The sequence below is a fragment of the Malus sylvestris genome, chromosome 8 (assembly GCF_916048215.2).
Source record: "Malus sylvestris chromosome 8, drMalSylv7.2, whole genome shotgun sequence".
Taxonomy (NCBI): domain Eukaryota; kingdom Viridiplantae; phylum Streptophyta; class Magnoliopsida; order Rosales; family Rosaceae; genus Malus; species Malus sylvestris.
The window spans coordinates 9,347,932-9,418,709 of NC_062267.1; the positions used below are offsets into that span (position 1 = coordinate 9,347,932).

Below are 70,778 nucleotides of genomic sequence, written 5' to 3' on the forward strand. Positions count from 1 at the left end.
CCCACCATGCATTTTTCAAACCTTCCCACATTCTCCACTCCTCAAAGTTGGCCGTCACTAAAAAGGAAAAAAAAAAATTAAATCTGATTGGCCAAAATTAGAAGCTAATGGCAGACCAACCTAAGTGGGTGTTTGATTATACAATGCTCCAAATCTTAAGATAGACTTAAGAATTCAATTATAATCTAATTTCTTTTCCCCTTCATGATATTCACTTTTTTGCCCCATTTTGTAAGTTACGAAACCCTAAAACTTTTTCAAGGTCCTTACGAATAAGTCCTCCATTTGATGAAAATAAGCACTTACAACACTATTTTGACTATAATAAGTATGCTTTTAAAAATAAAAATACTTTTAAACCCTATTATTTTTCCCTTTTCCCCCCTTGAATGGGAGAAATCACTCTGCCTCACTAGCAGGCGCAAATCAATCGACTCCAACCTCGAACTCAAGAAGAATCGGAGAACCTCTTGTGGTGCCTTCGCGAGGTAGAGATATGTGAAGAAAAAAGAAAGAAACAAAAAAGTAAAAAGGCATGGTTAACTGACAGTCGCACGATCTCATTATAAGAGAAATCCAACGGTTGAGCGTGTGTTTCCCAATTTTATCCTTTTGTTGGGCTTGTACATTAGAGGTTCTTCTAAAAATAATAATGAGTGAGGAAATAACATTTTAATTTTTTTACTTTTTATGATGGGTGGTATTATAATGTGGTTTGGAAAAATAAGACGAAAGTGTTGGTCTAACAACAACCCAAATTTTATTTTAACACACATAACTTATACATTTTTGTACACTCTCTAATATAGGCATGACCTTCCATAGTATGTAAAACTCATCTATACTATCACATATAAATTGTGTCAAGAAGTATATTCGTTTTGTCCGTTTAAATAGCATTGTCCTTTTGAATATAGCAAAAATCTTCAAACTGTATCAACAGTTTATAAGTGATAAGTATACGTATTTTCAAACTGATTATTAAACTAACGTTAACAGTTGTCGAGGAGTCTACACTAATTAACTAATAAGCTCTTAGCTTTAATCCCAAGACTTAATCTATGTTAATTGTTAAAAGATAAGGAGGCATGCAGCATCAATGGCCTAACACAAAAGAAAATTAAAGCAAAAGCCCTAATCTAATTTTATTATTTATTATATGTCAACGGGGTGTGACAGAAGCCTGTGGGCTGGTAAAAGTGACAGCATACCCCGCCACTCCCGGTGGTAGGACAGAAAAGCTTGCCACCAAAGTTATGTGAATTATTTTTTCTTTTTACTTTTTAAATTTTTTTGTTGGTAAAAACTTTGGGCCTGCAACAGGTCGACAAGTGTCGATTGATGTGTAGAGTGTGCTCGACGCCAGCCAGCAGACCACTTCTGGGTGTGGTCCACAATTGTGGGCCCAAAAGGATGTGGCCCCCGCACGCGTGCAGAGCCCTCCCCTCAGCTTTACTTACAACGTGATCCTCCTTGCCAACCACCTCATGTTCACCATTTTCTTTTTACTTTGTATTTTTTTTCTTTGGAATTTTGCCTTTTCCCCATTTTATTTAGTTTATACAGATTTGTAAAATTTATGTGCTAGCATCAAATTTTCATTACAAAATGAGTTACGATAGCTCAGTGGCGAAATTAGAAATTGTATAATTAGGGTTAGGTAATTAGCTAATCAGTGATCGTTAACACAATAAAAAGAAAAAATACAAAATGTTAAATTTCATTTATGAATTATAACTCTGAGGATACGGATCAAAAAATCAAGTATCACACTTACTTTTCAATGGACCAGCATGGTCAAAACCTTAAAAAAATTTATATATATATAAAAAAATAAAAAATAAAAAGATACAAACAAGGCATATAACCACAACTTGGACGTGAGAAGGGTCGAGTGATCCTCCTGAGCCTTCATTGGCTTCGCCTGTGCTATAGCTTCATTCGCTTATGATGCTATTATCATTATTGGTTAACATGTAATCTACAATTATGAATAAATGCTAGTATGATAGTATTGCACACGATTGACGATTGCATAACGCTAGTATGATAGTATCGCACAAGATTGACGATTGCATTGCATATCTTAAACATTTGTAGCATGTAAGGTACCAATAATACGAGCGAAGAATTACAAAAGAAATAGGTTAGAGATTTTCCAGGGCTAATTTTCCGTTAAGAAAGAAAGGGAACTCCACACAATCAATGGAGGATAGGCCTATAGGGTTGAGATGGAGGAAATAAGATGACATCTTTCGGTGAGAAGGGGGTTATCGCTGACGACAAAAGATGGAAAACAGGGAGGTTAAGTGATAGTTTCGGAAAAAGAAAATGAATATATGGCATTTTTACTTACTTTGAAACGGGAAAGTCATGAATCGGAAAAGAGAAGTGCTAATGAGACTCGCTTAAAGTCGGACTTTATATGGCAGTTTTACTTATTTTGAAACGGGAAAGTCATGAATTGGAAAAGAGAAATGTTAATGAGACTCTCTTAAAGTCGGACTTTTAATGAACTCTCTGCCATCCCACAAGTTTAACATCAATTTTCATGTCAACATTACGAAACATTGTATAAGAAATGAGGTGGTAAAGAGTCCATAGAGACTCTTACATTTAAAAATGTCCCCTTAGCATTTCTCATCGGCAAATGAAATAAAGAATGAGAATGAGATAAATTAGTTCCCTAGTTGATATGATTCATGATTTTCAGGTGCATAATTACGAATTTTCATGCATACTTTTATTCTCTTAGTGTCAATAAACACCAATAAAAGTTACAAATTGGAATAATTTCATAGACTTAGTATATTGTTGCGCATATATAGTAACTTATGAAGTTGACAAATAGGGAAAAAAAAAAAAAACAAGCATGTACCCTAAGATTACTAAAGAAACTACGATAGTTTGGTTTGGTTCGATTCGATTTATGTTAATTGTGACAAACTTCTCATTGAATAAAAAAACAAGCACAAGTTAATTTGTGACTGAATCTTAATCATTTTACATTACCAACTTTTTGAGATCCAAAACTAAATAACAACAGATACGTAGTCTGTCTTGTAACATGAATGCATGAGATCCGAGGGCGCTTTGTTTTCATGGTATATTTGCTTAGGACCCCAAACAAAACTAACACATGCACTTTGGATCGAGTTGCTTACCGGGCATAGGTAAGTGGATATATAATATAGAGGCGCGGGACCACCGTGAACAGCAGGCGTGTCGCCATCTTTCGGTGGTGGTGCTGTCAGAGAGAGACAGAGACCGAGTGACATTCTCTTCTGCTCTGTATTCTCCTTGGGATGCGTGGATTATGTTTTTACCTTCGTTTCGTCAACGTAACGGACTTTGCTTTTCACTCACTCACTTCACTCTTTTATCTCCATCATCGTCTCCTTTTACTGTGACACGACGGATCACTGTCTCCTTGTCCTCCTCATCAGTTTTGTGTTGGCGCGATTTATTGTAGTTTGAGTAATTGTGGGGCGCCTGTCGCCGCCGTGTACGGTGGCCCCCAATTTAATGCCTCCCATTTTCCTCGTAGTGCAACTGCAAAGCATCTTTTACTTGCTCAAATCTTTACTGGTTTGCTTGCCCATTTCTGGTACGAATTAATTCACATCGCAAATGTCATCATTCACTTGACTCTCACTTCCTTGTTCATCGTGCCTGCCACTTTCACAGCAGAATCTGTCAACTAAATGTTTTACTAGCCATTTTTTTCGTTGATTCTAAAAAATAGAAAGAACTGTTACCTACCCAGTTCATGTTTGGAGATAAATGAAAGTGTGGCTGAAAAAAATTTAAACATCAATTGTATGTGTTTCTCACTCCTATTTACGTGTTAGGAGGAAGTGCTTCTCACTGTTATTTACGTGTTGGGAGGAACAATCAGAGAGAGATGGATCGAGGATCGTATAGAATATTGGAATGTGTGCATGCGCCAAGACAACGATGTTAGATTTTTCAGCTCCAACGTACATGCATGCGGGCATGCGTTGCGCGTACACATAGAACTTGCATTCATATTCTTTGCATGATGTAATTCATCGAAACTTTTAGAGTACATCAATGTGATCAAGTTAATAGACAATATATGTTATACACTTATTTAAATGGACTCGAACTATTTGTATAATTTCATGAGTTAGTTTTGGAGTGTTCTACCCCCTTCATGTTACCAAAGAAAGGAAGGACTAGGATACAATGACCTAATTTCTTTTGCTTTGTAGCCTATATAATTCCAGTGTTAAATGTATTAATAGGGTGAAAATTTTCACAAATTGTTTGATTTAGTTGAACTTTTGTATTTTAAATTACGAAAAATGTTAATGGAGCTCTGTGAAAGTGTGACATTAACTCTATGTCATCTCACAGTTTAACTTTAATTTATATACCAACATATAAAACATTATGTCAAAAACATGAGGAGTCAGAGAGTCTATAAGGAGCTCTACTTTGAGAGAGTCTCTTTAATATTTCTCTTAAATTATTTATCAATGACTTAAAACAAACAATTCAAGTTATCTTTTGAAATTGTACAATAAGAAGGAAACTCGAGAAAGTAGATAACACCACCGTTGAAGAAAGGCACGCGAAATAAAAGGATGAATATTCATATGATGTTAGGGATATCAAATTTACAAACTAAATGATTTGTTATCAGTAAAAAATAAACATATTAATCGGCATATATTTAATAATTCAATGATCAACAACCAAATAATTTAGTTTACATAATTTGATTTTAAAATATGATATTTCTAACATTACTCTTATCCTATAATTAAAAGGGTGAAGGAAGAAGGAAGGATGGGAGGAAGGAATGGAGGGAGGGCACATCGCGAAGCACAATTCAATGGGAGTGAGTAAAGTAAGCAGAGTGCCGGCCAGCGTGCCTGCGTGAGCCGACAACCAAATGGGAGAAGAGAGGAGGCACATTGGTGGGATCCACAAAGCGGCGCACAAATAGAGATATGGATCGGGACCCACCTGGATCTCGATTTGATATTCTCATCGGCGATCTCAATCAAATATCACCATCAAATCATATTCTATTAAACAGTTTCAAACGGCAGAATATTCGGCGGCGCCACTTTAAATGGCCGCGACGGGACGCCCGTTCTCGGTTTTCCGTTTTCCCACCACATTAAAGCTAGTAAGCGGCTGGCCGGCCCCACTGCAACTCTGACGTGGCGCTCTCGGATTGGGGCACTGCTATTGCTTTACCCACCCTCTACACTTTCTTCACTTCCCAAGTTCAAACCCGCCTGACTAGAATTGAAGTTGGAGCTGGTCACTTGGCCCAAGTAAGGTGAAACAAGTCCAAAATATTAGGCCCAACACTGCTTAAATGCAATAGATTAGGCCCAATTAAGATGAAACAAGCCTAACATATTAGGCCCAACCCACCCTTGTCTCTGTAAATGCTTCTCAGGGAACGGTTACCGGACACTCTGAACCACTTGAGATACAAGCATTTGTATGACTCCATGAGGTTAAATATACAAAAGAAATACAAGAGTTGTACAAAAAAAATACATATGCATCACTAATCAACCGTTTATCTCAAATTTATGTACCCAGTGCACAAGGCTCCCGCTTTACGCAGGGTCTGGGAGAGGTGAATGTCGGCTAGCCTTACCCCCATTTATGGAGAGGCTGCTCCCAAGTCTCGAACCCGAGACCTACCGCTCATGGGCGAAGGCACTTGCCATCGCACCAAGTGCGACCTCTCCGTTTATCTCAAATTTATACAAAAAAAAAATACAAGAGTTATGTGAAGGATCCAAATTCTCTGCTTGAAATTTCTCTACTACAATCTGCTTTATTTGTTCAAAATACAAAGGTCATGAGGATTCCGAACAATTAACAATTGAATCAATGCCTGGATCTGCTTAATCACGTTTGCTCAAATATCACCATCCGTATGAAATGGAGGAAAAGGTTTACATGTAACCTATTTACCGTTTATATACTCAAGAAGGTGCTTGTCAAGCTTAAAGTGCCCCGAAAGGAATTTCTGCAACACAAACAAGAAGCCCGTAAATGAAATGAGTCGGAAGTCGGACCACATTAACATGAAACCACATGTTGAAGTATAATTTTCAAAACTTTGATGCATAATCAAAGCATGAAAGATTGAATTAGCAATGTTTGATTATGTTACCCAAACAGCTGGTGAACCCAACTCAAATCATCAGTCTCATTGAGGTTCTGGGAAGTCGAAAACAATGAGAGCAAAGACTACGAAATTGGTTCATACCTAGCTATGTTGGATATGTAATTTGTCCCAGTACCTTAGTTATGGGATCACGAAATGCTTTTGCTTGAGATTCTAGTTGTGGATACCGTGCAACTTCAGCTCCATTCGTGAAAAAGACATAGGTAGGAAGTTGGCCCATGCTCCCTGCAAGTACATCGTTTCAGTGTCGATTGCTGAGCAGTGAGCCAGTAACTAAATATAGAGACATAGAAGATATATTATGTACTTTGGATTTAGAGGTAACCGAAGAATTTCGATTAACGATGCATAATTAAGTTCAGAACTTTTTTGTCAAATATCATTTACCAGAAAGCGATATTCCAAGGTACTGGGATGCATTTGGGAAGAGTCCGAGGTCAACTATTCCAAAAGAGAAATTTTTGTTGGAGTATCTGTGGATAAGGAGTTCATGGCAAAACACAAAATTCAGTCGTAAATAATAGGAGGAAAAAAAGTAAAACGATCACAACAGCCAAAACTATTGCGTTGCATCTCTCTTTCTCTCGCTCTCAAGTTTAGGTGCATTGTTAGGTGGGAAACATACGTAATTGAAAGCTCAGGAAAGCACCGACTTGAGCGTATGCAAGCAAGAGAGTAAGAGGCACGAAATTCAATCTGCCAAATATGCCATATTAAATATATCAAAGGAGAGAATGCTAACATTGCAACTCTCTTTCGTATACTATCACAGTGCATTTATTGAAAGGATGTGTATAGCAATAGCACAATACACTATATCTTATGGGAAAAAAACTCGAGAAGAAGTCTGCATAACCAACCAGCCAATGTTTTGACGTGCTCCCTTCAGTCAGCAAGCTTTCTAACTGCAGCGGTGTCAATTTACTAGAAGTACCTGAGAGAAATTGTAAAATGAAAACACACAATAAGTTTTTAGTTTAAGACATTATTGTAAACACAAAGATCCAGCGAAAAATGAGCCAAGAACACGTGTACAAAGTCAATGTTTGTATTGATGAAATTGTAGGGTTACAATCTCTTTATAACTTGATCCTCTTATTCAATCTCTGAAAGGTGTAGACATGTGATGTAGGAGTTGTTGATCCAAGGATCACGATGACTTGATCTTGGATGAACGATTGCCTCAAGGATTTGGCTTGTGGTGAAAGAAGTACCGGCACGTGTAGTTGTGCTTGTTGATTCTTCAAAGGTTTTGACAACAGAACACATAGGATCTTCCAAGTATTCTCGAGTGTTTGAGTGTTCGGGGGCTTTGAGTGCTTGAGAGCTTCGAAATTTCAAAGCTTCAACGTTTGGACAAGAAATGAATTTTGAACCTCTTCCTTTGCCGTGGAGCCTTGTATTTATAGACTTCTCAAGCCTTGCCAATTAACATTTGATTTAATTAAATTAAAAAATCAAATAATTCCTTTACGCCAAGTGTTGACACGTGTCCTTGATAACTCGTCCGATTTTGTTGAGTCACATGCCATGTGTACAATTTATGCAACACGTGGTGCATGCCACGTATCCCCTGGCACGTCGAAACTTTAATGCGTTAGTGAACATTTATTTCACCGAAATTTCGATGTCTACAAATGCCCCAACTTCGAGGTGCGTCGTTTACATTTGCTTGTCATGTGTAAAAGATGTGTTTTGAAGTCCCTCAATGTAGATGTTGATTCAAGGGCCGTCGATGCTGGATTTTGAATGAGGCTCGAGGTTTCTTCAAAAGTTGTCAAAGCTTGATCTTGAATGAAATTGAACCACGACGAGCTTCACGTGGGGAATGGTCTTCGGCTTTGTTGGGGTTGAATCGGCACGTGTAGTTTTGCTTGTTGATTCTCCGCGAGCTTGGTGAAGAACATGAGTGTTTTCTTTGGCCAAAGAGATTTCTCATTTCCTTCAAAGGTTGGATTTGCTTCATTTCTTTGAAGTCGAATTTGATCCAAGGGTGGTATACACTTGATCTTTAATCAAACTTGTCATTTCTTTAAAGGCCGTCAAGGCTTGATCTTGAATGAAATGGGACCACGAGCGGTTTCACGTGGTGGGTGATCTTCGGCTTTGTTGGGGACGAATCAGCACATGTATTTGTTGTGCTTGTTAATTCTCCACGAGCTTGATGAAGAACACGATTGTTTGGATGTTTGAGAAAGTTCTAGATGTTCGGAGTTTCGACTTGCTTCCTTTTGCTCCTCCCCCCTGATTTCAAATCCTTTAGGCTGATGCGTGTCAATGCAATACTTGAACTTTTGTGGGCTCATCAGTGACCTTTCTACTTCAGTCTTTTGCATAGCAGAAGTGGTGCGCAACCTTTGCCTTTGTAAGATCTTTCAAAACATTACTTCTCAGTGACTCATCCATGCTTAGTAGCTTCAGTATAAAGAGCCACAATCATATCAACTGTTCCGACGTATTTGCTAAGGAAATTCGAGACCTAACAACAATTGAAGATGAGTACTCGAGAACAATGCAAGGTAAGCAACCAGTCAAAGGTTCTAGGCAATCAGTTCCAGATCAGAAGTTTGATTTCAGGTTCCGACATATTGCTCTCTTTCTTCTTGTCTTGCAGGTAAAAACAAAGAAAATGACAGGGAAAAAGCATGATATGAGACACTTTTGCTTTCGACTCTGATGATATGAGATACTTTCGCCATTGAAGAAAACAGTAGAAGGTTTTGATACTGATGCAAAACTTCTCGATCAAAACTATTTTCTTACTGAATTGAGCATTTTGAGTGACTTGGTTGAAAAGGTATTCTCAAAGAGGAAGAAAAGTTAGGCATTTTCGCAGGTTTGCCTTGCCATGAAAGACGAAGGTCGACATATATAGGGATTTCCCAATAGCAAGTAATGGTGTTGTTCCTTTACTCTTGTCAGCAATAGTGTTGGTACAGTAAAATTCAAGCATTTTGACTTTGTCAGAGATCTTTGACAAAGTTGTTCGTGATATCCGAAAAGCTGAGATTGCGTCTGAAAAGCGCCGACCAACTTTATTCAGGAAAAATCGGGCTTTTGAAATTCGAAAAGTGGCATCTCTTCGATTTTTTGAACAAGTGGCCATGTTCCCTCTTCTTTTTACAGAGGCATCAATTGTGTTCAACAACACGCTTAGAAAGTTGCTGCCTGTAGAAATTTCCTCCGTTCTATTTTTTGCATTTCTGAGATTTCAATTTATTCTTTTCCTTCATCATTTCTGAAAATGGCTTGTCTATCTGACCGTCGTTTAATTTGAATGTTTTGGAAGATGAAAACATGTCTTCTCAAGACAACATATGACACATATCATTCTTATCCCCTAATGGTCTTTTTATAGTTGGAGACTCTGTGATGAAGAATTACATAACAGCTACGGTGATAGCTAGAAATCTCCTCACTCCCAAGGATAACAGGATACTTTCCCAACGGTCCGATAAGTTGGTTGTTCAAGACTCTCTGGCTTTCAGTGTTCGGTGCGTGGGCTCTGTATCCAATATGGGTCAACGCCTACTTGCCCAAACTTGCCAAGTTGAATGATTGATGGCTGAGGTGGTAAATCTTAGATAAGAGATCAAATGGCTCAAGCACGAAAATAGAGAGTTGCACATGCTTGTAAATAATTACTCAACGAACATGAAAAGATAGCTTGACCAACTATAGGAATTCGAAAGTCGGATTCAAAGTGATCATCAAAGGTTTGTGGCTTTATTCCAAAGGCGTCTATTGCCTTCGCCATTTGGAGTTTTACCAAGTATTGAGGCTCCAAATAATCAACCTCTGGTGCCTCTTCTTTCTCGAGTTCTACCATATTGAGGCTTCACATGAGTAACTTTTGTAAAGGTTTCCTCTTATTTGTTTTTTAACTAATGTGTATGCATCTTTCTTTTGTTGACGGCGACAGTGCTGCAAATGTTGCTATGGTGTTGTTGAAGTGTTGGTGATCGGGTATCACATCAGTTTATTGCTGTCAACGGAGGCTTTAGGGTCTATCTTCTGCAGCGAGAGAAACGAGGAAGTCATCCTATGGTTTTGCACCATTTTTATTTTTTATTTTTAGTTTTATTATTATTTCTTTCCTTCTACCAGCTTCTATTCAAACCTTTTTTTTTTTATTAGTTTTTCTTTTTCTTTCCACACAGTGCTGAGGGAAGTGTAATTCGGCCTGATCTTCCACCTGTTGCCTTTTGAGAGCAGAATACAGAGTGGAGAGAGAGCATGGTGTCGCTGCCATGTTTCTTGTTTTATGCACAAAATTTAATCCATAAGGAACATGCTCATAATGAATGCCCACGTGAGTGGAAAGTTTTGGAAGAGCTTTTGTTTTTCTCTTTTGTTGTAGCTTTTCGGTGTATTTGAAACTCCGACTTATGAATCAAACATAATGATGACTATAATTAATAACTTATTATAGTCATTATTGATATTTAAATCACATGGGTTATTGAGACAATAGGCTTTGGACGCCTCTTTTTTTTTCTTTTTCTTTTTTGGTTTACATCCACTTGCTCTCCATGTGATACTTTTGGTGCCCTATACATATATTATATATATAAACATACACACACACACCGCACCATCACCTTTCCTTTTTGTGTTTTTTTTTTTTTGTCGTACCCAGTGCACAAGCTCTCGCTTTACGCAGGGTCTAGGAGAGGTGAATGTCGGCTAACCTTACCCCCATTTATGGAGAGGTTGCTCCCAAGTCTCGAACCCGAGACCTACCGCTCATGGGAGAAGGCACTTGCCATCGCACCAAGTGCGACCTCTTGTGTTTTTTTTTTTGTATTTATTTATTTTTTCTTCTTTTGGCTTGTCAAACGTTACCACTATCACTTAATTCTCTCTAGTGCTCTGTTGTACTGCTCAAAACCAAAATGCCAGATGCCTTAATATATCATTGGGTGCTGCCAAAACAGAAGGTTCTGCCTTTTCTCTAAAATGGTAGACCCCATGCCCCCCCCTTCTTTTTTTAAAGGGAGAGCCATGTGTGGCTATCATCTTTTTCCTCTGCTCACTTTCGGCTGGTTGTTTGCTACTCAAAACCAACAACATCATCATTGTTATCCCTTCATGATGACGTCTCTTTTTTTTCTTTTCTGTCCACATGGTGCTGACGCACCATTCCAAAACCTTTATTGTTTTTATATATTTTTTCTTTCCACCAGACATTCTGCACCATCATTCACACGGCACCATGCTTATAATAATAATATATATATATATATTTTTTTTTTCATGATGCACTTGTGTGTTGTCGTTGTCTTATTGCTTTGCATCAACCGTCAATCAACGCCGACACCAAATGCCCAGCCATGAACAGCAGTTGACGTCAACTCTGCTTCCCCTCCTCTCACCAACAACAGCCCACAATCACCATCAACGCTGCAGTATCGACGAGGAACCCACCAAAAGCAGCACATTGCACCTGCAGCCTTTCCTTCCTCGCATAACGCTACAACAACCGCCGAAGTCAGGCTTCACCCAAACGGATGCAGCAGCCACACTATGATCCTCCACTTCCATTGCGACTACCGCCTAACAACAAACAACAACGGGATGAACGTAGCCAGCAACACGCAGCAAGGGATGGAGAAAGCAAACACGGAGTGGCAAAGTTTGGAGCAACAAAGGGTGAAGAACGAGGCCTCAAAATGCAGCAGAAACTGCAGATCTCTGATGACATCCATGTCTCACGTCCCCCACAAAACCCAGTTCGTTAAGGACCTAGAAACAAGATGATCGTTGTCTTAAAACTATTGAAGACCCAGCAGGAAGCCGTGCACCAAACCACTACGGCACTCTTAGTCCTGCATGAGTCTCGCACCAATAAAAAGGAATGGAAGACCTCCATTTCAGTTGATGGATCATGGTTGTCTTCAAAAAGTCTTTGGAAAAGAAAGTCATGATGAAGAATGTCAAAAGGAGCAAAGCAACAAGACAATGACAACACATAGGTGCATCATGAAAAAAAAATATATATATATTAAGCATGGTGCCGTATGAATGATGGTGCCGACTGTCTGATGGAAAGAAAAAATATATAATAAAAAAACAAAGGTTTTGGAATGGTGCATCAGCACCATATGAAAAGAAAAAAAAAAGACATCATCATGAAGGGATAGCAATGATGATGCTATTGGTTTTTAGTAGCAGATAATCAGCTGAAAGTGAGCAAAGGAAAAAGATAACAGCCACACAAGGCTCTCATATTTGAAAAAAAATAAAAAAATAAAAAAAAGGTGCGGTGTCTACCATTTTAGAGAAAAGGCAAAGCCTTTTGTTTTGGCAGCACCTAATAATATATTAAGGCATATGTCATGCCTTTTGATTTTGAGCAGCACATCAGAGCACTAGAGAGAATTAAGTGATAGTGATAACAGGTGAAAAGTCAAAAGAAGGAAAAAAAAACAAAGAGGCGTCCAAAGCCTATTGCCTCGACAACTCATGTGACTTAAATATCAATCATGACTAGATTAAGTTATTAATTCTAGTCATCATTATGTTTGATTCATAAGTCGAAATTTCAAATGCACCAAAAAGCTACAGCAAGAGAGGAAAACAAAAGCTACTCAAAATATGTCCACTCACGTGGACATTCATTATGAGCATGGTTCCCATGAATTAAATTTTGTGCATAAAACAAGAAACATGGCAGCGGCACCATGCTCTCTCTCCACTCTATTCTGCTCTCAAAAGGCAATAGGTGGAAAATCAGGCCGAATTCCACTTTCTTCAACACCATGTGGAAAGAAAAAGAAAAACTAATAAAAAAAAAGGTTTGAATGGGAGCTGGCAGAAGGAAAGAAATAATAAAAAAATAAATGGAGCAAAACCATAAGATGGCTTCCTCGTTTCTCCCGCCGCAGTACCAACAACAGCAGAAGACAGATCCCGAAGTCTTCGCCAACAACAATAAACCGCTGCGACACCCGCCGATCACCAACACTTCAACAACACTACAATAACATTTGCAGCATTGTCGCCGTCAACAAAAGAAACATGCATACACTTGAGTTAAAACAAACAAACGGAAGAGTCTTCACAAAGGTTAATCATGTGACTTTCAGATGGCGAAGACAATAGACGCCTTTGGAATAAAGCCCCAAAACCTTTGATGATCACTTTGAATTCGACTTTCAAATTCCTGCAACTAGTCAAGCTTTCTTTCCATGCTCGTTGAGTAATTATTTGCAAGTATGTGCAACTCTCTATTTTCATGCTTGAGCTCTCTGATCTCTTGTAGACTTGCCACCTTAACCATCAATGATTCAACTTGGCAAGTTCGGACAAGTAGGTGTTGGCCCATATTGGACATAGAGCCCACACACTGAACACTGAAAGTCAGAGAGTCTTGAACAGAGTATCTTGTTATCCTTGGGAGTGAGGAGATTCCTAGCTACCACCGTAGCGGTTATATCATTCTTCATCACAGAGTCTCCAACTGTAAGGAAACCGTTATGTGATAAGAATGATGGATGTCATATGCTATCTTGAGAAGACACGTTTTCATCTTCCACAACATTCAAATCAAAACAACGGTCAGATAGGCAAGCCATTTTCAGAAATGATGAAGGAAAAGGAGATTAGATAAATTGAAATCTCAGAATTGCAAAAAAAAATAAAATGGGAAATTTCTACAGGCAACAATTTTCTGAGCGTGTTGTTGAACACAATTGATGCCTCAATAAAAGGAAGAGGCAACAAGACCACTTGTTCAAAAAATCGAAGAGGTGCCACTCTCCGAATTTCAAAAGCTAGATTTTTCCTGAATAAAGTTGGTCGGCGCTTTTTAGACGCAATCTCAACTTTTTGGATATCACAGACAACTTTGTCAAAGATCTCTGACAAAGTTCAAACGCGTGAATTTTACTGTTCCAAGATCTCTGACAAGAGTAAAGGAGCAGGACCACTACTTGCTATTGCGAAATCCCTATATATGTTGACCTTCATCCTCCATGGTAAGGCAAACCTGTGAGAATGCCTAACTTTTCTTCCTCTCCGAGAATATCTCTTCAACCAAGTCACTCAAAATGCTCAATTCATTTCCTCAGTAAGAAAAAAGTTTTGATCGAGAAGTTTTGCATAAGTATCAAAACCTTCTACTGTTTTCTACTGTTTTCCTCAATAAGAAAGTTTTGATAGTGATGCAAAACTCAATTATATAGCAAGCAAAACTCGTTCACAATTTGCATCTAATCTACATGACGTTAACAAGGTAAAAGGAATGGAAAAGAAGGAAAGACGGGGAAATAAAGAGTTTAGCGTGTACCTAATTTTTGAAAGGCGGGTTGTTGTGTGAAAATATATATCACTGCAGAGAATAAAACAACAATAGATGTGCATTTAGGTCAAGATACATATATCACTGCAGAAAAAGCAAGGCAATTTGAAGATACACCCACCTGTAAACGCCACAACGTACCAGAGAGTCAAGTGGCGGTCCAGAATTAAAGTGAGACCGATAAGAAAAATCTGAAACGAACAAATATATTACCTCGAGTAGAAATCAAATAGGTGAATACAAACACTGGAATTTGACGTTAAACACCGGCATTGTCATTTTGTTTGTTGATAACAGTTTCAGCCAAGGTTGATTACGAATTTATGGGCTCAATGCACATTGTGCCAGAAGCTAAACAGGCATTGCCAAAATTGCTACGCCGAATAATACAACAAATACATTGTTAAAATGATGATTAAGACCAATAAGTGGCGGAAATGGAGATTATTTTTTTGTCTCACCTTTGCAAAAAAGAGTGAATCAGCAATAAGTCCTTCCAAAGTTTCTTCCCTCACCATCTATATAATTCCAAATAAAACATTTTAAAAACAAAATAACAAATTGCCCAGAAACACAAATTGAAAATTAAACGTGGGTTTTGCTCCAATTGCAATGCTGAAGTTGAAAATTTCCAAACCTTGATTGCAGTCAAGAGCCCAAATGTCAAAGCCGCTTGAATTTCCTGAAAAAAAATTACAATCATACAGAAAATGGTAAATTTATGAATCAAAATGGAGATCGAGATGGAGAGAGAGAGAGAGAGGGAGGGATGGGAAATTACTCGGTGGAGGAGGTGATCGGTGATGTGGGCGGAGAGGACATGGGCGGCGGAGGTGCGGAGGACGAGGTAGGAGAAGAAAGTTAAGAAATGGAGCAGATAGTATGGCTCTGATACCATCGCGTTTAACAGCTCCATTGGTCTGCTTTGCTTCTTCTCCATTGCTCTGAATCTCTCTCTGTAATTTCGCGCTCGATCTGACTCCGGTTCAAGCTCTGAGAATTTCAGTGCTCCATCGCAATGCACAAAGCCCCGCTTCATCTCGCAGTCTCCAAGTTCCCAGTGTTCCTCCGTTGATTATTGGTCATGGGCCTATTTTGGACTGGAAGAACCCAGCCCAGGCAAAAGGCCTCATAAAACCCAAGTCCATTTCTTGCTATCAAACCCGAGAAAGAAAATCTGGACTGCTTCTGTCGGAAGCGCTTTTGTTCTTAAGCACTTGAATCAGAAGAAAGGTTGAAGTTCAAAAGAACTTGGACGGGTTTTTTGACAGAAGCGTTCTGATTGCAAAAATCACTTTTAACCCTTACGAAAGATAAAAATCTAACAATTTATTTCTGGTTGTTTTGCCTCGTTAAGTAAAAAAAAAAAAACACACACACACACACACCTAAGAGCAACTCTAGCGGGAGCTCCTGCTCGAGGGACAAGCTCCGGAACAGGGCTTGATTGCCCGAGGGAGGAAGTCCAGCGTTGGCTGGCGAGGGAGCCTAAGCAGCCCTGAGCGCCAGGGCCGTCGATTCTCGCTGACCCGAGAGCCTGAGGTGGATCTGACGTCAAACGCCTATTTTAATGTTTTTTTCTGTCAGGCCTCGAACTCCGCCAACATCGCGCCGATCTCGTCCACTATCCCCATGCTCTCCACCTCCAGCGGTGGTCGCGGTGGAGGAGGAGAAGGAGCTGACAGAGGATTCGGAGCATGCGATTTTGGCATCTGCAATGCGAGAGACGGAGACTGCGCAGTGGAGGATGTGGCAGTGGAGGACAAGAAGGGGAGGGAAGGATAGGTAGCATAGTAGTGGTTGGCGAGTAGGAAGAAGGAGAGGGAGAGGAGGGCAATGGCTGTAATTTTGATGCAAGTCGGAGAGGGCGATGGCCGTCATGATTGGATTTGATTTTCTCGGGAATGCGAAGGAAACAACAGGAAAATTTTGAAGGGAAAACAGAGGATGGGTGTTAATGGAAATTAAGTAATTTAATTAATGAAAAATTAAATAATCGCCAAGTGACTTTGCGAAATTACAAATAAAATTATTTTGTATTATTTTATAAATAAAAAAAATAGTAATATTTTATTGTCAATTGCCAGGGTTATTCAAGTGCAACGGTGGAGATACAAAATGCAGTTACTGTTCATTAAGGGCAGTTACTGTTCACTAGGTGGATTGAATAGTGAATAGCTTGGGGGGAGGGCTCCCACGCTGAAATTGCTCTAACATTCAACTCTCTCCCCGCCCCCCGGCCATGGTTGTCAATTAAAGCTCAGGTGACCGTCTAATATGCAACATATCATTCTCCTAATAGAGGTAGAGTTTAATCTCATCTCTATTAGAAGAATGACATATTTAACAACCAATTAAAATTGAGTAGTCTTAAGTGTAACTGATTATATACCGTCAGTAATAAAGAAGGTTTTCACGATCAGATAATAAAAATAGTGGTAAATTACATAAAATCACCTCAACTATAGGTCGAACTACAATCTCATACATCATGTTTTAAATATTGTAATGTCATACCTTAACTTATGAATTTGTTACAATGTCATAACTCTGTTAAATTTTTTGTTAATTTGGCTGTTAAATTATTGATTTTTATTTAATAATTAAAATTAATTGAAAAAAAATAACTCTTTCCCACCTTTCTCCTTTCTATGTCTCCAAACCATCTTCCCGTCTGATATCCCCACCCATCTTCCACGTTCTCTGCAATTTCTAGGGTTTCTGATACCTTACTTACTAGACGAGTTTTCTTTTTTGGGGCGCATTCATTTGCAAGTATTAAAAAGCTTAATTAAGCACTCGACTTAAAGACCATCCGAAGAAACCAAGGACTGCATCTGCATGCGGAGCTAGGATGGCAAAGTGGTAAATATGCACCCAGCACAGTACCAAATATTGAAAAAGAAAAGAATTTGGGCTTGCAACTCAAACCTGTGGGCCTTTGCTTAATCCATTTGACTAAGTAACTTTTCGTCAACGCAAACTCACAGTTGCCCATTGCCCAGAATCTCAAGAGGCCTTTGAAGACAGTTGCCGAGTAGCTTAGCCATGCAGCCACTACAACACAACAGCTCATCTACCACGATAATTTTATCACGGACTTTATGAGCTTGTTATAAAAAGTACAAATTTACCACGGGCATAATAAGCACGTAATAATAACAATATTTTATCATGGACAAATCTTAGCTTCTTGTAAAATAGCAATGAATGACCACGCGTAAAATTGCACGTTATAAATATACTAAAACCACCACGGACAATGCTTGTGGTTTTTATTGTTAACCCCCACATCGTTTTTTTGTTATCCATCACAGACATAATATGTGGTGGAATCACACACACTAAAAAATTTAGAGGAGGTGGGACAAGAATTTTGCAAAATTTATAACATTTTGAAATTTGAAAATTTCACAGCAGTCCCGCACACTTTTCAAATTTCATTTATTAGTTTACCTCATCCCATCAGCTAGAAACCGCAAAACTCCCCCTCCCCAAATCGTGAGAAATTAAACCGATCTCTGTCACTCTCCTCTCTCTTAACATTTCACCAACAACAATCATTTTTCAGTTTTCTCCTTGCTTCCTCGTCCACCTTGAGTCCTCAGGTATCTCCGCTACTCTCTCTTTCTCTCTCTCTCCCTCTCTCCCCTCTATTTGGCTGCCGATATAATCCCAATTCACCACTATTCCATTTCCCCGGTAACCAAATAGAGAACTCATTTTGTAAAGCTCCCAACTTTCTCCTTCAATTGGATTAAAATTTGTCAATTTTTTTGTCAAATTCGTTGACTTGCAACTTTGTGGTTCAGTTTGTGAAGGGAATTTATGGAAATTGACATTGATGAGCTTCTGGGTCACAATTGGCCGGTGAGCATTCCGACGAAGAGGCGATTTACATGTGAGGATATTGCATGTCCGAGCAGACAGGTTGAAATGAGAAGGAGCAGAAGTTAAGGATCCCGAAGCAACTCTCCGGAGCTTTTTAGGTGCACGGCGGGGGCTAATTGGTGGTGGCTGGACATTGTTTGTGATCGCGAGCACACCGCTTATGCTGCCTCAGATGGGTTGCTTTTTCTTGGGGTAATTAAGCTTCATTTTTTTATTTTATTGTTTTAAGTGAAATGATGAAGAAAATTGTTGGGATTAATTGATCATTGTCTAATGAATTATGATGAAATTAATTTTGGGGCATTGATTTAAACAAATTGCATAATGGGAGTTTAATGTTCCTGCATAATTATGTTTGAATTATAAGAGTAAAAGAACAAACTCGCGACTCTGATATACGTGGTGTAAGTTTCTTTATGTTTTGTTATACTGCCACATTGAATTTCAGGATCAGAGAAAGGTTTTGGTTGGAAGAATTGGGTCATAAGGTATTGCTATCTCTCTTGTTTGAACTGTAGTAAATGATATTTCTATCATGGCGTACATGACGAGTTGACTACCTAAGTGTTATCTGGAAAAGGAGAATTAAAGATGATTCCTTTGGTGGATGTTGAACAAGTATTGGTATGTATTGCATCTAATGCTAAATGAAGTTTCAATGTTCCTTGACTCTTTGATCCTTATAATTTCAGGTGTCTTGGGTACTTTTTTGACATGCACCGTGTACTCACTTGGATCATGATTACTTGCCTTTTGTCTAATTGACTTTGTGAATTTGAATTGTTTTGTATATGATGTCCTTAAGTGATGAGTTTTGATTTCTAAGCTTTATATTTTTCCTTGTTTGTCTCATAGGTGGTTGGTGGTTCTAATTCATGAGGGTTTATAATTCAAATATCAACTACTACGTTTGGGCACCTGCAAATTTGAATTGTGATTGGCTTGCTAGAGATGTGTGTTTTCTTGAAGAAAGGATTGCAGAGAAGATGAATATCATTGGAGGACCAAGAATGGAACTAGGACTTGAGTTTGTTTTAGAGTGAAACAAAGTCTACATGTTTTGGTACACACTGTAGCATAACTCAGTGATTTGGTTTTCTTAATATAACTACTCATTTTGTTGTTAGCTTTTAGTTTAATATTTGAATATGTGAATTTTTATAAAGTAAATATGCAATCTTGTAAATAAATATCTTTATATATATATATATATTTGTTTATTGATTTTTTTTTTTAATTTTCGGAAAATTGTATACAACGGGCAATAGCCGTGATCAATTTGTAATCCACAATGGCCAAAACACGTGGTATTAGATTCCAATATACCATGAGCACAATTCGTGGTTACATTGCATTTGTCAACGAGCATAGCCCGTGGTAGAAATAGAGACTTTTTATTACATCCAGAATACTAACGGGCATGATGTCTGTGGTAGATTGCAATTTATCACGGACATCCACCGTGGTAGATGAGTTTTTTTTCTACTACTGAGCATTGCATGCAGCTTTTATTCCTTTCTCGTTACATTACAACATTATAACTCTTTTCACGATGAGGAAAGTTACGATGGTTAGAGTATTTTTTTTCAACTTACTGCATTATAGGTTTTTTTTTTTTAATCTAGCTTATAGTAGTAATGTCGTTTGTATCAAAAAAGAAATATTGATCCAGCTCCATCACGATAGTCAAATTCTAACTGCTTCTTGCTTTCCTTTTAGCTTTACCGGCAAAAACCCTAATGAGCTATTCTTTCGACAATCACATGTATACTTAGATGTAGAATAGTTTCTTTTCACAAAACTATCTTAGTGCTTCTTCATCCTTCCTCTCATTAATTATTGAAAAATTACTAGATCCGTCACTATGTTTTCGATTAAGGTTAAAACAGATGATTACCGGACGTTGATGGGTGTAGAGTTTACATATATCAACGGTTGATGTGTGCTTGGACGATTGTGTTTAGCTCCCTATCTATGCCCTTAATACTTACTAATTAACTAGTAACTGCATCTTGACGCATATGATTAACGTCCCGCTAATCATAATTAGTCAAACAAATCAAACCTAACAACCTCCAAACCAATATCTCTCACAACATGGCTGCAACAAGTGTAGAAAATGACGCACGCGACACTACTCACCTCTCACATGTTACCCCCATGGCACGTGCATGCACGTTATCCTAAATTACAAGATGATGAATCACGAAATTTACATCTAAATTCTAACATATCAGGTCCGAACACCTTACAAAAGGCAATGCGCTATGTATTCTCGACACGTGTCATTGGCCACCGTCAGTTTTTGCTTTCAACAAGAGCGAATGCACTCACATGGGCAGCTGACACTACACCCTACTCTATCACGTGCAAAATGGACGCCACAAACCCTCTTGATAAAAATATATATTAACTGTTATTTATTTATTTATTAAAAAATAAAACAATTAGTAGTAAATCATGATTATTCACTCATTTCGATTCCAAATAGGTTATGGGCCGGAAATTCATTTTACCCATGACCATAATCAACCAGATTTATAGCTCCGAATATTAAACCGGAACCTCTCACATTTCTTATGATTATTGAGAAACCGCAATCCGCATCTTTATCACAAGATCACCTGCTGCAATTTTTCAAAAGGATATTTAAATATTACCATAAATGAAATGGTGAAAAGACGAAAATATCTGTGAAAAAGTGAAACCCTCCAAGCCAAGCAACGGCCCAGGTACCCTCTCTTTTTCAGGCTTTCCTTTTAATTCACGCAAAAACAGTCAGAAAATAAATAAAAATATTAGAAAAAAAGGGAGCATAAAATAAATTATCTTAACGGCAATAAATAAGAAGAGTAACGCCTTCTCCAATTTCTCTATAAAAAAATAACTTATCCAATTCTACCCGGACTTACATAGGGATTGGTGTCATCAGATTGGGACCCACCTCACTCCGAGCCTGCACTTCTGGGTGTCCGCCACGTGGTGACTTACCCGACATTCAACGGTTAGGTTTACGATATCTTTTTGTTGGTCCGGAAGTTTTCACCACCGTCGGCTTACCTTATGCATGTTAATTGGGACGACGTGGCTTTTCGTTTTTTGTAGTAAACTGTAGGAGATGAGAGGGTTAATATTTGTTGGCGGCAATAAATATTCTATGGCATTTGGAATCAAATTGTTCCTACCCCTACTTACGACAAATAAAAATTTCATACTATTTGATCGTGTACCTAATTGTAATTTACTTGCAGCTAATAATTTAATTAAGTTGTTTTTTTTTTACAAATGATATTATTTACATTAAAAGGGTACGGAAATGGATTAAGTTTCACAATAGACTAATAATAATATGGTTCAAATTCATCTTTGACGAAAATTAAACCTAAGTTGGTTAACTTATAATAGTATATAGTGGCAAATGCATTAAGGAACCACCCGAAAGCCCAGATAAATGGCTGCGAGAATCTCTGAGGACCACCTAAGTTTAAGCATGTGGTAGAGGAGAAGAGTGTAGTGGCGGACTGACGGCTACAAGTTTTGCAAATGTTAACGAATGAGAAGAAGACTATTCTGTTTTTTAAAAGACTGGATCAAAACTCTTTGTCACTTGCTATTCCTTGTGCGGCTAAATAAGTAGTCGTGCGATTAGATTTTTGGATTTAAAAGTTATAGATTGAAATGACATTAATCGTGTTTAATAAAAAAAATGTTGATGTCACATGTGTGCATCCAATCGAGGAGTGTAATTTTTTATGACACTGAATATTACACTATCATTGTACATGTATTATGTAAGTTGAGCAGTTGTAAAGCAGATTCTCTACTCTAGTAGCTAGTAAAAAAAAAAGTGTTTTACAAAATTAACAATAGACCCGTTCACAATCCTACGAGGCAAGGCAAGGTGAAAAGTGAAATCCGAAATGGCAGGGTAGTAGTAAGGGGGGAACACGTTAGGAAGATCCTAGCCGTTGATTAGCTCATGTCTAGCTGTAACCGTCGTGCTTACAAGTGAGGGCTTCCCCATAAAATAAAGCATTTTGCACAGGGATTACCATTATTATTTAATTTAAAAAAGAGTAAATTGTAACAATAATCCTTTAACTTTAATTAAATTGAAGCAATGGTTCCTTAACTAAAAATTCATTACCACTGGTCCCTCAACTCATCAAAATGTGTAGATATAATCATTTTCAGCAATTTCGTTAGAATTTTGGCAAAATAAGTTATGTTGGAATGACCATTGCTATTATTGGGATCCCTCAACCATTGCTCCAATTGGGTTATAGTTAAGGGACCATATCTGCACGTTTTGATGAGTTGAGGGACCAATGATAATAAATTTTTAGTTGATGAACTATTGCTCTAATTAAGTTAAAATTAAAAGATAATTGTTATAATTTACTCTTTAAAAAATGAGTGAAAATCAGAAACAAAAAAAGATAAAATTATTAAAATAAAAAATAAAAAATAAAAGCACGTCTCCCTATAAAAATAAAAGCAGAGGAATCGGTCTGTATAAACTTGGACGCTAATGCACAAGTCTCAGCGACAAACCTGCTAGATCGGTTCCTAAGGGGTTGAATTTTAACTCTTAATCACGTTTTAACTTATATTTTATGTTAAATTTCCCAATTAAAAAATTCACGTTAACTTTACGATTTTACCCTCTATGCCAATAGTTCAACCGAGTGATTATCAACATCATTAGCCATGCACGTGCGTCCGATTTCATACCTTTGATAAAGAGGGGGTCCTCTCCTCTTAGTGTAGATGTTGTTAGGTTAATTTCTTATTGCGAAGGTTAATAATTTACTTAATTTACTATAACTTTCTCACGTGCTAATGAAATACTGGTTTGAAATGTTCTAAAGGTGTTCTAGGTCCAAGATATGGCATTCATATCGACCGCAACAAATTTATTAACAACATCTAGTAGCGGTATAACGATCTCATTCAAGATTTTCTTTCTCTTGTTAAAGCAAATAGCAAATGGGCAAAAAATATATATATTTTTTAACGAACGATATATCTATACTAAAGAGATAATGAGCTTAGCCTCACAATGAGCTAACAATAATGTTATTCAAATTTGCATTTGACGAAAATCCAACCTAAAACATCGCACTTACAAATGAAGAAGAATAATATTAGATCGTAATATTAAGTGGCTCAAAAGAAGCGAAAAGAGACAAAGGGCATAAAAGTAAACATGGGGAGATTTCCCTTTAAAACCAAAATTAAAGCCTCCTTAAATTTTTGTTGTATTAAGTGATTTTCTTTTCTTTTAAAAATATAAAATTTGCATTGCAAAAAAAAAAAAAAAAAAAAAAAAAAAATTTATTTTTATTTTTAATTTTTAATTTTTGCTCTCGTCAAAATCCACCATTTTAGGTGTCCGTGTGTCCCTCTTGAAGCGCAAAATAAACCCTCTGAGCTCTCTCCTTCTTCCTACACTTTCTCTCTCACTCCTCCCTCACTACTTTCCCTCTCCTCTCATTCCCTCTCTTTCCTCATTGCCTTAACTCCAACACCCAAAAAAATACCAGAAAAAAAAAACCCCAAAAATATAATAACAGACTAAAATTCTAGAGCTCCCTTGCAGCCATGGAAGCTCCGGAGTACTACAAGAAAACTTTCTGCCCACAGTTCACACCTGAAAAGCGCCACTCCTTCGACAGCAGTAACAACAAGACCGCCGTTGGTGGCGGCGGGGACCACTTTATGGTGGAGGACCTCCTCGACTTTTCCAACGAAGACGACGCTGTCATTACCGACGGTGGTTGTCCTGCTGCTTTTGACAACGTCATCGGAAACTCCACCGACTCTTCGCCACTTAACGTCATCGACAGCTGCAATTCGTCCTCCTTATCGGGCTCTGAACCCAATTTCGGGTCCCGGAATCTCGCCGACGGCCCCTTCTCCAGTGACCTCTGCGTCCCGGTAAATAATTTAGCTGATTTTTTTGGGTCAATTTGACTTTTGAATTTGTTTTTCAATCCCAAAAACAAAAAACGACAAAATAATGATTGAGTTTTAATGAATTACTGCCTACAGTTCTTCGGAATTCGAAATTGAAATGAAAAAAATGGAAGATTCAAATTTAAATTTAAGTGGGGTTTTGATTAATTTATTAATTAATTATGTGATTTGTGTTTCAGTGCGACGATTTGGCTGAGCTCGAATGGCTGTCGAATTTCGTGGAGGAGTCGTTTTCCAGCGAGGACCTGCAGAAGCTGCAGCTGATATCCGGAATGAAACCCCGACCCGACCAGGCCGCCTTCGAGACCCGCCAATTCCAACCGGACCCCACCCGAACCAATAACAATCCTAATGGCAATAACAACCCGATATTCAACCCGGAAGTTTCGGTCCCCGCCAAGGCCCGAAGCAAGCGGTCCCGGGCCGCCCCGTGCAACTGGACCTCCCGCCTCCTCCTCCTCTCGACTCCGGAGCAATCCGACGTCGTGGTTTCAGCGGCGGAGGCAGCGTCTCCATTACCACCGCCTTCCAGCACTGGGAAGAAGACTGTGAAGTCGGCACCGAAGAAGAAGGAGAGCCAGGAAGGTTCGGGCGGTGGGCCCGGTGACGGGAGAAAGTGCATGCATTGCGCAACGGACAAGACGCCTCAGTGGCGGACGGGGCCGATGGGTCCGAAGACACTGTGCAACGCGTGCGGGGTTCGATACAAGTCGGGTCGACTAGTGCCGGAGTACCGACCCGCGGCGAGCCCGACGTTCGTGCTGACAAAGCACTCCAACTCGCACCGTAAGGTGCTGGAGTTGCGGCGGCAGAAGGAGATAGTGAGGGCGCAGCAGACTTTCATTCACCAGGTGCCGCCGCCGCATCATCACCACCACCACCACCACCACCATCAGAATATGGTCTTTGACGTATCCAACGGCGGAGATTACTTGATTCATCAGCACGTGGGGCCCGATTTCCGGCAGCTGATCTAGTCGGGGAGCGAGCTAGAGTAGCTAAAACTAGGCAACTTTTCGAGGTTAATTTAGTGGACCCAGTTGATCTTTTTTTTTTTTTTAATTAATTAGATAATTTCGTAATGTTATTTTCTTTATCCTAGGGTTATTTTCCCTAACTTAATTTTGAATTTTCTAGTTTCCCTTTATCTACCTTCTCCTTTATTTTATTTTTTCACATATTCTTTGAGCATAATTAAATTGAAATGAACTAATATCAAAGCTACAGTGGTTTTTAAAGCCCGTAAAAACATTTTTAAAGAATACGTCAAAAGTACCGAATACACATTCTACGATAAAAAAACAACAAAAAATTTCTCTAATAATATCTTCATTTTTGACATGGAATAGCGCCAAGACTCTTGTTGCCTAATTTGACGTTGTTATCAAATTAAGCTATTGAGTTTTTAATAGATGGGCTCTCATTCAATATTCAACTTTGAGCTAGCAGTAAGAAACACATAATAACTTTCTTAAAATGCTAAAAATAGTTTATGTTGAACATAATTTATATCTTTTCATTAGCAACCTATCATTATTTGTTTGCCCCTACCACGTTGTTTGGGGTTTGGAGTTACCTCCAATGCGTTTAAAAAAGTTGGAGCAGTATCATCTTCATCATTAATCATCATTATTATTAAGAGTATAACCCTAGCTAATTTCCAAGTTAATGGTTTGTATGAATGCAATTTTTATGCAATTAAGGTAATTATTGGTATAAAAATTGTTCATGGGGCAGGGGATTGATGTTGAATTATACATGTTATAGTTGTCAAAATGTGCACCCACTAATTAATAAGTTGGTGTTTGGTAAGAGATAATCATGTTATCTTGTTGACACCCCAACTTCACCAAGTGAAAGGTCTCCACACCTAATCATAATTTGCATCACAACAATTGCTGGACTCCACCCTCTTTAATCTCTCCTCCAATATACTAATTACCCATCATTCACACAGTTATCAGTTTGATCACGTTAACTGCTTGAGTTACAAGTCTCGAAAGCATATTATAATTCTACGAGTCCCAATTTGTTGGTTTCACCTTCACACCCCAACTCGGTGTTTTCGATTTCATTCCAAGCTCTTTGGTTTTCATGGTAAACAAACACCCACCAAATCCTTTTTCACTTACTGGTTGAATCTAAATGTGAGTAACCACGACTAACAACGGAACTATAGACATCAAAATTTCAGAAATATTACATAAATTGTTTCTGTTTATTTATATATTTTGATTTGAGCAAGAGAAGGAAGTGTGAGGAAAGATAATTAACTAGTCTAATATTATAATTTTTTGCATGAATTTCAGTGAAAAACTGATTCAAGCCAGTGGGGATTTTAACCATTTCAGAGAATGTTAGAAAGAAGAGGCAGATTGGCTAGCAGATTTTTTGACATTGTTTTCTGCTGAAAGAAATCCGGTTGGCTGAATTTGTTACTAAATATATATGATAAAAAATCTTACTGGATTTGGAGAAAATAAAATACGAAACTCCCAATGGAAAAGAAAAGAAGGATTGAAGATGCATGTACTTCGCAAAGGACAATGATTGTCTGCCCTCTTATTTTCGGTGCCATTCTGTTTTGTGTGGTTACGGTTAAGTCACGTCAACATTTTACATTATTTTTTTTTATAGAGATAATAAGACAAAAATAAATAGTAATATAAAATGTCGACGTGGCTTAACCGTCACCACACAAATAAAAAGGCACGGAAGGGCACTAGAAGTGGGAGGATAGACGATCCTTCTCCCTTCGCAAAACCCACACTTTTTCTATAACTTTATTGCACGTGGTTTCACTTCCACAAGATTTCAGGATAAGTCTAGGACTACAAATGCTAGGACCAAGACCATAGAAATACAAGTCACACTCTTTTTTATTGTCACTTTTTTTGGTTTCCTAAGTTATCACTCAAAAGAAAATTTTCGGGTCGAACTTGGGTCGAACCAGATATCAGTTTGGCTCAAGGTTCGTTGTTCAGGGTTGTTTGTACCATTCTTCACTAATTATGAAACTACTGAATACCGGTCAACTTTATACCTTCATCAATCTTCAACCAGGAGGCCAATCACAAAACGACATGTGTCAAAGCCAAAATGAAGCCCCAAGAGTCCCATATAGACCGCGGATGAAAGGGTGCGACTCTACTCAACTATAAAAGGAGACCATTCTTCTATAATTAATCTGTAATGCCACTGCTGTACTTAAATCATTATTAGAACTGACTAATGATGATTATGCTTAAACCATTATATTACGTAAACTCTAAAATATTAATAAGAACTCATCTACCCACGTGGACGTAGCCCAATCTAAGGTGATCACGTACATCTTGTGTTTGTTTTTCTATCTATATCCCTCTATATATGTATCTATACTTAATGACCGGAGCAACCTTACCAAGTTAAAAAACTTAATACTTTACATTGTTCCAAAATCTATCAAATTTTGTGCATCAAACAAGGATAAAAAAATAAATAAATAAATAAACTCTCTTCAAAGCTCTCTTTCATGTGAAAGAAAAACGCTTAAAGTCTCTTTAAGAAGAGAAAAACAGCGAAGCTAACTGTTATTTCATATGATTGTTATTACACTAGAGGTGTGGTGTCTGCTACTGACATTGTGCATTGTTAGCACTTTAAATTAATCAAACGCAATATTTATGTATACTAGAAGTTCTAAGTTCGATTCCTCTAACTTTCGATATTATTTGTATAAACAAAACTAATTAAGAGTATTAAGTACATAAAATTGATTTCTGGTAAATTAAATTAAATTGTTTATTGAAGTTGACAAATGCTATGAGACTGCGTATGCATGCATGCAGGATCCTAGACAGTGCTGATCCAAAGGTCTGTTAATTAGGTTTAATTTATACATTGTTCTATACATTAATTATATTTTTCTAAGCTGGCTATGTAATTTGCACGATTTTCTGTCTCTGAAATTTGATTTTGCTCTTATCGTTAGCCAACAAAGTAAACAGAAAATAATAATAGGAAATTAACCAAGGAACCTTAGCAGTAGTACTGGTGGGAATAATAATATTAATTAATTTCAAAGATAAAAGTTTGCTTCTTTAATTATTAATTAAAAAGTTAATTCTGATAAATATTTGTACATTAGTGTGAGGGTGTAGCAAAGTTTGCGGTGGTCACATGCCTCCTTTTCATGCCCTCATGCACCCAGTCTCACTGGTTTATGATGCCATCTCTCACAAAGAAACACACACCAGTTTCTGCATTAATATTACTCTTATAAGTGTGACAAACAATAATAATATTAATTAAAATAAAGCTGAACTGTAATACTTTGGAAAAAAAAATATTATAGAACAAAGGAAAAATAACAAAAATTAACAAGAGAGTGTGAAAGGTAAAACATAGGTGTGTGGATAACACCACGTACCCAAATGAGAAGCGTTTTTTTTTTCTTTTCAATCATTTGCCTCTTTTAGTGTTTTTCGTTAATATTATTAGTTGTAAGGAGAACTACACATCGAGGGTAAGAGATGTTAAATCTATAATTTAACCATTTCAGGAAATGACAATCCCTTTAAACATACTCCATGGTCCTTCCTTCCTGCTATTGCACTCGAATGTTATTAATTTAAAGGAAAACTAATGAAAAGGGCTTGAAACTTTGAGTTTTAATGATAAGGACAAAATAAAGAGTAAAGTGAATAGTACCAGGATTGACTTTTTAGTGTAAAAATGTGGTTTTTCGTTAAAGTGAACAGTACCGGGTGCTTTTCGTTAAAATTCCCTTAATTTAATTGGTGTTGCGCTAAAGTAAAACCTCTATATAGCCGTAATGTTAGGACCAAATCAATTTTATATCTATAGGGAGGTTATTATCTAATAGAGGTATAGTTAAAAAAAAGAAGTATTTTTTTACTTAGTTATCCATAAGGAATATAGTATGAGAACAAATAATCACATTAGATTAGTGGTGGAGGATGTCAATTTCTAAGATGTAACATTGGTAAAAGAGAGACACCTAATGTCAAAAATATTTTATTTCATCGTAAATTTATATTCATAACAATATTGCATAGTTTTTAACTTATTGAGAATTTTTACTATGTGGAGACCATGGTATAAAATATCGATGATATCGGAAATATTGGTAGTCCAAAAACATGGAAATTTCGGTGGAAATATCGGGATATTATCGATATCGATAAAAATTGAATAAAACCCATGAAAATGATAAGAAAAACTTGGAAATTTTTATTGAAACTTTGGAGAATGTTTATTTAGTCAATTATCTATTAGTTTATCAAAAAAAGTTAGAAGGAAATGCATTACATGATGGATTTTACTGATTTAAGTTTGTTTGTACCATACTTGACCAATCCCGAAACTACTGAGTACCGGTCAACATTATACCATCAAAGACCCATAAGAGTTTCCCTCCAACCAGGAGGCCAATCACAGCTCGACACATGTCGACATCAAAAGCCAATCATAATGCGACACGTGTCAACATCAGAAGCCGATCACAACACGACACATATAAATGTCATAATGAAACTAGAAACTCTCTTCTATAAATAGAGATCATTCTCTCACAATATTGCCTAATGTCATTTGTACTAAATCATTCACTAGTACTCACAAAAGGAGAGCTTGAACCTATGTACTTGTGTAAACCCTTCACAATTAATGAAAACTCCTCTACTTCGTGGACGTCGCCAATCTGGGTGAACCACGTACATCTTGTGTTTGCTTCCCTGTCTCTTTCTATATACATACTTATCCACACTAGTGACCGAAGCAATCTAGCGAATATCACAAACTTAACACTTTCTGTTGTACCAAAGTCCTCACTGATTTTGTGCATCAACAAAGTTGATTATACAACGAGCTGGCAAACATTGTGTGTGTAGAAAATATGTAGTAATTAATGAAAAAAAGATTAAACACACTATAATCATTTATATATAATGATTTACTACAATATTTTACACTTTATACATTGCATGGTAAGATACATGAGTGATTTAGTACCACATAAAGTTCCAATGAGGTTCAAATTTTTCACTATCTTCATCATCTCTATGTCTAGAGTAAGTTTATTGTGAAGAGTATTCATCAAATGATAAATCCCCAAAATAGTTTTGCATGTAATTGTTAACATGCCACTCATATAAATATAAATATTTTAGCATATTATTACCAAAACATAAGTGATATATTGTGGTTAAGGTGTTGGAGGAGTAAAATGGGAGTGATTCAAATCCCCTTTGTGTTTTTTTCCTCCCTTTTTCCCATTTTTTTCTTCTTTTTCCTTTTTTTTCCTTCCTTTACATCGATATTTTCTTCTTTTTCCTTTTTTTTTCCTCCATTTTTTCCTTTTTTTCTTTTTTTTTTCCTTCCTTTACATCGATATTTTCAATATTTTAGCGATATTACATCGATATTTTGACAAAATATTGCTGAAGTGTGAGCGAAATTATCGACATCGATATTTTCCGATATTATCGTCGATATTGTCGATATTTGTACGATATGTACATGGATATGTTCCGAAATATCCGTGCTTCAAAAAAACCAAAATATCCTTGATATTTCGTCGATATTATCGATATTTCAGACTATGGTGGGGACAAGTTTCTTAAGATGTGATGTAGAAAAATTATAACTTATTATGCTAATGCATGGTCCTTTCCAACCCCTGGAAGCCCAAGGGAACAAAGCCTGAAGGGAAATAAAGGCCCAAAGGGAGGAAGGTCCACAAAACGGAAAGACCAAGCCCTAACGGAATTGAAAGGATGGTTTTGAGCGCTACAGTCGACCACTCAACGGTCTAGTTTATCTATAAGCAATAAAGTCAAGTGCTTTCTCATAAAGTACTTTCTGACTATTGACGACTAGTTGACATCTTGAAAATTTTATAGCGCGAAGTTCCAAGGACACAGGGACAGGCCTACTCGGTCATTAATTTTTTGCCACTAAAGAGAACAAGAGCCTGTGAAGGACATAAAGGCTGTCAGATCAAGCGCTCAGGTGTGGAATCCCATAAACCCCACGACCGAGCAAGGCACTCAATACACATTATCCCAAGAAACATGCAAGTGGGCCTAAACAAATGTCACTTCGTCACCATGTGTCGAGTAAAGGGCGGAGGGGCAGCTAGCAGGTCAAGTTTATGTATTCGGTGCGTTAAATGCAAAACGGTGGAAGACTCAAGCCCATGGACATGAGGCTTATTGAGGGACTATATAAGGAGGACGAGTGCTCCTTAGAACATGCTAGACAAAAAAGAGAGAATAAAGAAACAAGTTTATGCCGAGCATTATTTGTAACCTTTCATTCAATATGTACGAGTGATTTAGTGGACGTAACCCAGTTTTTCAAGGTGAACCGCTTAAACTTTGTTGTTCAGTTCTTATCATTGCAATCCGAAGCCAACCAAGGGCTGACCACATGACTACATTGGTCTTTGTTAACCTCCTAATTTTGAGCGTTAACATATTACAATGTGGAATTTATTCTTCTATATAACTGGCTCAATTTGGGACAAAAATCTTTTATGACTACATGCATGCTATTTCTTTATAGAGTAATACAATAAAAAGTTGTACCATATATAAGTGAGATGTGTTTAGGCGTGTGCTATCCAAACACCCATTTTTACATCTCATACACCCCTAGTTAATTTATGTCCTTTGATCTTTGTTAATTCAGTTGATTAGACGACCCCAAATTAAGAGTGTGTGTATGAAGTAAAAAGGCATGTATTTATATTTATAATTTAGTTTTTTTTTAAATGTTTCTCACCACCGTTATCAAATTAAAACAGAACTCAAGTACACTTGACCTTGTAAGGAAATGAGAACCCCTCAACCACACTTCGTGGAAGAAAAGCAACTTCACTCAATAAAACGACCAAATCAAGCAAAGATGAGAAAACTGCTCTTTCAGTTTGGAGGATTAGATTAAAGTTAAATACTACTAAATATGGTCATTAGTCACTAATTGAAATCTTTGAAACCAAAAGTGAATGGCTTCCATGCATGGAGCATAAGTTCATGTGCATTATAAAGGGTTTTGTCTCCTTTCCCCTTCTTTTTTTTTTGTAATTTTTTTAATTTTTAAAATTTTTTTTTTCTGACAGTGACTTGGCCACCATTTTTATAAGCTCCCAAAGCTTTTTCTCCGTCAATTGCCCTAACGTGGTAACCAGTGACTCTCCAACTTCAATATATTTTATCAATTAATTAATTAATTAAATTTCCATTCAACACGTACTAACTGAACAAATACACAGGGCAGGTTATTTGTACACTTGCAGAAGGGGCTGCTAATGACAACTGTTTATTTAGCTATGGAGTGGGGTTTTGATGTTCACAAGAATATTGACCATTGAAATGTCTGGCAGCCAAGGCTCATTCAGTGGATAATGGATACTTAGTATTATTCTCAAAAAAGCGATATAACTATTCTAATATACATCAAAGAGGTGGGTTGGGGGTTTGAATTCGAGATGTAGTGAGTTGAAGAACAAACCCCATCCACCATGGCAATTCAAAAACATTGACTAGCAACACTTGAAACCATTTAGACTGAAATGAAACTTCACCTCATTATAAGGACCAAAATCTCCCGCACAAGCAATATCAGGACAACAGGAATCGAACACAAAACATTGGGCAAAGGATAAGCACAATTAACAACTTGAGTTGCAAACCTCTTGAATACGAAACAACTGATTAGATTTTCGTTACATTTCAATCATGCTTGGGAAGTGACACATTGACAATGAGTTCCGTACATGAACATAGTTTCAGTCTGAAAGAAGTGCACATGCAAGTGTATCGTGTGATGGAGGAGGTAGGAGACATATTGGGACCAAGGCCAATGCTCCTTTTAAAAACATATGGGAGACATTTTGGACACCATCAACTTATCACATCGACCGCCCCGCATCCTCACCTGCGCTTCACTTTTTATCCTGTCCTTTTTATCAAATTGACTGCTACGTGACAGAAACCCAGTTCCCCACCTTGGCAATGGCACCTTTACTTTATTTTCAGGTAAATAGAGAAAAAATGTATAACTGTAACTTAGAACACAAGCCAAAATATCACCCTTTGAAATGTGACAAACTCATCACTATTATTTTCTCCTCTACATTGCTGCTGTGCTGCTATAGAGCATACGAAAAATGCCGACAATTCTATGCTGTGGTGTATGGCATGCATGAGTATGTATCGGTATAGACCGGAATATTCCTTCGATATCCATGGGGAAGGTAAAAGAAATATTTGAAGGAGAATTTAAACAATTATAGCTCTGAGTCAGAGCATTCAGTTCTTGCAGCTACTGTGATACAAAACTGTTTAAATCTTAACTCCAAGATGAAAAGGACTTGCTGATAGCAGTGGTGATGAGACTCATCCATTGGCCTCTATCTTCCAACTTCTTCAATCTCTTATCGAGGCACGCTGAGACCTATTTCTGAATATATTAAAGAAGCAGAAAAATAAGCAGAGTTTGTTAGAATTAAAGGATCTCACTATCAATACTGATGAAAACGACTTAATCGGGCAATCAGAATCCTTAGCAAACACAAATATTCCGCAGAACAAACTAAATTATATATAATCAGTATTAATGCATGAAGTGGTCCAGTAGTTGCAAACCACCATTAGAAATTTGTATATCCATCTATTTTGAGAAGGGTTGGGAGCAGCCTCTCCATAAATGGGGGTAAGGCTAGCCGACATTCACCTCTCCCAGACCCTGCGTAAAGCGGGAGCCTTGTGCACTGGGTACGACGATCTATTTTGAGAAGGGATAGATCATAATAGGAAGGGCAAATGGTAGTAATGTAATGTCAGACTTAAAATTTTCAAACAGAACAGATTTCCATACTTCTGAGTGTACCATAGTCGTGTTAAGAACCACATATTCATGACCCAAATAATGATGGGCAATTTAATCATAAAATGAGCACAATTATTTACATCTTTCTTCGGCCTTTACAAATCAGACTGCTCTTCTTACTAACTATTTACATCAAAACTTGAAAACCACACTTTTCAACTGATGCCTTACACCAGAGAATAGGATTTAGTTTTGAGGCTTGTGCACACATTACAAGGTCTACCATCAGGGAATCAAAATTTGAACTATCACTATCATAAGCAATTCATAAGAACAATATGATACAGTTAAAATAACAAATGCTCAAACATTCATCATACTCAAAGACTAGTAAACAACTTAGATGTATGCACTGAACAAACTGGTCCAAGTCACGAAAATGTCTAAGTTTGTAAGACTTAAACGTCTAGAGAACAAATTGAAGCTCAAAATCCATTCATGACTTCACAAGATCATAGAGGGGAAAAACCTCCAAGCATTATGAAACTGAACCTCAACAATAGGAAATTAAAGGTAGAGACAATGGTTTTAGTACAGTGCATAGATTAGATGCATACCCTTTTTCCGTTTTCTGAGACTTCAAAGATTATGCCATGAGTTTCTCAAAAAATATTAGATTGACAAAATTTCTTGCTTCTTGGAAGTTTATCCTATTAAAGAATATGTCAAGTATTTGGTATGGGGTGTGCAATTTGGCTGCTGCCTTCCATGTATGAAACTTTTCATGAATTATTTCTTCCCACGCATTGAGGTTTAAAAGCCACCGGTTATATAGTAAAGTAAGGAAAACACAAAACCTATAGAGTTTCAACACTATTGGCAGCAAACAGCACCTACCATTCCCAGTCTAGGTGCCTGTTTCTAAAAGTTTGAATCTTACCAAAATCTAAAGTATTATCACAGGCAACAAATAACACTAGATGAATTCTCAATTGTGACATGTTGTATGTCAAACAACACTTCTAAAAGTCAGTGCAAGCTGGTTTTCTTGAGCAGTACTATTACTCTACCAGTTTTAGATGTTATATACCCTCTCAATTTTCTAACTATGAGGCCCAAACTTGCTCCTGTAAACTTTGTTCTCAGACCGAAAATTTGACTAGATAAATCACATTAACAAAAGATCCGAAGTTTGCACATTCTGAGTAAGCAAATAACAAAGACATAATGGTTCAGAGTGCTATAAATGAATACCAATTTTGTGCCTATTCGTTTCATGGATTTGCAACGACAAGTAAACAAATTGAGCGTTCAAATCATGGAAATGAAGAACAATACAAATTCAGGATTCAACTTTTAGCTAACTAAAGAGTAAAAAAGTTCCTTACAGATAATAAATACAAAACATTGGAGAAATCAAACTCCTGGGTTTGCACCGAGCATACCCTGAGACAACGACCTCGAGCTCCTCGAGTCAATGCCGAGGCACGACGTGAGCCGGGCTGAAGACACCGCCGTGTGAAATGGAAGCAGAGATTGCAGACAACCCAACTGAGGAAACGGCCTGCAATTAAAAAAAAATCGAAAAAAGTCAAGAGCTTTGCTGACTTGAGGAAAAACCCAATCGAGAAAACGGCATGAATTAAAAAATTCGACAATGTCCAATTGAGAATTATCCCAAAATATTGAGAATTTAATGGATTTGAAAGGTCTGCTCACCTTGAGAGATTGATAGAAGGGCGGGCTGTGGGGAGAGAGGACATGGGAGTGGCCTTGAACGCCGGTTTGTTGACGGCGGATTTGAGAAGAGAGAAAGCCGGCTTCGAGAAAGATCTGCAGCGAGAAGCCATTGGAGCACTCAGCGGAGATATGATGGAGTTAGGGTTTTGGGGTTAACAGTCACAGACTCACAGTAGTTGGAGGTTGGAGAGGCAGGGATTCTTTGGTGAAATTACCAAAAAGGTCATGGATAATATTATTATTTCAGTTTATTAAGTGTTGGGTGAAATTATACTCTCTTTTGCATAGGCCATAACCTAGGGCTGGGCACGGGCTAGGCCGGGCCCAATTTTGGAGGAATCGGACCTTACCCGTTTTAAACAGTAACGGGGCGGGCTAGTCCGGGTAGAGAGATTTTGAGTTTTGGAACCAGGCCTAACCTGGCTCGTTATTTACTGGACCCGTCCCGCCCCCGCCTCACGGGTCCAACTTTTTTTCATTTTTTTTATAATAATTTCTAAAATGAGAATAGGCAAAAACAAACAGCATCTATCTATCGAAATTTCCGACATAAAAACAGAAGAATCTAAACTAATTGATAATTAGGAATTGAAAAGTTAATGCCATCAAACGATAACGAATGTATGAATGTAAATTTTGGTACTTCATTCAATCACTGAGGTCCTAGCTAGAAGATCAACGACATACCCTGGTAGAGACACCGGAGGAACATCAGCTTAAGAATCCTCAAGCATGTGGTGTCGTCGTCGACCACTAGAACCCACAAGTCTGCTGGAAACTGATTGGGAATTGCCATTTCAATGGACTGCGCCACCACCTTTACATGAACTGTAACTACTCGTAGTAGTGCTCACGCTGGACTGCGCCATTCTTTTCAAAGCAGCCATGGCCACCAAAAACCACCCCCACAGCGACAGAAAATACACACACCTGCTGACTATCAAACCCTAATTTCCCATTTCAATGGACTAGAATTTCCATTTGCAGTGATTGCGGAGGGTGAAAATGGAGCCAAATGGAGGGAGATTCGTAAGGGGAAACCTTAGAATTGGGGATTAGGGTTTCGGAAAATGATCAGATAGAACGAATCAGACAAATTGAGAGAGAAATGGATAAATTGCTGTTGGATTCAAGCATTGCCGACACCGTCTTAGCGTAAACCCTAGTTCTCAGGCCCACTTCCTGGTACCCTAGCTCATCGACGGCGAACGTGAACAGGTACGGCGGGATTGACTGCTCCATCATGAACTCATCGACGACCCTGTCGTTAGCGCACCACAAAGCGTCGCCAGAGATCAGCATCGAACAAAGCATCGCCAGAGATTGAGGCCTGATAATGATGGCAGCGAACGAAGTGAGGAAGACATGAGTGAATCAGGAGGAGAGATCGAGGTCTGATGGTGATGGTGATGGTGGTGGTGAGAGAGGAAATGAGATTCAAGGAGGAGAGATCGAGGGAGGAGAGGGGAGAGTTAAGGGAATTGAGTCTGAGAATGAAATAGAGTCTTGGAAGTCCCGGACAAGAATAAGAGAGAGAGAGAGAGAGAGAGAGAGAGAGAGAGAGAGGTAGGGAGAGAGAGAGAGAGAGAGAGAGAGAGGGTGAAATCAACGGTAGGAAACCAACGTAGGAAATCAACGATCCGGGCGGGGGGCTTGTTTATTCCCATTTCCCTACCCGCCCCACCCCGTTATTTACCTGTACCCGCCCGCCCCGTTTTGCATTTATAATTTTTGGATCCGCCCCGAACCTTGATTACTCGCCCCGACCTACGGTTCCTATACCCATTTGCCCACCCCATAACCGATAAACTCACAACAAAGTAGAAGTGAATATTACGTCAGTTGGCAAAGTCAGTGTCTCCAATTTTTTCTAACTGAGTTGAACCTTCGGTTCCATAGGTAGATTTAGAATTCTGCTTTGTCAAAAAGAAAAATAATGATTGTCATAATTAAAGCGGTAGTCTGAATGACTAAGAACATTTACTTATGGAAACCTATATTCTTGTGTTAGTTTTCCTCTTTCCTGAATACCGCTTGTTTCAAACAAAGGGGTTTTATGGGAGGGAAAAATTGGATTATTATTAACTTTAACGATAAAGTATGGTACCCTTGCCCTTTTCTTTCCTCAAACAAAAAGACGACTGTTGTAATTACTTTGATCACATAACTCTTTTGAATGGTGAAATTGATTCCAACCATTCAGAAGTTCATGCTGAATTCTTCACAGGCAACTGGGTGTTTAGAGACGAAACTTGGATGTACAAAGAACTACTCAAATTAGGACACCATTTAGACGATATTTTTACTTGGAGCATGATTCGAATGCGGGTGCAAAACATACATTTTTCTAACCAACCCGTTTCATCACGTTCGCTACTAGCAAATGATGTTAACAATATTAACCAAGTCTGAAGAGTTTATTGTTCATAATTTAGACAAAAATATTGGCATAAACATATTATAATATGATTGAATTAGATATATCATGTTGGCATGCTATGAAACGGTATCAAAATAGACAATAATCATCGGTAACAATTATTTAGAGTTTTTTTTTTTTTTTTTTTTTTTTGTCTTTTTAATCAACATGAGAAGATATTCGAACTTAAAATTTCTTCCAACATAGAAAAGTGGAATAATGATCCAAACCAAGAGTAACGTTGGTCACAATTTAGAGTTTAGACCTCTAACTATTTTGGTGCTAGGCTTTGGAGAATAATTCTCCAGGATATTATCCAATTTGCAAATGCAGAAAAGAAATGGTTTGCCAAACATTTGTACCACGGCACTTGCCCTATAACGTGGCTTGAGAGTCTACCCCCTCACAATCCAATTCTCCAAAAAGGCTTTGTAGTTCTCCAAAAAACTTGACCAAACTTCCCGACCCTCCCGCTATCCCTCACGTACTCTTCCATCTCACACAAAGAATCCCATCCACATATAAATCCCACCATTCCCACATAACAAACAGTTCTTCGCCATTTGCCACATTTTGTTCTCAACAAGCCACGACCTTAACGGCTGCCATAACTGCCCTAATGGACTCCGTCGCCTCCACCTCCTCCCCACCAAACCACCACCCCCGACGCCCGCGAACCCGGTTCAAACCCACGCAACCCTTCGCCGACCGCATTCTTCGAGCCCTCCACCACCACCTCCGCCTCCTCCACCGCCGAGACTCCAACTTCTTCGTGTTAGGCGCCACGGGGAACGTCTACACCGTCTCCTTATCCGCCACCCCTTCATGCACGTGCCCGGACCGTACAACCCCATGCAAGCACATTTTCTTCGTGTTCATCCGAGCGTTGGGCCTTCCCCTCGATGACGCATGTCTGAGGAGGAGGACGCTGCGGCCGTGCCAGGTCAACCGCCTCTTAGGGCTGCCTACGCTGCCGGAAGCACTGGCGGCTTTCAGCCTTCGAGAGAGGTTTCACCAGTTGTTTTTTCAGGGCTCCTCGTCGTCGTCAGCAACAAAGCCACGACATCAGGTGGAAATTGAAGAGGGAAGTAGCTGCCCGGTTTGTTTGGAGGAGATGGCGGGAAAGCAAGAGAAGGTGGTGGCTTGCGGGACGTGTAGAAACCCTATACACGAAGAGTGTTTGATGACGTGGAAGAGGAGCAGCGGGGGGAGGTCGGCTAGTTGCGTGATTTGTAGGGCAAGGTGGAAGGATATTAATAGGATTATGAAACAAGATAAGTACTTGAATTTGGCTGCTTATTATGCTACTAATCATGATCAAGATGACATTGGTAATGCTAGTGAGGGTCTATCGGGTGATGGTTGACCCAAATAATCTCTGTGTAATTTCATGTAAATTAAGTTAAATTATTACAAGAACAGGTTACAAGGGATGCTTCATAATTGTAAATAGATTGATGGATAATCTAGGAAAAGGAAATTACAAATTGCTTAGTGTGGCAACTTGAAAATTATCAAAAATTTCAAAGAGATAGACCAATGGTTTATTATTTAATTACTGGAATTGAAATTGTCCTCAATTTGCATATTATTACCTGTATAGCATCATAAGCGTTAAAATAGAACAATGATTTGATGCTGAAAGAAAAGCAGGAGCTTCTATTTAATTCAACCAGAGTCCAATCACAACTAAACACGTGTCTAAAAAAAATAAATGAACTAAAACCAATATCACCCCATATGTTCAATCAGTACTCAAATTTTAATTGAATTTCAGCCTGAACTCCTTCTTTCAGCAACCAATCATTATTTGAAAAATATGTCTGTGCCACCAAATATATTTCATTGTGTATATATACGCATCACGTCTTATAGATACAATACAAGGAGACGTATAAAAGATTGCATGACATATTCTCTCATTTTATTAGGAATAAATGGACATTTCTTAGATTATTCTCTAAGCAAGAGATCAACTGTACGGCTGTCGTAGGTTAAGTCAAATTCCAATGATCAATTATTTTGACAATTAGAAATCCAATTGATTGGATAAGCTTCTTAATGCAACGTGTACGTACTTAAAACTTCTTGCGTCTGACAAATCCAATTCCAAATAACCATCTGCCAATGACAACTTCACACTACAATCGACAGATAGATTAGCATTATCCAAAGTTGATTCAAGTCACTTTCAACAAGACCCAAGATCTATTATTTTGCTTCATATGTATGATGATTTTTAATTGTGGCCCTCTCTAATACTACATGGAAAAATCTGGTGCTTTCCTCATCTTCTTAATCCCTTAATCAAATTAATTAATGACAATAACAAAATAGAAATGCAAGCAATGGATTATCTTGATGTTTAGCGTTTTTCTTTTCAACCAACTATGCTTCGAATTCAAAATTTTTCATTTTCTTAAGAATAGATTAATCTAGAATATCATTTATACGAAAAAAACAAAAAAGAAAATATTTTACAAGTTTTCTTTATAGAAGGATCCTAAGGATCCCGTGTATCGTGCATCGTGCGGTTAGAAATTATTTCAAAATTTAAAATTAAATATAAATAGTATCTAACGAAAACTGACCGCACGATATACAGTGAACGGTCACGATCACGGAATCCCTAAAATCCCCAGAAAAAGGATTCGATTTCCTACTTTATATACATCTAACATTCAAATTGAATAAATTAAAAAATAATCGATACAAGTAAATAAACATGAGTGCGTAATGAGCGTATGAAAATTAATATTAACTATCACAACATAAGTACTACATGTTTCTAATATATTTTTCTACAAAACTTTTCATTATATATCTGGTGTAGCTCTCATTGGCAATTTGTCATTACATCTGACAAGCAGGGTCATTGCACAAAGAAATTCCAGCTAAAGAAAAAGACCTCTGCATTTCTGATCGGCATTTTGTCAAGCGCCTCCTTTTCTGGGTCGCTCCACCTCCAAAAATGGAAGAGGAACATGTCACTCCTCCGAACGGCGACAACTTGTCTCAAAAGGTGGTGGCGGTGGCCGCCGGCGAAGCACACACTCTGGCTCTCACCGGCGATGGGTTTGTGTATTCGTGGGGAAGAGGCATGTTTGGGCGGCTTGGGACCGGTTCGGAGTCCGACGAGCTTGCCCCGGTTCGAATCAAGTTCAATGATCCTCGCAGTGAAGAAGGAGCGAGGCTCAAATTTGTGGGAGTTGCCGCCGGTGCTTACCACAGTCTTGCTCTTGCTGGTCAGTTTATGATTGCTGTGTGTTTGTTTTGTCTGGTTATAACTTATTTCTGATAATTAAAGTTCACATATTTCCGCAGATGTGTGTTAGGCCAGTTGACTACACCAAAGTTGGAATCCTGCGCTTCTTATATATTAGAGTAGTTTAAAATATCGTCTAATGAAAAGTTTATAACTTTCCTCCATTTTGCATACATAGAAGGCAACTTTGAAGTTTTTACTGGGATTAATGGCATTGGAATTTAAAATGTTACAGTGTGGTTGTAGTATGTGTGTGATGGGATTTTGTTGCTTGACAAACTATATATGATAATATTATAGATAAACTAACTATACAGGTAGGTGTTTAGTCAATCAGTTCGATATCAGGACCAAGAATATGAAATAATCGAAGTGGACATGAAACTCCTCTGTTCTAACTTTACTTTCGTGGTGGCAGAAGATGGATCGGTTTGGTGCTGGGGTCACAACAAATGTATCCTTCATTAGAGTTACCAAGTAATTCAGTGCAATGAAAAGATTTACTTGTGGAAATTGCCATTGTGTTCTTTCATTTATGTTGTTTAAATCCTTGACTGTTGAACGGATGGCCAACTCGGTGTAACTGGAGAAAATTCTTTGGTGCCCATCTTGCTGGAGCAGTTTCTTGAGGTGGCCTCTGCAACGGAGAGTGACGTGCCACTAAAGGTATGGAAGGAGTTATATTATCATTGCAGTAAGTGAGTGATTAATATAAGACCCTTGTGTAATTTTTCTAGTTACCGTTTTTGTCTACATCAGGTTTGTTCTGTTAAAGCTGGAGGGATGATGTCCCTAGCAATTGATAGCATTGGTGTCCTCTGGGTGTGGGGAAATTTCCCACACGAAAGCAGCAGCAATGAAGGTGGGTTCTCGCTGATTAGTAGTTGCACCCCAACTCCTGTTTGGGATTTCTATGGCCATGTTGTTGTGAGGGTGGCATGTGGAAATGAGCATGTTGTGGCCCTGGTTTCTGCCGGAGAAACATATAAAGGTGAAGATCTTGTTTGCTTCTCTTGGGGCGGTAACGGCCATGGCCAGTTAGGCCTGGGGGATAAAGAGAGCAGGAATCGTCCTCAAATAGTAGAACTATTTGATCACGACTCCCCTTTCGCAGTTTATGAGGTAGTATGTGGTGCTTTTCACACAGCATTGCTTACCCACAGAAAAAGCCCAAATGACACATTGGAAAGCATGTGTTGGACGTTCGGCCTTGGAGAAAATGGGCAGCTCGGGCATGGAACCACCGAAAGTGGATTGTCTCCTGAACCTGTGAAAAAACTGCCACAGAATGTATATCTGGTGTCTGTTGACTGTGGCTTATTTCACACCAGCGTTGTTTCATCTGCTGGAGATGTGTGGTCATGGGGAATGGAGAAGGGTCTTGGCCTATGCCGAGATGCTACTTTTAGCGAGACTGATTCAGGGGATGCCATCTCTCCCCTACAGATTAACGGATTGAATGGAACAAAATTTCAGGATCCAATCCAAGTTGTCTGTGGGGCTGCCCATACTGTTCTTGTTGCAAATGATGGATTTAAGCTGTGGTCTTGGGGGAGAGGAAGGAGTGGGGTTCTTGGAAATGGTAAGACGATTGACTGTTATTCTCCTGCTGAGGTCTTGTGGCCTCTGCTTACAGCGGATTTCAAGCAAGAAGAATTAAACACTGACGATAAGCGAAAACCTATTGCCGATGGAGGTAACAGAGGGGAAAGAAATTTGACAGGAGACGCCGAAGCAGAGATGTAAGAAATGATAAAAGGAATGTCTCGGTTCTTCTCCGGTAAATCGAGGTGTGTGATTCTGAATGGTGAATACAAAGGCAATGCACATATGTTTGAATCTGCAATACAAATCTCTGTGCAGTTTGTACAGAAACTTTGGAAGTTGGTTTTTCCAAGTCGTTTGCTTGCTATATAGATGTAAAGTGAGAGTTTGATTCTTTAGAATTAAAGAGATTACATGTAATTGAGGAAATGATTTGTAATGTTTGAATAAAGAGCTTGGGGATCATGTATTTGTCTGCCCCGTCACTCTACTAAGTTGTAATTGACATATTTTGTGATTGAATAATTCTAATGATGATTTTTATAGGATAACATAGTTTCTTTATACGAAGATATGTCTACACTATTGCGGTGAAAAAATAAATTGAATGCGGACTTGTCATTTTTGAGTTTTGAACCTAAAGTATCTTACTTAAAGAATTGCAGATAGCATTTGACTGTTACCACCACTTAATACTATGGTTTATTGGTATTTCTCTTTACTTGTAAATGAGAAATCTTATGTTCGATTGTCACCAAAGACAAATTTGAACCACGTTATTATGGCTAACCCTTTACGAGGCTTAGCCTACTCCCCCACCAGCTAATGTAGATAATGTCGTTTGTTCATGCTAAATTATCATCAGTTTATGTACTATGTACGAGAAATAGGAATATAGGAAGTAGTACCGCTTGCATGATCCATCATTACGAGGTTTAGCCTACTCCCTCTAGACTGTTGCTTTGTGTTTAAAAGGTTTTCAGTTCTTAGATTGCTGGGGTGTACCATTGCAAGCATGGTAGGAAAGGTGCTCGAGTTTTTTTTTTGTTTTTTTTTCTCTTTTGCAGTAAAAGTTGCTTAACCGGCCGGAGCGGCCTCTGCTAAATGTGTCTCAGACAAGCCTCTTGTTGAATAAACTCCAAGAGCTTTACATGGCTAAGCTCCACCCTGACGTTGTCGAGGCAGACTTACCACCGCAAGCCCTCACTTCTGCACGGTTAGCGCTTGCTACAAATCTTGGCCGTGCCACCTTGGAGGAGTAAAGAAATTGTGTTTTCCCGGCAGCTCTGGGATATAGACATCAACACGTTAAACTGCTGCATTAGGTGTTGGATAGTTTCTCGCAGAAATTCCCCGAAATGGGCGTCCTTGTAAATTAGCGTTATAATGTTCGAGTAGAAGTTCGGATTACAGAATGAGTTATCTTAGGATAGTGATTTTCACTCTCGTCTTCTGTTTTTGTCTTTGATTTATTTCATACAAAAGAAAAGGAAAAAGCCGGAAGAGTGCAGAGTGCGAAAATCACTTCCCTCTGCACATCGCATCCGGCTGAAAAGGAAACAATTGCTTTAGCGAATTAGGGATCCATAAATTGCAATCAACAGCCTCACTTATATCACATTCTGATCAATTATACGATCAGCAAAACCATGTTATTCTCTATACCAACAAAAAACCCAACAAATGGCTGACAAAATATAACATCGAACATTTCGAGAGTAAGAAAAAATGCTGTGCAGTAGAACATTTAAAAGAATAAGAATAACACCAATAGGATTATATAAGCCTCTAAACGAAGAAAATGAATGAAACGACAGAATAATCGACCTCCAGAAGTTTGCGTCCTTCTAAACTCGTCTTCGTGTCTTGGCAAACTGCTGGATTTATGCCACTCATCTCAAGAATTTACTATACAAAACCACTGCCACTCCTTAGGGCAAATGCGACATCTCAGCACGGTCTGAGAACGTTCAGCAAGACAATGCCCGCCAAAAGTCCACCCCACGGTTATCTTTCCATGTAGCATCCTCGCGTTAACTTACAGTTTCTTGGGCAGATTATAAGTCTTCTTAAGAAACTTGGTAGCAGCTTCATCATTTCTGTAGCACAACACCCGGAGGAGCGTGTTTGGTTCAGTTGGGTTCCACTGCCCGGAAGTTGGGGGCAACGGGAGTCTGGACCTGGCGGACGAGCCATATGACTCCAAGGTCACACGTCTAAACCGTTCAACAAGACTCTCAGTATCGGTTTTGAAAAGAGGAAGCACACCTCTCACTGTTGTTGAAAACTTGTCTATTAATTCAGAAGGCAAGCCATCCCCATTGGCCCAGAATAGATCTTTGAGGGCTTTGAAATCATCCTCTATTATTTGGGAATCCTGCCGAGAGAATGCACGAGAGGGGCCTCCAGCAAGCAAAACCAGTAAGAATCCATCAAATGACGCTCTCATTATGTCAGTAATAATCCGCGTTCGAACTCTTTCGTGCACAGTGTTAGATATGATGAGTAAATTCTTCTCCAGCTCGTCAAGAAAAGCGTCTATCCTACAAGAGGATGGTTCCCCAACGTACAAACCATCCCACAGAACATGACTTAAGTCATGGAAGATCATTTTATAAGCCACTGCCTCACAAAGCTGTTGGATTGCTTCCACACAAGCTGCAGGTGTGAGTTCAAACTTTTTCCCCAGTCCATTCGAGAAGTCTTCTTCATTAGCAGATTTTGAATTTCTGAGATGAGTAATAATCCGTTTCTCCAAAACCTCCAACTCACTCCGGATTCTTTGCAGTGTGTTTATACAAACACACATCTGTGGTATCCCAAAGGAGTTATCCCCATTGAGTGTTGCAACCTGAGAGTTCCTCTTCTGAGGAACTGGTGATTTTTCCTTCTTTTTGCCAAATCCTTGGAACTTTGATCCAATGTTACATCTGGTCAATGCTGGAATAGTGGGAACAAACGTATTGCGAGATCCTGCACAACAAAAATGAACAATATTGGCTACCACAAAAAGAACACACCTTAGTCCACATACACATAACTTGAGTTACAAAATTATTTACCACATCCAGATTTTGCCTTGGTTACGTAGTATTGAAGACATCTATCAAGGCCGGTCATCAAGTCCGGAAGCAATGCAGGATGCATTGGTATTGGCAGCTGAAAGAATGCTTCCAGAGTTTCATCAAAGATTCGCAAAACTTCAACAGCAGATGGAGCATATCCGTCTTCGTTTACTTGTGGGTTCCATACCTGAAACAGTGCAATGTAAATGGTTATCTTTTGGAAAGATTCACCAAAGTCGCAAGTAATGAGTAAAAGTAACGAATGAAAAAAGCCTAACATTAAAAGAAAATGCAAAGGAGTGTTCCATATATAAGGCTGAAAAACACTATCAACATTTGATTCAGACTAACAGATGAATATAGTTAGTGCACACCTCTTGTTCTAGATTCCTATCAATCCATTCTTTCAGTCTATCCACTCTTGTCTTAATCCACACTTTCACCAGATTTGCAATTGCAGTTTCAGCCTCGTAAGGAGGCATCTCACGAATTATTGCCTTGCCACCGTCATCACTATCTACGGAATCTAAAACTGCTATCAGCACAAGATCTTTCTCCAGCTTATCTGCAGCTGTCAAAACTTGTACAGCATCTGGTGTCAACTCTACTATACCCGATATGAATTGTTTAATCTCATTCGCATAGCATGCATGAAGGGTTGCCACAGCTACCCCGGCCGCAAAAGGATGCCATCTCTTCAGTATTGGACTGAACACCTCTTTCTCCTTAACTGCCAGCTCACCAACGTCCTTTGCAAGGATGGCCAGAACAGGAAGGGGTTTAGGCTGGTGTCTTGATGCTCTCCTGCTTGAGTCCGCCTTTTCCATTCTCTGCATAATAAGTAAACAAAAAAAATTCAGGTCAGGTAGAGCAATATACGGACATCAATTATCATGTATATTTTTTAATTATTGTTTTTGTTCTTTTTAGGCCTTTCACAATAACAGTATACTGTTATGTCGTATGCATGATATGCCTTAAGCACGTAATGCAGACTCTGTATAATTAGGCTTTTATTTTGGGGTACATTGACAAAGCATACAACATCATGCAAGTTGTTGGATAAGAAATCCCGCTCTAGTATTCATGCTGCATAGATGTTACTGGCTTCACACAACATCAAATGATCCCCTAAAACCAAAATGGATATGAAATTCGTTGTATTTTCCCTCTTACTTAAGGAAGGAAAGGGAGGAGCCAATGGCAGATATTGAGGACTTGCCTGAGCAAAAGCAGTGCGTAATGATGATCTGATATAAGTGTCTATCCTGCTACGAGCAACATCAACTTCATTTTTTCTCCTCCTGCGGTACTCATTCGATATATCTTCAACTAAAATCTTAGCTGCTACTACACCCAGAGAAACAATTGCCTGCATGGTGTCAATGTTACTGTTATCAAAAGTGTCATGATACGCAAGGAGTCTCTTCTCTGCCCAACCCAATATTGAAGTCAATGTCGAACTCAAGATCTTGCAGAACTCGGAATCCTTTGTTGCCTTTGCATCTTTAGCAACTTCAGCTAGCTGACTATCAGCAGCGTACAATAGGTCCAATTCTACTTGACCAGTTGCAACAAAACGGTGAAATAAAACCCAAGTAAAGCAAAGGTTATGGAGCATCTGATTCATTCCAAGGATTGACCAGGTCTTCTTAATATGCTCCATTAGCTCGTCAACTTCCTCTATTATAGATGTTTCGTCGTGAAGATCAAAGCAGGCTTCTAGAAGCCTCTCATAAAGCCGGAGATTCAATGGTAACCCATCTGCCCAATGTGATGTATCATAGAGACCATCGGATGACCTGGACGCAAGAGCAGTAACAGCATTACGAAGAACCTGCAAAGTCTCATTATTTCTACCGGTTTCAAAGGGCCTGTCCAATGCCCCGTTAATAATTTGGCGCAACCTCTGTGCAGCATTATTCGACTTGTCTAGTGGCACATGGGGATGCAAGAGGAGACCGGCCTCAAGAATTTTGAGGGTTCTTTTTTGCCATGCATCGTATTCTTGTTGGTCAGTGAAATCAGAGGACTTGAGCTGCTGTAGCAGTTCCAGTGGGACCACCACTGACTCAATTCGCCTTCCAACCTGCAATGAGTACATCAAACAAAACACTTGATTAATTACAACTCCAATGCAAACGACCCTTCAACAAGAGCTCGAAAATACCGACTATAAACCAAGCATTCGGTGCAGCATACTAGCTAGAAACGAAGATTTTGATTCATTTAGCACTGTAAATTTCATAGGATCAAACTACATTTAGCAAAGAAACCATTTTTGCAATCCAAAATTGACCAAACCACTCTCAAATTTGAGCTATAAACAATCTCATCAGAATTATCAAAAAACAAACACTACCAACTAAAAATAAATCAATACAAAATTAAACCCTTCAAAGTCAGATTAACAAAAACCACAAATGAGAAACAAACAAAAAGGTACAGAAATTGAGCTGACCTGTGAAGCAGAAATCCTAAGCAGAGCTCTCCGGACTCTGGAGTCAGTAGCCTCAGAAATCCCCATTTGGATCCTCATCAGCTCACCCACCGTCATAGCCCTTTTGGGCTTCCCGGGACCCGACCCGGCCCCGGACCCGGCCGACCCAGGACTCTTCTTGGAGCCGGAGCCCGGTGATTTGAGACCCAAAGCCTTCTTCATCTTGCTGGCAGCAGTGTAAGTGAGCGATCTCTGCAGCGCGGGCGAGCCGTTGGGAGAATTGGCGTGCTGGATTGGCGAGTCAGCGGCGGAGGGTGTGAAAGTCAAGGCCTTTCCAGTAGATGTGCGACAGGCGGCGACGAAGATCTCGTAGGCGGTGAGTCGGAGGTCCGAGTCGCTGAGTTGGGCCGAGAGCTGGCCGAGAGGAGATGGGAGATCGGTGCCCATTGTGGCAATGGGTTTGTCGGGTATGGTGAGTGGTATGGCGGTAGTTGTGGTGGCGGCAGTGGTCCCCCTCTTAGATTGGCCCAGTGAAGAGAGGTCTCTGAAGAGGTGAGCCATTGAAGAAGATACAGAGGAAGGAAGAGAGAGATGAAGTCCAAGTATTGGACTGTAGTTGTACATTATACTCCCCTCTCTCCCACAAACATACACACCAACGGTGTCCCATTTTTTTTTTCTTTTTTTTTTTTGGTTAATTGAAAATTAATATATTGTTTTATATATTTATGATTTTTTTTATCAAATATATTTATGGTGACTATTTACACCGTCCTCTTTACTTTTCACACACTTTTTTTAATTTTAACTCATCGAATCGAATGAATCAAGCAAAATCAAAGAACTTAAATTAATAGGATGTCGAAAATAAAAATAGTTGTGTTGTAGGCATAATTTACTAAACAATTATGAGGGTCAGAGAGAGAGGGAATGTGAGGCAATAGTAGAGAGAAAGAGAGATGTGTAATTGAGGGTGTGTTCTATTCCACCATATTGTGCCTTTATTTATAGTAGTAGGATATGTAAAAACCTTTCCCTAATAGGTAATCTACTCTTAATAGGAATATAAGATACATTCCTATATCTATTAGGATTTACACAATCACATTCTTATTCCAATAGGACTGCAACACTCCCCTTTGAGTGTGTAATACTCAAGTAAATGGCGCATCAGGTCTTCAGTGATGAAGCAAGTATAGTTGATGAAGTCGTCAGCACAATGAGCAAATGCAAGTCTCAAATCAACAGAAGAATGCATAAAAAATAAAACTCACAAAACCTCGCTATGGTAAAACCCAAGGTAGGGAAAAAACCCATAGTCTAAGGAGAAACCTGAGAAGTTGAATTAAGTCAAAACTATACATCTTTTGGACGCAAGTAGAATAACTCACAAGGATATGATCAGCCCAGGATGGGTGCCTCGTTAAAACCTAGTTAGGTAGCAAAAACCCAGTGGAAAAAATGCTCTTAATCGTAGGGAAAAAAAGTACATTAAGATCAAGTGAGTATACTTTTGGATACTCCCCTTGAGTTTGACATAACTTCCAAATAAGAACTACAAGCATTTGCATATGATAGTTAGGTATACCAATTCCTCGGATAAGCTTATGGAAGGTTGACTTCTGCAGTGATGTCGTGTAGAGGTTAGCAAGGTTGTCTGGGATCGGCTTGCATGACTTCAATCTCTTGATGCTTTGCTGATGTAGATGTAGACGCAATATGTCTTGGTGTTGACTTCGTTGATGTATCATGGCTTGGTCAAGTTGATACATGCTGCATAATCTTTATGGATCTTCGTTGGGACTCAACGATGGATGAAAACACAGCAAGTACTTCGAATATGCTTAACAATTACTCCTAACCATGTCTCACTTGTGGCATAGTGAAGTGAGGTGAGTCTTGGAACGATTCGAAGATTTCGCAACTAAGGTCATATCGTGGACCTCCAAGATATTGTGATATCCCTAACCGTAAAGACATAACCATTTGGGGATTTTGCCTTGTGCGTGTTTGATAAGTAACATGCGTCAACATAACAAACAAGGCAAGCATCATTTCGAGGATCATGGGGGTTGGATTCGCTAAGATGTGTTGGGATTTGCTTATGTAATACCTTCAGGGAACGTCTTTAATACTAATTCAGTGATTGCGTGTAGGCACGGTACTGCATCTTTACCAAGATCAATAGTGAAGGAGATGTCATGTCTAAATACAATGAACTAATTACAACGAAGCGTAAAGTTGAACTTTATATATGGAATTTCAGATTCCATAGCCTATTCAAGGGTTTCATTTGTATATAACATATGGACGATCATGGGTATACTCAAAGGTAACACATTCAGGTGTAGTTCGACTGGTAGACCAAAATACCGTCAGAACAATGCTTCAACTTCAGGTCAAGGCATAAACGAGTTTTCCCAAGATCCTTCATCTCAAATTCCATCTTCAGGTACGAGGCAGTTTTCTCAAGCTCTTCCGGAGTCTTAGTGAGATTCATGTCAACGACATAAACTGTAACTCTAGCAATTTGGAATAAGATTTCATAATTTAACACGCAAGGGCATAATTCATATCCCTGACTAATCAAATAATCACTTAGGCGGGTATACCACATCCGTCGGACTGTAAGTGAACGCCTCAAACAAGTTAAGAAAGTGTTTCGTGGTTTTGGAACTATTTGAACTAGTCCATGTAATTCTTCGGGAACTTACATGTAAATCTCCGTATCTATATCCCCATGGAGAAAACACTAACCACATTTCATAATGTTGCTATCAATCACAAGACGTTTTGAGAAAAACCTTGTGCCGTAAAGCGTGCATCATATCACACTATTTCATTCATCTCATAACGCTTCCTTTCCCACTTGAAACACAACAGGATTACCTTGGGCAATGTAGGAACAACATGTTCAATACACATTTTGGTAAGGAATTTGACCTGGATTGTAACTTTAGTTGTCCAATCAGTTCTACGTTGTCACTTAATCAACGGAACACGGTTCGATATCATCGCTTTTCATTTATGTCGGTAGCTACCATATAAGGGAAAACATCATCGATGATAATCTCATTTCAATTCCATTTAGCTCATCCAAACTAGTATACTAGACCAAGAACTTTAAGTTTCGGGAGAAATCCGGATTAATCTCATGAGATGAAAATGATTTGAGACAGCAATCAAGTTTAGATTCCTTGTTGTGATGTGTCTTCCTTTTCTAGGGAAGTGAATCCTACGAACCGAATGATCTGTCGTGCTCCAGGCTAAGACAAATTGATTTGCTATCCGTCGGTGTACCGGACCGTCTAACAAGGGCGTCCAAACAGTCCAACAGGGGCGGCACACCCTCCAGGGATGTTGACTCGACGTCCGTTAAGTACGTCTATCCTTGCAGGCATGTTTGCAGCTGGTATACGATCTCGTCACTTTAGCAAGATCAGAGTAATATGTCTGGAGCAACATTCTGAAAATTAGAATTCATCGCACTTGCTTATCATACTTGTGCCGTATATGGATCGAGATGAGACATAGTGGGCAACGTCCACGCAAATTCACGTCGTTCTACAGGAACATTGACGTTTTTATCTCCCCCTAACGGTGGGAAGATTGTCTTATTAAAGTGACAACCCGCAAATGAGCGGTAAAGAGATCGCGTACAAGGGCTCAAAGAGAGCTAGTGTGAAGGAGAATCATGATCGACAAAAGATACACATCATTCTTTGAGGACCCATGGTGGTACGTTGCAGCGGCGCAACTTGGCACATGGAATGCGCACCCAAATGCGTAAATACGAAAATCGTCAGGTTCGTACCCAGTAACCAACTGTAACGTCATATAGGTTGGGTGGCAATGGGCCTTAAGGTGGACCAACATAATTGCGTACAAGGATTGTATAGCCCTAGGCAAAAACTGAAAACTTGGTACGTTTACCAAAATTTGGGCGATCATTTAAATTGCGCTTTATGATCACTAGGCGAGGCTATTTGGGGTGAACATGGGAATTCGATGTTTAATTATAAACCCAAAACGACATGCAATACTTTATCAAAAACTGTCGATATAAACTCTTCAGCATTATCCAGTCTCTCGGACCTTAAGGGATAAGTAGGGTGGTGAACCCTTAATCGACCAAGAGGTTTAGCAGTAATGTGTGTGGACAAACATGTGACCAGTTTGTCAATTCATCAACCAAAACCATAAGTATTTATATGGTCCGCATTTTGGTTGGATTAGTCCACATACATTCCCTTAAATCCATTGTGAAAAGAGAGTTGTGTCGTATCTTTGAAAGGAATGATATAGAAAATCAATTTCCTTAATGAGCAGGCTTCACAAAGTGTGCTTGTAGGCACAAGATCCTTACTTCGGGTAAGGAGATGCGTTGTAGCATCATTGTTCGACCTAAGTGTTCCAAAAGGTCGTGCCAAAACAAGTAAACTGCTCAATCACCCGGCTCTAGGCAATTCGTTGTAGCATCATTGTTCAACCTAAGTGTTCCAAAAGGTTGTATCATCATTGTGAGAGAGTATGCAATTCGATGTATCCTTGCCGAAATAGTGCATCACCATTCGTAGGCTTTGACCGAACTGGGTCGAGCCATTCGGTAGACTCCATCCGAACTGAGTCTATACCTTTCTCTCACGTTTGTGGTAGTAATCAGATCCAAGAATTTGGTAAACTTTCACTTTTTATACTACGTCTTCAGAGGTGAGTTAGAAACATGGAAGGACGAGAAAGGTATTCTCTAGTCAAAATTCGATCGGATTGATAAACTTCAAAATTGTACTCATTCATGGATGTAATCATGGTGTGCTTCAGGCAATGTCTTTCATGATTAGACGGTCCGTAGAAGTGATCCAAAGAGCTATGGAATCCTCGATCGAGAGGTATTTCTATTGATAATGCTTCGGGCATAAGCCTTTGAATGAAAATCATGGTGGAGGCTTTAATTAGCTCTTCCATGCCATTGTTTGCTTCAATGGTTTCTCGGCTTCTTGATAGTCAAGTGGAGATTCATGTCTTGTACCCTACATAAAATGGTTTCTATTAGAAACGTCTAAATCAGGAAAATTAAACTTGTGACGGTTTGACAATCCACTGAATTGGAGGGAATAAGATTGTGATTGTTGCTATGGGAAAGAATCATCCATAAGCATCAAAGTTAGAACATTCGAGTTCTAAGACATGGTTTTCATGAAAAACGTCAGGTTTTCATGGGTGTATTGTTTTATGAAAACTTCGGGTTTCAAAGGCACTAAATTTGAAACTACAAGTTCAATTTAGTTTATGAACGTTTAGTTCATAAAAGAGAGTTTCCTGCAAGAACACAGAATGCAATATACAACTAAGTGTAGTGGATTTGAGGTTCTTCGGAAACTCAAGTGTGAGTGCTTCGGGATTACGAAAGTAAGTCAACGGTTCAAAGTATAAAAATAAATTATTGAATCGTTAATGTCCAAAAGTGATCTTCAGGTCAATAATTTTGGATTCATTATCAGATTAATAGACTATAGGTCACTTTTAATTAATTCAATAAATCGGGACCAAACAGAATCGATTGTAGAAGCAAAAATAATAATAACATTTGGGTTAAAATGATTTAAAATGCTAAAATAATAGCATTGGGTCGAAAAATGCCCCAAAAATAATTTGGGCATGGGTGCTGTGGGTTAAAGGGCACGGGGTTCCTTGAGTAAAAGGCATGGCCCATAGAAAGGGCCTAGGGTATGGCTGCAGGCCATGGGAGGGAAAAAGAACCCCTAGCCGTAGCTGGGTTCAGTTTTTGGGCCAAGAGGGTCACGGGGATGGCCCAGCAGGAGCTGGCCGAAGGTTTGGGTCGCAGGGAGCCCAACCTTGTTGGCTGGCATGTGTGCGTGCAGTGCCCAGCCACATGGGCTGGCAATATGGGTGCGAACCGAGAGGGCCGTGAGCTGCAGGCCCAGCAGAGACGTTCCAGGGCGAAGCCTGGTTTTTTGGTCACACAGGGATGGTGCAGTGCCACACCAAATCCATTCCTTTTTTTTTTTTTTTTTTTCAATTCCCTTTAGGGTTTAGGAAAACCCTAAACATGCTTCTAATTTAATTTTATGCTTTGACTCACAAATTCCACATAACAATTTAATTGTGCGATGCAGGAAACAAATATATATATTGACAAATATATACACATATACAATATATATATCGGAAGGTAAATATAAATGTAGGGGGTTCATGCATCATGGGGAATGTTTTCATGCTTCACAGTTGATTCAAATATCTTACTTTATTTTACGTGTACCTGATTGGCAGAAAACAACAAAAGCTTTTGAATTTGTAGAAGATCATTCTCATAAAGCCAGAATTGCATCTCCAATGCGTTGTATCACGTTCAACATAGAAAAATTAAATTGAATCAATATCATGTAGATCAATTCAATAAAATAATAAATTAATCACAAAAAGAATGATTAAAACGTAATACTCCCCAGATTGAAGAATAAACTCTCTTTAGCGTAGCGTCAAGAGCGTGCTGATAACGTGTTGTAGGCATAATTTACTAAACAATTATGGGGGCCAGAGAGAGAGGGAAGGTGCGGCAATAGTAGAGAGAAAGAGAGATGTGTAATTATGGGTGTATTCTATTCCACCACATTGTGCCTTTATTTATAGTAGTAGGATAGGTAAAAACATTTTCCTTTAAGATTACAACATTTAATAGGTAATCTACTCCTAATAGGAATATAAGATACATTCTCATATATACTAGGATTTACACAATCACATTTCTATTCCAATATGACTGCAACAATGTGGATAATAATTCCTTATATTTAAACTAAAAATATTTTTTAATATTTAAAAAATTTATATTTAAACTAAGGGATGGAGAATAAACTTTCTTACGCGAAAAAGATTACTACTAAATTGCAAAAGATATAAAACCTTTGACAATGAGAGTGTACCGATAACGTGTTGTAGACCTATTTTACTAAGAGAGAAATAGATGGGTTAGTGGAATAGAATTTGGTGATTAATTCTCACCTCTTTGTGTCTATTTATACTAGTAAAGAAAGAAAAATAATTACCTTTCAAGTAATACATTTATGATTAGGAAACTATCTTAAAATATACTATACAATCCAACAAAGATTTACATTATTAGATTCCTTCTTTATTTATGCGTAATGTTAAAGAAATTAAAATTGTAGACTACATTTTATAAATTAAATAATATCGAAGTTGATGATTAAATTATTATTTAATCGTTGATTAACGTGCTTATTTTTTATTGGTGACATATCAACGATCATCAATTTTAAACTTTAAACTATTAGATCAAATTGGACTATTAATTTAATTGTATAAAATTTGTAGATACCTAAGAATTAGAGTGGGCAATATATCAATTTCCATCGGCGGCCATGCTCGTTGTGAAAACGAGTAAACAAATATTAAGCAAAGACAAAAAGAGAGACCAGTGTCAGCCTAAAAGAAAAGTTCATGGAATCAATGTTCTCATTTTTTTGTTCCCTTAATTATTATTATTATTATTATTATTGTCTTCATCCGAAAACTAAAAGCTTTGCACGATTCACAATTTAATTAATTAATTAATTAATTAAATACTGAATATATTATTCACAGAAGAAACCTGGAACATGCAGGCAAAAGGTTGGATATGGACTCTCCATCCTTCTTTCATAGAGGTGAATTGTCTGGCTTTCCATTTTCATACTCTTCTCATCTTTTTTTGTTTATGTGGTTATGGTTAAATTACGTCAATATTTTATATTCCTATTACATTTTGTTTTATTATTTTTATAAAAATTAATATAAAATATTAACGTAGCTTAACTGTGACCACACATCACAGGAAAACATAGAAATAGTATGAAAATGGGAGGGCATACAATCCATCTCCTTCTTTCATTCGCCGGTCACCGGGTCCACACCTCATTTCATCAATATATTTCAGAAACATTGAGTAGTTCATAGAATGAATGGTGAAGATTCGTTTTAAGAAATTATCAGAATAATCAAATGATAAAAATTGTTTTAAAATCCAACTACTTGATAAGTTGGATTACTGAAACTAAATCTGGTTTTTCACTTGTATATATACAAGTATTTTGTTAAGTTCAGCCACCCCGCACACCTTGTCGGCTAAAACTAGTCACCGTGTGCTTCTAGTGTGATTGACCGTAATACTGCACTAATACAAATATCACGTCGCAGTATAATTGTAGTCTCTACAGTGTCGATTTTCAATCACTACTTACAAATTGTTGCAATTTAAGGACAATATGCTTAATTCATCATTTTCTTAAGGGAAACTTTGGATGCGATCATTATCTATCAATGTTCTTTGATTAAAACCTTGTTGGTTTTCGATTTTTATTAAAGTCTTTGAAATTAATGCAATAATGCATTTCTATGTAGGATTATAATTTTTAAATTAAAATTTGAAATTTGTAGTTATTTATATTAATGAGATTTTAAATAAAATCCATAATTTGTGGAAAATATTAAAAGAAATTATACGTAAATAAAACCCATGATTTGTCATTAATTATATTAATGACATTTTACATACAAAAAATTGGTAAATTTTATACAATGCATTTTACATACAAAAAGGTGGTACATTTTATACAAAGAAAGGTGATACGTTTTATATAATTGGTACATTTTATACAAAAGAGATGGTACTTACAAAAAAAAAGTTACATTTTACATATAACAAAGTGGTACCTTTTTAAAGACAAATGGGTACATTAATAATAAATTATTGACACAATCCGACCTAGATCGAGACATGCTGACCGTCACGTGAGGGTGACGTAGCTATGTGCACAATGCGGAAGCAATATAGATATAAGGAATTACAAACAAACAAAAACCAAATCAATTAGAGTACTAGATAAGATAAGGTGCAAGTGCGAGATTAAGTGTGAGATACATAACCAGAGCATAATATCCTAGATGCAGTCAAGCAGGACAAGTACTAATTATACAACACCCGAGGGTGATCTTACATGGTGATGTTCTGTCAGAACCCCCGTCAGAATCCTCGTGATCCACCAAAACACTTCTACTTAAAACCTGGAGGGGTGCAAAACAGAAAGTGTGAGTGGGCAAAAACAAAGCTTTTCAAAATCATTTCATTTCTCAAAAGTTCTAACCCCTCTCCGTAAAACCTGTATAATTTTTCCAAAAAAATAGAATATATACATATCTCAAAACCATGCTCAGAAAACGATATTCATAAGTATGCCATGTCAAAGTATCTTAATGCAATGCTATAGGTAAACCAGGCAAAATATATAAATATCAAATATCGCATCGGCCAAATCTCTCTAACTCAAACTGCACTACTGAGTAAATAGCTCATAATCAATCTCAAACATATCAAATCAAATCCTGCACATGAGTCGGAACCACCTCAAGTGGCATGTACGACAAGACTAGGTGTAAAGTAAATATGCTCTAGTGCTACGATCACGTGAAGGCTGTGCGAATGATCGCGGGTCAACTACGAATGGAAACCACCTAAAATGGTATGTACGACAAGCCTGTGCACCTAACTTGGATCCAAGGTGAGCGTATGGTGCGGGAGGTGAACATCATGTGAAGGACTGTGCCCTAACTCTAGGCGGGAACACTAACACCAGGGTGCAGGTTTATAAGCTCTCAATACATCACAACATATCTTACATAACTGAAACAATAACATACCTTTGATTTATGAACAAACCTGGCACTTACCTGTGCGTCCGCAACACCAATCATGAATGTATGCAACTACTAATGCATAATTAAAATAGATAGATACTTGCATGGCATTTTCAAAACATATATTCATTTAAACATTTTCTGGGAAAAATTTCAAGTATATAGGTATATACGGAAAACCAAAAGCCCACTCACTAGTATGTCGAAGGGTCGTAGCCCCCAAGCCTTGATTGATGGCGCTCATCCTCAGGATATGTCTCACCTATATACGAAATAACTAAATAAACGTTATTTAAAGCACATACACAAAATTAGGTAATAAATTCTCATACAATGCTTAAATGGGGTATTTGAATATACCACCATGATCTCCTCAACCTCAGGAACATCCCCATATATTTAGAAAAATTTTCCGACGTCCCACGCGCCGGCCAAGGCATTGCCCGACTCGCGGCCAACCCTGACGGAATCCTTAACCGTCGTTAGGGAATATTCTGCTAAAAATTAGAATATTCTGTTAAAACTAACCTGACGCTATTAGCTGCCGTTAGGAATATTCCGTCAATATCGACGAATTATTCTCCTTTCTTTTTTGGCGAATTGTGGGTCGCCGTCGCTGGAAACTGGAAATTCGAAAAACCTTAATATCTTCTTCTTTTCTCAACCAAATTTCACGAATTTTATACCAAAATGAAGCTTAAGACAAGTAGAACCAATCCTTATCAGTTTTAGGACCTAAAACTCATAGGATCTTGCTGGAAAATCCCTCGATAATTCAGCTAAACCTGTAACTCGTCGAAACTCAACTTCCCGACGTCCAAATCACTTCATTTTTGTTCTCCGAGCTTCGTGAAGACGATCTAAAGCTTCCTATAACATTAGAATCTTCCAAAAACTCCACATTTACGTGTGCATGAACAATACCTCGAATCTGGGTTTCTGGTTCTCGGGTATTCCAACGGCTTCGCATCCTAAAAATGGTACCACTCGACTCTTAAGCTTGTAAGGAGTCCAAAGACACCAACCAAAACCTCGATTTGCGACTGGTTGTAGGGTTTTGAGGTTGACTGTATGGTTTGTACGAAAATGGAAGGAAATCCGAGAGAGAGAGAGAAAGAAATGGTCAACGGGATTGGATGGGGGTGAGTATGTGTGGTCCAAATTGGGTCACCAACCAAAACAAATAAAACTTTAAAATTTGATTGGGTCCAAATAGTTAGGAAATGAACTTAATTGGTCCAAAACCCTAGCTAATTTACACACACCATCACCAAACGCTCAAGGGCAATTTCATCAATTCACGCTATCGATAAAAATAATTTTGGACGGGCTGTCACAATCTACCCACCTTATAAAATTTCGTCCTCGAAATTTACACAATCATCAAATCCGCTAAAAATCATAAAATAAGCGAGGATACATCTCTCTCATCAGGTTCTCTGTCTCCCAAGTAGCTTCTTCCACTGAATAATTTCTCCATAGAACTTTCACCAGGTGCACGGTTTTATTTCTCAGAATTTTATCTTTCCAATCCAAAATAGTCACTGGCTCCTCGTCGTAAGTTAAAGCCGAATTAATTTCCAAAGGTTGATGAGGTATCACATGAGAAGGATCTGAGATATAATGACGAAGCATAGAGACATGAAAAAAATTGTGCACTTTGGATAACTCTGGAGGCAACTCAAGGCTGTAAGCCACCTCATCGACTTGCTCAGTGATCATATACGGTCCAATGTACCTAGGACTCAGCTTGCCTTTCTTTCCAAACCGCACAACACCTTTCCATGGCGATAGCTTCAGAAATACCCAAGCACCTACATTATACACCCGGCTAGTGGCATGCCTATCTGCTAGACTCTTCTATCGATCATGGACCGCTTTCAGGTTAGACTTAATCACCTGAATATTCTGAGTAGTCTCCTTCATTATCTCATGACCCACTAAAACTCTTTCACCAATCTTTGACCAACATAAGGGTGTGCGACAAGATCTACCATAAAGAGCCTCGAAAGGTGACATACCAATACTGGAATGAAAGCTGTTGTTGTAGGCAAATTCCATCAAATCCAATCGCTTATGCCAAGCATCACCAAACTGCAACACTGAAGATCTCAACATATCTTCCAACATCTGAATGGTTCTCTCTGATTGACCATTTGTCTGAGGATGATATGTTGTACTATAAAATAATCTCGAATCAAGAGCTTCCTGGAACGCTATCCAGAACTTAGAAGTAAATCTTGGATCATGATCTGAGATAATACTAATTGGGACTCCATGGTACTTCACGATTTTCGATACGAATAATTCAGCTAATCGGCTTGAAGAATACTTCTCCCTCACAAGAATAAAATGTGCTGACTTAGTAAGCCGATCAACTATCACCCAAATACCATCGTGAACATTCTGTGTACGAGGAAGCTTGTACACAAAATTCATAGTAATATTTTCCCAATTACACTGTGGAACAAGAAGTGGTTGCATCAATCCAAAAGGCTTTTTTCTTTTCGCTTTGACTTGTTGACAAATGACACACCTACTTACATATTCAGCAATTTCTCTTTTCATACCCAGCTAATAATAAAATGGTTGAATGGTATGATACATTTTTGTACCTTCTAGATGCATTGCATAAGCCGAAATATGTGCTTCATCAAGAATTGCCTTCTTTAATTCCATATTATTTGGCACATACATCCTACTTTCCTGCATAAGCATGCCATCAGTTTCTTGAATTTTGAAGTCTTTCTTCTTCCCCCGATTTCTTGCTTGAATTATTTCCTGGGTCTCTTCGTCATTCGTCTGGGCTTTAAATACACGATCAATTAAAATTGGCCTAACTTGAAAATTAGCAAGTAAGGCTTCCTCTCGATCTTCCACTCCTAACTCCACTCCAGTGGACCTTAAATCCGCAAGAAGAGGAACATGACAATCATAGATGGCATTAAGTCTAGCTGGAGTCTTCCTACTAAGTGCATCTGCCACTGCATTTGCACGACCAGGGTGATACTCAATCGTGCAATCATAATCACTAAGCAACTCAATCCATCTTCGTTACCGAAGATTAAGTTCCCTCTGAGTAAAAAGATACCGAATACTCTTATGATCTGTGAAGATCTTACATTTCTCACCATAAAGATAATGTCTCCAAATCTTCAAAGCAAAGATGATAGCCGCTAACTCCAGATCATGAGTAAGGTAATTCTTCTCGTGAGTTTCAATTGTCTCGAAGCATAAGCAATCACCATACCATGTTGCATCAATACATAACCCAGATCATTCAAAGAAGCATCAGTGTAGACCTCAAAATTACCACTATCATCTGGGAGTGCCAAAACAGATGCATGAGTGAGATAATACTTCAACTGCTGAAAACTTTGCTCACAATTATCATCCCACCCAAACTTAGCTTATTTTCTAGTTGTTTGTACCATACTTAGGGCATCCGTATTTAGACTTCGTATAAATACTCGGGGGACTCAAATGTAATTATGTAATAAAGGAAGGGGCAAATATGTAATAAGTGAGGAGCCCTTATTCTATAAAAGGACTCCTCACTCTCCTCATTAGGGGAGGCCATTTTCTTAGGCCTCTTCACATCCCCTAAGCTCAAAGCTCTCTCAAAGCTCCCACTCTCATATTCAGAGCTCTTTCTCCCTTAGAAATACAATATCAGTGTGGACGTAGCCCAAACCTTAGGGTGAACCACGATACATCTTATGTTATTTACTTTCTTGCAGATTCACGGTCGGATTTACGTTATTCTAAGACCCCTTCGGTTGTGTGCATCAACATTTGGTGTCATCTGTAGGAAACGACACGAAAAACTATGTCGGTTATCTTTCATTTTTTCACATCCACCGTAAATCTGCAAAACCTTCCAAAAACCCATTTTTCTTTCTCTCGAATCTTCTGCAATCTTCCCATCCATTACATAACCCCCTTTTGACTCTCTCTCTCTCTCTCAAGAAAAAAGAACTGCAAGCGGCTTTGAGGTGAGGTAGATCTGGAGAAGAGCAAAGCTGATCTCTTCTCTTCGCTGGTTTTTCCTAAGGAATCTTGAAGAATAGCAGCAAAGCTGCCATGGCAACCACAGTGGGATGGAGGTATGCTGCCACCAATGACAGCACTCTGACACCTAATGATCTGGAAAAGAATGGTGATGCAAAAGTCCAAGGATTCACAACAACGAGCTGTAAAGATGATGAGAGTGATCTGCGACGGATATGAGAACTGCAAGTCCACTGACAACTCTGAGCTCTTCTTCGACCACTGCCATCAAATAATGGAGAACAGATGGGAGAGGTTAAGAAAAGTGGTCGAGCAAAGTGAAGTTTTCAGCCTACCCAACTACCCCAAAAAGTACTAAATATTCTCTGGAAAGTCCATTGAACCATATCCAACATTTGCATGGATGAAGGCGGAGGAGGATGTAGACACAGAGAAGGTTCTGAGAGGACATATTAAGGTACAAGGAAGAACAAGGAGGCGTTTTGGGGTTGATCAGAGGTATGTCAGGATTAGCATGCTGAGCTAGAATGTTATGTGGAGAGGCTAAGTTTGACACCAGATATCTTAATGCCAGCATTAGGGACTTCTTGCCTCCAAATGAAGCTCAACTATCCTCTGATGCTCCAAATCCACCGCCTTCAGATGAGAAGCCGGTTCGTTAGTTGCTCTAGTTCACTTTTAAGGAGCTAAAATCAACAACGGGAAGCTTCAGGCCAAATTGCATTCTTGGGAAAGGCGGATTTGGATACGTGTTCAAATGACGGATAGAGGAAAATGGGACAGGGCCAGCGAAACCTGGGTCAGGGATTACAGTGGCAATTAAAAGCTTAAAACCAGATGGTCTCCAAGGCTATAAAACATAGGTGGGCAGAGAATGAGCGGAGAGATCAAGAAAAGCAAGTGGGTGGTGTCGAAAAGGCTGTCCAAGCAGCTGTCACTTTAGAGAAAGGAATATTGCCCTTAATCATGTCATCATGCGACATATCCAAAACAGTTGCTTATGGAGAAAAGCCAAAAGCAAAAGCAAAAACAGAAAGAAATGACAGGAATAAAAGAAGAAAGTAAAAGTAATGTTTGATGGTGGGGCAAACACAGAAATGTGTTCTGGATCTCACAGAAGAGGATGCGCCATCGACCACCCATATGCAAAAGCAAAGAATAAACACCCACATTGCAAAAGCAAGGAATAAACACCCCACCAGAATGATGTGATTTACTTTTCTTGTTTTTGAATGATGTGATTTATTTTTCGTATCTTTCGGAGATATCGGTATAACCCTATCAGAGGGTAATAAAAAAAACGACAAGCCCAAAATAATGGGCTGGAATGTTATGTGGAGGGCGAATGCCTATATGCCCAAAAGAGCCAGGCCTTCTATTATCACCAACCAGGTGATCAAAAGTACACCCAGTACTCCAAATTTATTCGGCATCCTGCCGCTATTATCACCAACCAGGTGATCAAAAGTACGCCTAGTACTCCAAAATTATTCGGCAGCTTGCTGCTATTATCACCCACTAGGTGATCAAAGGTACACCTAGTACTTCAAAATTATACATGAGCACTACTTTTGTCAATCATACATAAATTATACATGAGCACTACTCATGTCAATCATACATAAATATTCATGAGCATCACTCATATTAATCATACATAAACATTCATGAGCATCACTCATGTCAACATTCATGGGCATCACTCATGTCAACATCCATGAGCATCACTCATGTCAACATTTATGAGCATCACTCATGTCAATCAGCTTCGAAAGCTTTATTTACAAAAGCTATAGCTTCAAAAGCTTCATTTACAGAGCTCTAGCTTCAAAAGCTTCATTTACAGAGCTCTAGCTTCAAAAGCTTCATTTACAAAAGCTCTAGCTTTAAAAGCTTCATTTACAGAGCTCTAGCTTCAAAAGCTTCATTTACATAGCTCTAGCTTCAAAAGCTTCATTTACAAAAGCTCTAGCTTCAAAAGCTTCATTTACAGAGCTCTAGCTTCAAAAGCTTCATTTACAGAGCTCTAGCTTCAAAAGCTTCATTTACAAAAGCTCCAGCTTCGAAAGCTTTATTTACAGAGCTCTAGCTTCAAAAGCTTCACTTGCAAAGTTTCACCTACAAAGATTCAATGCAGGGTATACAAATACCACCTCCGAACAATCGCCACTTCGGCCCATACATGGATTTAATTTGAAGTCTCTAGCCAACAGACTCTATTGATCGAAGACTTGGGGGACTACAATATGTACCATATATTGGGCCTCAACTGGGCCTCATGAAAAATACTTGGGGGACCTAGCCCATTATTTATGTACGGAGGAGCGAGCCCTTATTCTATAAAAGGGACTCCCCTACTTTCATTAAAGAGCACCCATTATTCATGTACTGATGAGCGAGCCCTTATTTTATAAAATGGACTCCCTCACCTTTATTAGAGAGCAACGCCGTCAGCTGAGCAACCGCCTCGCCGTGAGCATCACTCCTAACCCATCACTTATGTATTGAGGAGCGAGCCCTTATTTTATAAAAGGGACTCCTTCACCATCATTAGAGAGCATCGCCGCCTACTGAGCAACTGTCTCGCCGCGAGCATCAACTCTAGCCCATCATTTATGTATTGAGGAGTGAGCCCTTGTTCTATAAAAGGGACTCCCTCACCTTCAAACGCCACAAGACGAGCCAACCAAGGCAACATAAGCCAAGCAGAGCAGCCTCGCAACATGTGGTTAAACATTATTTCCGATTGGGCACCGCCTCATATCAAGTATCAGTTCTAGACGTCATCTAGTTACTTCGACCCACACATGGACTGAATTTCAAGTCTTCAGCTAAATGACTCTTTTGACTGAAGACTTGGGGGACTACTGTTTGTACCATACTTAGGGCCTCTGTATTTAGACCTCGTATAAATACTCGAGGGATTCAAATGTAATTATGTAATAAAGGAAGGGGCAAATATGTAATAAGTGAGGAGCCCTTATTCTATAAAAGAACTCCCCACTCACCTCATTAGGGGATGCCATTTTCTTAGGACTTTCACATCCCCTAAGCTCTAAGCTCTCTCAAAGTTCTCACTCTCATATTCCGAGCTCTCTTTCCCTCAGAAATACAATATCAATGTGGACGTAGCCCAAACCTTAGGGTGAACTACGATACATCTTGTGTTATTTACTTTCTTGCAGATTCACAGTTGGATTTATGTTGTTCCAAGACCCCTCCGGTTTTATGCATCAACACTAGTCAACCTCGTTAATGGCAAAACAATGACTGAGAAATCCTTAACAAACCATCTATAATAACTTGCTAGGCCAAGAAAACTCCGTACCTCAGTAACAGTTCGAGGTTGTTCCCAATTATCCACAGCTGCTACCTTTTGAGAATCTACCTGAATACCTTGAGCAGAAATGACATGTCCCAAAAATGCCACATGAGTAAACCAAAATTGACATTTGCTAAACTTAGCATACAATTGATGTTCTCTTAATTTCTTCAACACCAAAGTAAGATGTCGAACATGTTCTGCTTTAGTCTTAAAGTATACCAAAATATCATCAATAAAAACAATAACAAACATGTCTATAAATGGCTGGAATACTCAATTCATCAAATCCATAAAAGCTGCTGGCGCATTCGTTAATCCGAATGGCATCACTAGAAACTTATAATGACCATAACGAGTCCTGAAAGCAGTCTTAGGGACATCCTCGCTGCTGATCTTCAATTGGTAATAACCAGACCTCAAATCAATCTTAGAAAACACGCAGGCACCTCGAAGCTGATCAAACAAATCATCTATACACAGTAATGGATAACGGTTTTTAATCGTTACCCGATTCAATTGCCTATAATCAATACATAGCCTCAAAGTCCCGTATTTCTTCCTTACAAACAAAATTGGAGCTCCCCAGGGTGAAGTACTAAGCTAAATAAAACCTTTATCGACTAATTCCTGCAATTGGATTTTCAGTTCCCTCAATTCAACAGAAGCCATTCTACATGGAGTCAAAGATATAGGATCCGTACATGGAAACAAATCAATAGTGAACTCCACATCTCGATCTGGCAGCAATCCAAGTAAATAATCAGGGAATACATCAGGAAAATGCCTGACTACTCGAACATCCTCCACATTATTAGAAGCAACATCATTCAGCACTACATAAGCTAAATATCCTTAACAACCTTTCGATAACAACCTCTTTACTCTTACAGCAGAAATAACATCATGCCTCACCCCACTACGTTCACCCACAAAAATAACTTCAGGTAATCCAGGATGATGGAAAGTAACCGTTTTCCCGTAGCAATCTATCTTGGCACGATTATAATGCAACCAATATGTGTCCAAAATAACATCAAAATCAACAATATCTAACGGGATAATATTAGCTGGCATACCCATATCCTCTACCAACACTGGACATCCTAGATATACAGAATCAATATAAAATCTCTCCCCTCTACGCATAGCAAACTCTAAATCATACCCTAGAGGTGTAGGATGATGTTGTGTCACTTAAGCAAATGTATGAGAAATGACAATGCGTAGCTCCACAATCAATTAAAACTCTAGCAAAGTGACCAAGAATGTTTAACGTACCCATGATCAAGTCCGGATGATTCTGTGTATCCTGCGGAGAGATATTATTAACACGTCCATGGGTTTGCTGTCGACCTCCACGACCTCTACTAGCTTGATTACCTCGCCCCTGTACACTTCGTCCCTGACTTGGCTGACCAGATTGCCTAGAAGATCCTGCACTGTTAGAAGCAATCTCTACCTGTTGGGGCCTTCCTGGTATCACTGAGATCCACCAGCTGGTACGGAAGGATACGGTGTATACCTTCAAGGATACTGAGAATACCCACTTTGGTAATATGGATCCTGCGAATACTGATATTGCCTTGAAGCATAAGGAGCGGCATCGCCCTGATAATGGTAAACACCACCTCGACCTATCTGACCATAACTACTAGACCCTGGAACTTGCTGGATCGGTGCTGGTGGTGGCATAGAAGGCTGCTGGGGCCTCTGCTGACTCTAGAGACAGTTTATAGCTCTATGTCCCATTTGCCCATAAGTAAAACATCCACTGCTATCTCTCATACACTCCCCAAATGCCTATTATTACATATGCGGCACAAATGAGCACTTCCTCTTCCAGCATCTCCCTATCTTTGGAATCTAGGACCTCCTGAAAATCTACCACCTCTCATCTGACCAGTGGCACTAAAACCTTCGCTAGAAGAGCTGGAACTAGTTCCATTCCTCTTAAAGTTCTGAGTCTTGCGAGGTCCTTGAGAAAATTGACCTTTACCTTTATCATCTCGCCTCTGAGTCCCATTCTTTTCTTCCTCATCTTCACTTTCACTAGGTATGTTCTCTGAGTCCTCAATCCTCAACAAAATCACATAAAACTCCTGGTAAGTAGCACAGGGAGTCGAGGTTGTAATCGAACGCCATTTCTTCTTAGTACCTAACCTGAAACGATGGAGCATCTCAACCGGATTAGCAGCAACCTCCGGATGATAGCGAGATAAGTCAGTGAATCTCTTATAATACTCATTTGTCATCATCTTCCCCTGTTTTAATTGAGTAAACTATTGCTTTTTGCGATCAATATACTCATGGGGAATAAACATTTTCTAAAACAATTGTTTAAATACTTCCCAGTCCTCAATTTCCTCTAAGGTCAACTGATAGGACTCTTGTCTCCACCAAGATGCAGGCTCCGAACCCAGAAACCAGGAGTCGTCTCGACCCACCTATCAGGAGGAAGATTCCCCTGACTTTGCATTACACGGAAAGTCTTCTCAATATGATTGATCCATTTCTCTGCTCTTTCATGTCCTTCATTCCCCATAAAATGATTTAGCTTCAAGTTATACATAGTCTCAAGAGGTGTCTTTTGGGGAGGACGAAACGAAGACTGAATGGTATTAACAATAGCTTCCCATAACTGAGCTATATCGGGGAAATTAGGCTCAATAGAAGGACGTGGATCTTTATGAGGCGGCATAGTTCTAACAGAATACATCAAAATAATTAGAAATTCTCAAGATATGCAGGACTGCAAACCTAATGCTCTGATACCAAACTGACATACCTCGACCTAGATTGAGGCATGCTGGCCGTCACGTAAGGGTGACGTAGCCATGTGCACAATGCAGAAGCAATAGAGATATAAGGAATTACGAACAAACAAAAACCAAATCAACTAGAGTACTAGATAAGATAAGGTGCAAGTGCGAGATTAAGTGTGAGATACACAACCAGAGCATAATATCCTAGATGTAGTCAAGCAGGACAAGTACTAATTATACAATACCTGAGGGTGATCTTACATGGTGATATTCTGTCAAAACCCCCCGGCAGAATCCTCGTGATCCACCAAAGCACTTCTACTTAAAACTTGGAGGGGTGTAAAACAGAAAGTGTGAGTGGGCAAAAACAAAGCTTTTCAAAATCATTTTATTTCTCAAAAGTTCTAACTCTTCGTCGTAAAACCTGTATAATTTTCCCAGAAAAATAGAATATATACATATCTCAAAACCATGCTCAGAAAACGATATTCATAAGTATGCCATGCCAAAGTATCTCAATGCAATGCTATAGATAAACTAGGAAAAATATATAAATATCAAATATCACATCAGCCAAATCTATCTAACTTAAACTGCAATGCTGAGTATATAGCTTATAACCAATCTGTTTGTACCATACTTGACCAATCCCGAAACTACCGAGCACTGGTCAACGTTATACCGTCAAGGACCCAGAAGAGTTTCCCTCAAACTAGAAGGCCAATCACAGTGCGGCATGTGTCAACATCAGAAGCCAATCACAACACGACATGTGTCAATGTCAGAACAAAGCTAAAAACTCTCTTCTATAAAAGGAGATCATTCTCCCACAATATTTCTTAATGTCATTTGTACTAAATCATTCACTAGTACTTACTAAAGGAGAGCTTAAACCTATGTATTTGTGTAAACCCTTCATAATTAATGAGAACTCCTCTACTCCGTGGACGTATCCAATCTGGGTGAACCATGTACATCTTGTGTGTGCTTCCCTGTCTTTATCCATTTACATACTTATCCATAATAGTGACTGGAGCAATCTAGCGAAGGTCACAAACTTAACACTTTCCGTTGTACCAAAGTCCTCACTGATTTTGTGCATCAACATTTGGCGCTGTCTGTGGGAAACGCATTTATTCCTACTCTCTTCAGCTTTGTCAAGCTGGTTTCCACCATTCGTACACTCTCTTTTGACTAGGCATCCCTCTTCAACATGGGAAGCGAAGGAAGCCACAACACGCAAAACGACACCCTTCTCGCACCTAGTGCGAAGCAACGAAAGAAGGAAAAAAAAAACTCGTTCTTCAAGCTAAAGTCGATGAGCTGGATGCTTAGAACAACAAGATATCAATAAAGAATGAGATCATTCAAGAACAATATGAGAAGCTCTTCAAAACGCTCCACAAAACTAGGCATACTCAAACACGCGAGTTTGTTGCCCCTGTGGACATCAACCAGCATCTGGGTGCCCCCCAACACGGAGGGTCACCTTCATTTGACATGGGTATCCCTGATGAGGAGGGAGCTAATTATCAAAACATTGATCAACATGAGACTTCTCTCAACCCAGCTGCTTAGACCCGAAGCAGGAGAAGTGGAGGAAGACACCTAATTGCAGAAAGGCTAGAAGAATCGAAAGCCGTTTATCGTGATTACCGAGACTTACTAAAGCAACGTCGAGAGAATCCCCTCCACATAAGCTCTAAGATCAGTGACCTAAGGGTTTCTGAAAGACTTGGTCCCCTTCCACGACCCAGGCCAGCTGCCAATCTAGGGAAGGAACAACAGGTCCCAGAGGAACATGAAGGTATAAGGGACTCGGGGGTATTCTAACATACTCGCTCTAGAAGTCAGTACGGCGAGTCCAAGGAAAAACCACACGTTCTTGCTTAAACTTTCCTACTTCCAAAAGGCGATGGAGACTTACGGAAGAAAATTCTAGTGGTACATGACTACACTCAAGACCTCTTTATTCTACAGCTCCTTAAGGAAGTAAACAAGTTGAAGGTCGAACGTCAGGCCGAGATACCTGACTGGAACCAACTCAGGCCTAGCCCTTTCACAAGGAGGATCATCAACACCCCTCTTCAAGAGAAAACAAAACAAAAGCTTGGTTTACAACTCTATACTAGAAGGGATGGCCCGATTGAACACCTTAATCTCTTTGAGTCCACCATGGCATATTGGATGCACACCTACGAAGAGCGATGTCTTCTCTTCCCTTCCACACTCTCTGGCGGAGCTCTAAACTGGTATTGTCGTCTTCCGCCTGAGACAGTAGATTCATTTGAGG

General features: G+C 38.8%; 6 protein-coding genes and 2 long non-coding RNA genes across 11 annotated transcripts; 5 read left to right on the top strand and 3 right to left on the bottom strand.

Moving 5' to 3' along the window:
• Positions 1-5,573: 5,573 nt before the first annotated feature.
• LOC126633246 (uncharacterized) lies at positions 5,574-10,977 on the top strand. The gene is made up of 2 exons (XR_007627007.1): positions 5,574-5,626; positions 10,863-10,977. It is a non-coding gene; the product is annotated as an uncharacterized LOC126633246 (long non-coding RNA).
• Positions 5,740-15,639, bottom strand: LOC126633244 (uncharacterized). 3 transcript variants are annotated; one of them, XM_050303816.1, is made up of 10 exons: positions 15,271-15,632; positions 15,127-15,171; positions 14,951-15,007; positions 14,611-14,680; positions 14,478-14,519; positions 7,048-7,121; positions 6,813-6,883; positions 6,575-6,660; positions 6,269-6,412; positions 5,740-6,025 (listed from the first exon to the last, which is right to left on the bottom strand). In XM_050303816.1, exons 1-9 carry the CDS (start codon positions 15,526-15,528, stop codon positions 6,273-6,275), a joined length of 843 nt encoding a protein of 280 aa, XP_050159773.1. In that variant the 5' UTR covers positions 15,529-15,632; the 3' UTR covers positions 5,740-6,025; positions 6,269-6,272. The 3 variants fall into 3 exon arrangements, with proteins under 3 accessions (XP_050159773.1, XP_050159772.1, XP_050159774.1); XM_050303815.1 differs by having other exon boundaries at positions 6,303-6,412; positions 15,271-15,618; XM_050303817.1 differs by lacking the exon at positions 5,740-6,025 and having other exon boundaries at positions 6,322-6,460; positions 15,271-15,639.
• Positions 15,640-17,918: 2,279 nt separating this feature from the next.
• On the top strand, positions 17,919-19,570 carry LOC126631279 (uncharacterized). The gene is made up of 2 exons (XR_007626357.1): positions 17,919-18,097; positions 18,302-19,570. It is a non-coding gene; the product is annotated as an uncharacterized LOC126631279 (long non-coding RNA).
• Positions 19,571-23,779: 4,209 nt separating this feature from the next.
• On the top strand, positions 23,780-25,504 carry LOC126633584 (GATA transcription factor 12-like). The gene is made up of 2 exons (XM_050304253.1): positions 23,780-24,320; positions 24,539-25,504. Exons 1-2 carry the CDS (start codon positions 23,985-23,987, stop codon positions 25,334-25,336), a joined length of 1,134 nt encoding a protein of 377 aa, XP_050160210.1. The 5' UTR covers positions 23,780-23,984; the 3' UTR covers positions 25,337-25,504.
• Positions 25,505-33,617: 8,113 nt separating this feature from the next.
• On the bottom strand, positions 33,618-36,139 carry LOC126631674 (protein NONRESPONDING TO OXYLIPINS 2, mitochondrial-like). Of its 2 annotated transcripts, none has more exons than XM_050301797.1 (3): positions 35,916-36,139; positions 35,642-35,760; positions 33,618-33,827 (listed from the first exon to the last, which is right to left on the bottom strand). In XM_050301797.1, the coding sequence occupies exons 1-3, from the start codon at positions 36,044-36,046 to the stop codon at positions 33,802-33,804; spliced, it is 276 nt and encodes a 91-aa protein (XP_050157754.1). In that variant the 5' UTR covers positions 36,047-36,139; the 3' UTR covers positions 33,618-33,801. The 2 variants fall into 2 exon arrangements, with proteins under 2 accessions (XP_050157754.1, XP_050157753.1); XM_050301796.1 differs by having other exon boundaries at positions 35,585-35,760.
• A 2,409-nt stretch (positions 36,140-38,548) lies between these two features.
• LOC126631673 (uncharacterized) lies at positions 38,549-39,946 on the top strand. The gene has a single exon (XM_050301795.1). The coding sequence runs from the start codon at positions 38,975-38,977 to the stop codon at positions 39,719-39,721; it is 747 nt and encodes a 248-aa protein (XP_050157752.1). The 5' UTR covers positions 38,549-38,974; the 3' UTR covers positions 39,722-39,946.
• A 1,145-nt stretch (positions 39,947-41,091) lies between these two features.
• On the top strand, positions 41,092-43,731 carry LOC126631675 (ultraviolet-B receptor UVR8-like). Its single transcript, XM_050301798.1, has 4 exons — positions 41,092-41,600; positions 42,039-42,074; positions 42,186-42,286; positions 42,380-43,731. The coding sequence occupies exons 1-4, from the start codon at positions 41,327-41,329 to the stop codon at positions 43,364-43,366; spliced, it is 1,398 nt and encodes a 465-aa protein (XP_050157755.1). The 5' UTR covers positions 41,092-41,326; the 3' UTR covers positions 43,367-43,731.
• A 1,001-nt stretch (positions 43,732-44,732) lies between these two features.
• LOC126631670 (protein unc-13 homolog) lies at positions 44,733-49,331 on the bottom strand. Its single transcript, XM_050301790.1, has 5 exons — positions 48,692-49,331; positions 47,453-48,319; positions 46,605-47,060; positions 46,228-46,417; positions 44,733-46,138 (listed from the first exon to the last, which is right to left on the bottom strand). The coding sequence occupies exons 1-5, from the start codon at positions 49,292-49,294 to the stop codon at positions 45,204-45,206; spliced, it is 3,051 nt and encodes a 1,016-aa protein (XP_050157747.1). The 5' UTR covers positions 49,295-49,331; the 3' UTR covers positions 44,733-45,203.
• Positions 49,332-70,778: the final 21,447 nt, after the last annotated feature.

What these genes read in the sequence shown, in the direction of transcription:
- LOC126631675 (XM_050301798.1), top strand. Translation starts at nt 41,327, where the DNA reads ATGGAAGAGGAACATGTCACTCCTCCGAACGGCGACAACTTGTCTCAA. An exon ending in CCACAGTCTTGCTCTTGCTG is followed by an intron (nt 41,601 to 42,038) that starts GTCAGTTTATGA and finishes TCGTGGTGGCAG; the next exon opens with AAGATGGATCGGTTTGGTGC. An exon ending in AGAGTGACGTGCCACTAAAG is followed by an intron (nt 42,287 to 42,379) that starts GTATGGAAGGAG and finishes TGTCTACATCAG; the next exon opens with GTTTGTTCTGTTAAAGCTGG.
- LOC126633244 (XM_050303815.1), bottom strand. Translation starts at nt 15,528, where the DNA reads ATGAAGCGGGGCTTTGTGCATTGCGATGGAGCACTGAAATTCTCAGAG. An exon ending in GGCTCTTGACTGCAATCAAG is followed by an intron (nt 15,008 to 15,126) that starts GTTTGGAAATTT and finishes GGAATTATATAG; the next exon opens with ATGGTGAGGGAAGAAACTTT. An exon ending in ACCCGCCTTTCAAAAATTAG is followed by an intron (nt 7,122 to 14,477) that starts GTACACGCTAAA and finishes AATTTCTCTCAG; the next exon opens with GTACTTCTAGTAAATTGACA.
- LOC126631673 (XM_050301795.1), top strand. Translation starts at nt 38,975, where the DNA reads ATGGACTCCGTCGCCTCCACCTCCTCCCCACCAAACCACCACCCCCGA.
- LOC126631670 (XM_050301790.1), bottom strand. Translation starts at nt 49,294, where the DNA reads ATGTACAACTACAGTCCAATACTTGGACTTCATCTCTCTCTTCCTTCC. An exon ending in TTAGGATTTCTGCTTCACAG is followed by an intron (nt 48,320 to 48,691) that starts GTCAGCTCAATT and finishes TACTCATTGCAG; the next exon opens with GTTGGAAGGCGAATTGAGTC. An exon ending in CAAGGCAAAATCTGGATGTG is followed by an intron (nt 46,139 to 46,227) that starts GTAAATAATTTT and finishes TTTGTTGTGCAG; the next exon opens with GATCTCGCAATACGTTTGTT.
- LOC126633584 (XM_050304253.1), top strand. Translation starts at nt 23,985, where the DNA reads ATGGAAGCTCCGGAGTACTACAAGAAAACTTTCTGCCCACAGTTCACA. An exon ending in CCAGTGACCTCTGCGTCCCG is followed by an intron (nt 24,321 to 24,538) that starts GTAAATAATTTA and finishes TTTGTGTTTCAG; the next exon opens with TGCGACGATTTGGCTGAGCT.
- LOC126631674 (XM_050301796.1), bottom strand. Translation starts at nt 36,046, where the DNA reads ATGGCTTCTCGCTGCAGATCTTTCTCGAAGCCGGCTTTCTCTCTTCTC. An exon ending in CCTTCTATCAATCTCTCAAG is followed by an intron (nt 35,761 to 35,915) that starts GTGAGCAGACCT and finishes TTTTAATTGCAG; the next exon opens with GCCGTTTCCTCAGTTGGGTT.